The sequence below is a fragment of the Haliotis rubra genome, unplaced genomic scaffold (genome assembly GCF_003918875.1).
Source record: "Haliotis rubra isolate DU_JTF1 unplaced genomic scaffold, ASM391887v1 Scf7, whole genome shotgun sequence".
In the NCBI taxonomy this organism is placed as follows: domain Eukaryota; kingdom Metazoa; phylum Mollusca; class Gastropoda; order Lepetellida; family Haliotidae; genus Haliotis; species Haliotis rubra.
Genome location: NW_025767412.1, coordinates 348,278 through 401,528, shown reverse-complemented (window position 1 = coordinate 401,528; position 53,251 = coordinate 348,278). Strand labels below are relative to the sequence as shown.

Below are 53,251 nucleotides of genomic sequence, written 5' to 3'. Positions count from 1 at the left end.
ATTTCAGGGTATAGTGAAGTCCTGGCTGAAGCCAAGTTATTATTGCCAGTGTGTTACAAAAAACCCATAGAAAGCTTACAATGGCACCGTTGTTCTATGTGAAGTTAGCAGCGTGTGATAATGGGTACCATCGTTGTTAGTGTGATGAGATTGAGACGCCACAACGACATGTTTCTAATTAGAGAGGAGCTTACACATACCGTAGCCCACTCACCAACCATTTGCACATAAAAGAAAGGTCGACTGTAGCATCCTTGTTCATGATTAACGCGGGAACTGACGGCTTCATCGGGGCGTTGAAGTGAATGTAACGTGAGCGAAATGCTTTTATACCATAAAAAGGAAGTTTTGTATATGTGTAATCTGCATAGCCTAGAGCAGATAATCCCGTGATTAATATTGCAAGCAACTTCATTAGTAGTCTTACGTCATCAGGGGACGATGACACACCATCAAACAAGTGACCAAGACTGCGCATGACCGATGAAGATCCGGGTTAGAATTGATCTTCAGTACCCATGCTTGTCGACCCAATCATATAATTCGAATAATTCATGATGCTAACGTAAAGGCCACATGAGATAATGCACGCTGTCGTCCGTGTATTACAAGTTTATTCACCCAAAGAAAGCAACTTTCATTTAGGGCACATGGACTTAAGAATAATGAAAATTATTATGGATATTAAAACTTTTATTCTGTGGAGGCGACGTTTCGACATAGGTTCTAATGTCGTTGTCAAGCAAGTGATACATGAGTAACAAATTGAGAGAATATATACATGAGTTGTTATTACAGTAGATAGGGAATGAGTTGTTTTTACAATAAATGAGGTTGATGTACAACGATTGTATAAGAGATTGAGTAAGTTGATAGGAAGCCAGTAGGGTGACATACAAGGACTGACTGACTGACTGAGTTTGGTTTTACGCCGCTTTTAGCAATATTCTAGCAACATCACGGCGGGGGACACCAGAAATGGGCTTCACACATTGTACCCATGTGGGGATTCGAACCCGGATCTTCGGCGTGACGAGCCAACACTTTAACCCTTAGGCTACCCCACCGCCCCTACAAGGACTGAATTAGAGCTTATACAACCGAAGGAAGCTAGGTGGATGTTTATACAATGGATGGGGTTGATGTACATAGTTGAATTGAAACAGATAATGTACACAAGAATTATTATTGGTTACTTTATCAAGTGATGGTAAGCATGTAGTATCCTTCCTGTTGAGGGCGGGTTCTATCTTCTTGATGTGTACTGCTAGCAAAAGTTTACGAATTTTGTAGTCTGACTGGTTCTTTCGTAAACGGACAAAAAAAGTATACACCCACTTTTGTTTGATTGCTGCTAAAACTTTATTAACTGTTTGACAAAGAGGGGTGAGAGAGAGAGTGTCTGTGGCCCTTGAGTACCTGGGGTAGCCTAGTGGTTAAAACGTTCGCTCGTCACGCCGAAGACCCGAGTTCGATTCCCGACATGGGTACCAATGTGTGAAGCACATTTCTGGTGTCCCCCGCCGTGATATTGCTAAAAGCGGCGTAAAACTAAACTCACTCACTCACTCTTACCTGATAGTTATAAGCACACACAGTTTGAAAGTTTGCGTCGTAAATATATTGTATCAATGTTTATTCGCCTTTTATAACTCTGGTGAGAAAACAAAAATAGTAGTTGCACAATGTTGACGGTTATTTTCTTTCCAAATATGTGTCCCGCCGAAGAAATAGTCTGAACATGGCCCCAAATGTTCAGTATTAAAAAAATAAATGCCAACTTTATTTTTGTTGCTTAAAACTTCGGGAAGGTGTGCCACGAAGTTGAACTGCTGTATTTAAGTAGTGTCGAAACGTGAGGTGTGTTACCTACGGTCCTGAATTGAGCGTGACGGTACCGCTCCGTACACACGCTGCAAATGTCACAGGTAGACGACATTTTCATCATAGTAGCAGGACAACTAGTTATGTTTCAAGTATGAACTTCAAGTGGATCGTTCACGTATGACAATGTGTTGGGCTGTGTTTAAATGAAATATCGAGTATTTACAAGAGAATATAGTAACCAAACATAATATAATATCTTGAAAATGTATTAATTTTAGAACGTGTGTCACTCTACGTGTTTGAAGAATAACTTCCAGTGATTATTTTTTTCAACGCACTGTGAACTACAACCAGAGACCATATATCGCTATATGGTCTCTGCTACAACCAAGCATATTATTACATTTCACTTTCGCCATACCGTTACGTCATACCTTCAAACAACAACCTAACCTATAACCTTTACTTTCGATTAAATAAAAATCAACGCCAGAGAATATCAAGTCTTCTTTTATCCAACGAGAGCGTAAAAGGCAAAATAGCGGTCGAAAGTATATGAACTGATCACTGAAAATTTAGCCCTGAATCACGAGGATGATATAGAACGCTTTTAGAAAAGGTGTAAATGCATCCGGCCAACTACCTCCTCTTACAAGGAATACATTGAATGATGTTTCCCTTACAAATTGACAGTTTTGAAATATAAAAAGAAGTATAATAGCTCAAGTTTTTCGATGACATCATTCTATGCATGTAATTAAGGAAAATAATAGATGTTTTTGTCATAGGAAACAATGTTAAACGCAAAATATTTTAAAGTCAGTTATTTATTGTATTAATCAAACTTGGTATGAGATCCAAGAATTTCACTAGGGGTTATGATGCAATGGAATTAGGAGTGTAATTCAATTGTATTTTGAACATAATAACGAATGATAGTACTTTGATTTTGCCGTATGGATATTTGAATTCTTTAAATTTCTTTAACATGCTGGGTAAATTCACTTGTGTTTTATAAAATAAGTTTAAATGACAAATGTCCACACATCTCTAATCTGTGAAAGTAGCTCACACAGTTATTATAAGTTATTAATGGTTTGTATGAATTACTGTAATATTTTGTCAGTTTGGTTTCGTGGTGGAAGATTTCAGTACAAATGTATTGATGAACCAAATCTGGTATTCTTTGCTAAACGCCTGTTGGACCAGCAGACGGACGCGGGCGAAGTCAACAGCTAGAACACCAGTTGTAGGTAAACAGCATTTTCACCTGGCTTGTTGTCTGCTATTCTGAAACCTGTCAGACCGGTCTCTCGAAGCTAATAATATTACACTGGTTTTCATTCAAGCAAGGTGGGCAAAACACTGGAATTGTGGTTGAATACAGCTTGCCTCACCCAACGTCACCCCGTTCACCTGGATTGGATTTGGTGAAAACTTTATTGGAATAGTTGCCGAAAACGTGTGAGTTTTAGTGAAAGTTTTTCGGCGACGAAACAGCAAAGTTGCCGAAATGGATAGAGAAATAGAGTATTCGACCGAGGTGACGAAAATTTACCACACAAACTATGTTCGAAATTCACGTGCGGTAGCAGTGTTATGGGCTATATTTACCATTTGTTTTGCCATTCTGAATATCGTGGCATTTATTCAACCCCAGTGGATCGGGGACACGGGGGAAAGCAACAAGGCTGGGTTCTTTGGCCTCTACCAAGCTTGCGAAGAGAACACAGGAGCTAATGATTTCGAGTGTACGGGAGACTTTATCCAGTTTGATACGATTCTGAATGGTTCGTTCAGAGCCGCTGCCTTCTTCGTTGGTGCCTCGGCGTTGCTGTTCCTCATCTGCTGCTTATGTCTGATTCTGTTCCTGTTCTTGAACACCGCTACCGTTCTGAGAATCTGCGGCTGGCTTCAGGTGATCGGCGGTGAGTATAACGGCATACCTGTCGGCGGCTTCTTTGATGTTCACCTGTACCGCCATTTCGGGTGTATATGTATAAAATAAGCTGATTAATTAGTTATATTACTTAGTTGTCGCTTACGTTGGGAACCGATATGATGATAGTGATGAAACGTTAGCTTCAGATGCTTAGCGTGAAATATGACCTGGACAAACAAGGTTCAAGTCTAGGACTGTTATTATTACTGAGATACTTTGGCACAGATTTACCTGTTGTACAGCCAAGAACCTATTGTTTGATCTGATAATTAAACATCTACGATGACAGTTTAATGTGGTAGATTTTTAAAATAAATTACTGATATATGTTTACTGTTAGTTATTTTACATAATTAAGATCAACTGAAAATAATGAATTAAATAGTGTTATAGCAAGCTGTTGTTGAAAGAAATGGAAAATATATATTCAGTTATTGGTTGTCCCACACAGCATGCATTCCAGTGTCACCATATGTAAAATAGTTTTGTATGAGTAAAATAATTTATATTGTGAAATTATAAAATAATTAAACAAAACAAAATGTTGTTCTGGATTATAAAATTTCAAAACTACTATGACAAACTCTGTATGAGTGAGTGAGTGAGTTTGGCTTTACACAATATCCAACAATATGACAAGGAGGGACACACATTTTACCCATGTTAGGTACCCATTTTACAGAGTGACGAGTAGATGCTTGAACCACAAGGCTACCCTGCTGCCCAAGCTCTGTACAAAATAAATGCAACAAAGTATGCAATTCACTCACTCACTCACTCATATTACAAAATTACCATGATTCCCAAACTTTCGGTACTAGACAGACAGCCTTCCACACTTAATGAAATTTTAAGAACACCTGATCTGTGATGGCTTGTAGGTATTCTATCATGCAACACACAGCCTTCCAATTGTGCATTAGTTCTTAACATTTTTAACTTTTTGGTTAAGTTGAAATTAAGTGAACCTATGTGACCACAGCTGACCCAAGGTTTATCAGCTTTTCTCATGTATAAATGAAATGATGGAGGCTATCATCCACATCAAGCTTACACATCGTGATACATTGCTCCAGTAAACACTCACTCACTCACTCATGAACTCGTGAACTCACTCACTCACTCACTCACTCACCATGAAGCATGCCCTAACAAAGGAACCATGACAAGATTCTCACAGTATCCTCAGATGCCAACAGTAATAGACTTTATCATCTACTGGGAAGGTTGGTACTTATATCATGACCCCTCAGACCAAACAATGATACCACACCCAGAGCTCAGCATTAAGAGAAGCCTGTTACTGTATCTGAGCAGGGTATCCCTGTTAAACTGGCATGGTATCTCATTAGGTAGCACCATGAAACTGGACCAATATAAGTGCAATAATCATGAACTTCATTTCACCTCAAAATCTTAAAAATACCTTGAAAACATGAAATCATTATTACACATGAAATCATTATTACACATGAAATCATTATTACACACAAAATCATTAAAGTTTAAATGTGAAAATTGAAATCATTATTATACATGAAATCATCATTACACATGACCTTATTGTTTCTATGGAGTTTTGCTTACGTTCTTGTCAATAATGTGGGTAACAATATCTGTAAGGCCATAAAACTTAATTGTTCGATTTTCATCCTGTCTCGACACTGTCCTCACATCAATTTGTTGTCAGTGTACCTTCAGAGATATGTGAAATTCACTGTTTGTCCACTTCATCCTTAGCTGATGAATACACAATTTACATAACCTACAAAATATTTGTTTTCCAGGTAAACCCCAGCTGTTGACAATAAAAAATACCCAGTTGCTTTAATATTTTGTTTTCAAAATGACAATTTGAATAAAATTAATAATTAATATATTGTGTCCTTATGATATAATATTCCTGTTAATATACTTTTTCAAATTGTTTTTAACTTTTTAGTTGTAAAAAATGCTTAAATAGGTAGTATCTTCCTTTCAAAAAGCTTAAAAGTTGTAATTGAACACGATGTAATTGATCAATAAGATTACAGACTATCACTTGTAACCTTGACGAAGTGTATGTTAGTGTTTATATATGTTTAAGTTCAGTGGCAAGCTTTGTGTAGATTACATGTAATCTGCCCCCATTCTTCTCTCTGGGCTTTAAGTCAGTGCTGAACATCACCCTCCAACACACAAGCTGTTATACTTGGCAGAAATGGTGTTTGTCTCACACGGTCACCATATCTTTACCGTGTATTTAAAAAATCAGGAAATGGCATTATTTTTGTGAGTTTGTATTGTCTCCATTTGTTGTTCCGTAAATTTTCTCAGGAAATATTTGTTGGCAAGAAACACTAGATCCAAATTTTTTCCTTTTAATCCTTTGCCAAGTATACAGGTGCTATTTCAGTACTATGTTATGAATTTTCAAAATAGATGTCTTAGAACAGAAGGGTATGTATAGTCATGGAACCCAGAACTTTAATGATTATTGAGACAAAACAATAGTTTTATATCATGTTAATTACCGGTAGTAATTCTAAATAAATTAACAATTTCTGAGAAAACTCTGAAAAAAAAGAATTCTGTCCAATTTTTAAATGTGTAATTTCACATTTTTTCCCAATATTGGTGACCCCTTTTTTTAAAAATGGTTTTGTTGAAATTGCTTGTAAATAAAAAATAGGGAATTAATTAGTATTAGTTTTATGTTCATTCATTAATAGTAGTACCAATGTGAAGCTTGAAAATTCTTCTTTTTCTCTGTTTGTGATAACATACTTTGAATTTAGACCAACAATTTGATGTCGCAACTATATAGCAGGCCTAATGAGTGTGAAACTGAGACAGGTCACAAGGGTAATCTCTTCACATATTTGACTTGAGGAAGCAGAGTAATGAAGAGGGTTATGAATGACCACCCACCAGCCCATGCCAACTCAATGTTTAACCACCTTGTCTAATTCTTTGTTAAAATTAGCATTAATGTTTGTGTTGATCTCAAACTTCAGGTAAGATAACAATAATAAAATCCCCGTAAAACAAATATCCTTTGAATTGGTTACACCCAAAACCTTTTTCAGGTGTAATGTAATCTGTGTTCTAATAGCTTGTTGTTCAAATATATTTGTAAATAAACATTTATGAATAATGTAACAAAAGGTAAAAATGGATTTAAATCAATACCTGTTTATTCATATCATGAAACAAATAACTAATATGTTGTCATTGGGTTTTTTCTTTTCCTTAACATGTTTACCTGTGTGTTCTCCGATGTAGATTATATGAACGTTTGTGATTGCAATGATCAGGCAGTAAAACAGGCAAACAAAATCATTATGTTGTCTCAACAATTGCCCATATTTTCATCTCAAACAAAAACCTGCACATACATTTCATCTAATGCTTTACACAAATCAGCCCACATAACAAACCATCAAAAAATCAAAGCTGCTTTTAAATTACATTTTTATTAGGATAATTTTATCTCCTTTGAAGTTTGGCCTTGTGTTCTCATATCAAATCTACACAGTATTGACAGGGAATTTTCAAATCAAACAAAAAAGCCCAAAAATATATCACCTGAGGCCGTTTTTTTCACAGCCCTATTTGCAGGAATCTTCTCATGTAAACGAGCTACCTTGAAGGATTACCTGCATATTACTGCCACATATAGAGGTGTCTTTGTCCAGGAAAAACAGTTAGTTTGTCATAATTCTTTTGCAAAAGCTTGGATTTGTGAGTCTTGTGACTCCCTCTGTAGGGAAACAACACTGTCAACATGAAATATCTTTTTATACACCCTCCCTCTAGGAGTCCCATATTTATAACATGTCAGAGTTCACTTAAAATGTGGGCATCTTTACAGTGAGATCTACCAAGTGGTTTTGTTTGTGTTGAACATGTTGAAGATCAAGTCAGGTAAAACTGGAGTAGTGACAACGTGAGTGTCTGAAAGGCTTAATTTTGAAACCTTGACTTCTGGATATACCTTGTAGCGTCTCTACACACAGCCCATACATGACAAGGGTGGGTCCGGTAAATACTTAGGGTGTCACCGGGACCTATATCTCCTTAACTGGACATTCTTCAACTCATCAGTGGAAGATCTCCATTCTGTCATCATCAGTTTTGATGATGTAATGGAATAGTATCTAAAGTTTGTAACTATTTTCACCTATAATAGTAACATTCCCGCCTGCCCGATTGGTCTATTTTCATCTTGGACGGTCAAATTTCAAAAGAAGCCTGTCTGGTGATCTGGTAGATATCTTTACCCCTAACAGTAAATATTTCATAATAGCAGACAGGTTCTCTTGTCGTCAGTTTGAGATGTTTAAGGTATTATGATGATTATATTAAACTACTTACGATTAGACAGTTCATGTACGATAACCAATCACAACACGTGTACTTTCAGTTTACCTAAACTCTGTGCATTGGCTGTTAGTGCTATGTAGTTCATTGCGATGCCTACAAACAGTAACCTGACTAACCTGATTTTGTTTGTTTTTATTGTTGAAAACCGGACAGGCAAGTTTGTATCTGGACTGGTAATTTTTTAAAGTTACCATTCCCGCTGTCTAGCTTGGAATTTTTGGAGTTTTAAACACTGCTATCATAGGCGGATCCAGAAGGGGGGTGCAGGGGTGCGCACCCCCCCTTTTGTCCTGAAAGTTTATTAAATGACCATTGAAACTCAGATGAAAATGACATGTGCACCCCCCCTTTCTAAAAAAGCTGTATCCGCCCCTGGCTATATGGTACTCCTTTTGTGAGTTTCCCATACAAGACACTTCTAAAAGCCATTCACATGTTAAATTTGTCAGGGATTGAGAGGTAGAGGTAGTTACAGCATCGATGAAACTGAAACTTTGGTGATGGTATGTTACTGTCTGGTAGGTGAGTTTTATCAGTAGGTGTCTGATGATTGTATGTTACTGTCTGGTAGGTGAGTTATATCAGTAGGTGTCTGATGATTGTATGTTACTGTCTGGTAGGTGAGTTATATCAGTAGGTGTCTGATGATTGTATGTTACTGTCTGGTAGGTGAGTTTTATCAGTAGGTGTCTGATGATTGTATGTTACTGTCTGGTAGGTGAGTTATATCAGTAGGTGTCTGATGATTGTATGTTACTGTCTGGTAGGTGAGTTAGTAGGTGTCTGATGATTGTATGTTACTGTCTGGTAGGTGAGTTTTATCAGTAGGTGTCTGATGATTGTATGTTACTGTCTGGTAGGTGAGTTTTATCAGTAGGTGTCTGATGATTGTATGTTACTGTCTGGTAGGTGAGTTTTTATCAGTAGGTGTCTGATGATTGTATGTTACTGTCTGGTAGGTGAGTTATATCAGTAGGTGTCTGATGATTGTATGTTACTGTCTGGTAGGTGAGTTATATCAGTAGGTGTCTGATGATTGTATGTTACTGTCTGGTAGGTGAGTTTTATCAGTAGGTGTCTGATGATTGTATGTTACTGTCTGGTAGGTGAGTTATATCAGTAGGTGTCTGATGATTGTATGTTACTGTCTGGTAGGTGAGTTTTATCAGTAGGTGTCTGATGATTGTATGTTACTGTCTGGTAGGTGAGTTATATCAGTAGGTGTCTGATGATTGTATGTTACTGTCTGGTAGGTGAGTTTTATCAGTAGGTGTGTTACTGTCTGGTAGGTGAGTTATATCAGTAGGTGTCTGATGATTGTATGTTACTGTCTGGTAGGTGAGTTATATCAGTAGGTGTCTGATGATTGTATGTTACTGTCTGGTAGGTGAGTTATATCAGTAGGTGTCTGATAACTCAATTGTAGAAGCAGAGGAAAACACATATCTTGAAATAGAAGACGATATTCTCGTGTATAGTTGCCAATGGTTAGTGTAAGGCTTCACCCTAACTGTGTTTGTTTTGGTACAGGCATCCCACTTGGATGACACTTTCATGCAAAACACATGACTGAGAGACCTTAGGCCTACACAGATAGCCGAGCAAATCCATGGACCAGCTAGGCATACAGTGTTAGTCGTAGTAATTTGACGGAGTAATTTAATGTTTATTAATCTGCCAAACTTAAAAACTTAAAGACTGAAAACCTCTATAAACAAACAAAGAACCAGAATGACAAGGTTTTCCTTATACCAACAGATCCATTAGAATGAAAACATCTTGATAGTAAAAACAATCAATATGATTTTTATATGAAAGAAATCTTTTACAAATATAAACCATCATTAAAAGTGAAATACGCATTTTAAACTCTAAAAAACTGTCAGACCAATAGATCCATTAGAATGAAGTGGTGCTATAACATTTGAGATCCAAACCAGGCAAATATCCTTTTTTCAGTGAGCTACAAATTATTTTTGTGATGATCTTCTTAGTATTTTATTTTTCACATGTTCTAGGCCTATCAAGCAAATTTTTCATTTTCAAATTGTTTTGCAGCTCTCTTCCTCATCCTTGGCTGCATTGTCTACCCCAACGGCTTTGACTCCCGCCTCGTCCAGGACATCTGCTCCAACAGTGGAAGTTATGACATCGGCACCTGTGGCATCCGATGGGCGTATATTCTTGCCATAGTGCTCATCTTTGATGCTGTGATACTGGCTACGTTAGCGTTCGTTCTGGCAGCCAAACAAGCTAAGCTGCTACCCGAGGTGTATGGGAAGAAGGAGAAATGTAAGTGGTTTCATTTGTTAATCCACAGATTGTATCATCAATATCTTCATGGTTCCTATAATCAATACTTTAAAACATTGCATTAGTCAGAATCTTCAGGTTAGTTAAGGAACCTTCTTGTAGACCATATGTTAGTGTAGAGATCTGGCAAAAGTGAATTGAAGAAACATATCCATGTGTCACTTGAACGAAAATTTGAATTTTATCAATTTTTGGTTTAGTAAGTCTTCATGTGCAGTAGTATGAAATGTAGATGTAGTGCTAAAAAAACACTCCAAAAAGAAGAAGCATTTAATCTCTAATGTTTATTCATGAGCATGTATCGGACTCAATATGTCTTTCTTAGAAAAGAAAAAGAAGTTCAAAGACATGCTGAAATTTGCATCTTGATTCAATATATTTTTTACTGTCTACGAGGATGTCCTTTTGACTCATGTAGACCTGTATTTATTTATGTGATGTCCAAATTTGAAAGTAATGGCCTGATGTCATTCATGTGAACAGCCTGTGATGTCAATATGTCAAAAATTCTTTAACTTTTCTTAAACTTAAACTGTATAATTTGACATTTGAGAAGCTCTTATATCTTTCCTCGTCCTTTCTGTTTTAAAGCATCTTATAGGATTATGTCCTTTTCTGAATGTTACTGAACAAGAAAAGTTCTGGATCATTGTTTTGGGGAGGATAGTTTTCATCGTAGAGATTTAAGTACACAACTTGATACACTTATTCCCCTAAACATTCATGATCCGTAACTTTATTGTCCAGTATACAGTGATATGAGGCACTGAAATAATTCCCTACATACTCCTATTTCAGCTGGAAAGTAGAATCTCAGTAGGTATATAACAGTTGTAACACCATCTTGAGTTTTCTGTGTAACAACATGGATTCTAACACGTCAGGAATGACAAATGTTCATAGTTTTAAGTTTCTAATACCTTTTCAGATTCACAGCAATACAACATATTTTTTTCTTTTTTAATAACTGCCTTCTTTTGTTCCTGTATGTAGCTTGTATATTGTTTATGAAATTGTAATCATTCATGTTGCCATAGTTACCTGTCGCTGGAAACAACGTTCGGCCATTTTAGTTCTAATGGAGAAAACCTTTCAGGACAATACTATCTGACATATTTTGGTGAAAGTCTTTTGTCAGTAGAACAAACTAGTAAATGGGTTTTGTAATGGTATGTTTTGCTGAGTGTGTTTTGAACTTGATGATACCAAGATGAATCTTGAAAACCTGTACCTTGATTCCAAACAATTACAAAAAAGAGCACTCCCTCACAGAGCACCAGGTTATACAATATCTCTGTTAGATGTGTCTGTTTGGCTGGATGAGACGAGATGGTTAAAGAATGGATTGTTACTATGGCCGACATGAATGATTATCACTTCTTTAACAGTTGTATCTTTTCAGTTTTGTGTAATTAACTGTTCTGACAAACTAATCATAACATAAACAAACAAATACTACCTGGGTATGTCATGCAATATTTTCATGCTCATGTTTAACTCTATATGGGATTTAATGAAGTCCAGTGGCTTGATTAACGATTGACTTCAGTATATTTTGTGTTTATGGAGGTATAGATATAATTCAGTGTACGTGGAGTGAACCCCTCATGTTGACTCATAAGCACAGAATGTTATATTAAAGTCAATTCCCGTTATTAAGTATGTCAACAGTAATATTTTCACAGGTGCTTATTTTATCATAAACACAAAAAATAAGTCAACAATACAGGGCACTAAGACAGTCATAAGTGCCATACATTAACATTACCTTACGACTATCTTAGCGCTAAGAGAGCTTCGAAAATCTAGTCCCAGGGCCGTAGTTAACTTTTTTAACAGGGGGGGGGGTGGCACTCTCAACGTTAAAGGAGTGTCATATCAATACTTTGATGCATAAAAAGTAATCTGCAAAAATTCCCCCCTCTCGGTCTAACCATGACCCTGCAATATGAAATAAGGTGACATTGACTTGCGCAAGGAAACAGCACAAGCTCTGGCCTTTCTGTTGTGAAACAAAGAGAAAACAATAGTCAGTTAGTGGGCGTGGCCTGATCATTTTAGGTTCAGAGATCCCGATCCATGTTTAAAGATGTTAAGTGATGCTACTTGTTGTCACCCTGCCTGGAGATAATTTGAAGGGGGCAATACAAGGCCTGGTTTGGTTGGCTAAGAATTTGTATCATGTGTCAGAGTGGGCCATTGGTGTTAAACTGTGGTTGCTGTCTCAGTGGAGTACAGGAGTAGCACTATAAAATGAGCATTAGTCTAAACTAGACACCACACACACATATGCACACACACACACGCACACACACACACAAACATCAATCCCTGTGTATAGCACAATAATCTGGAATGTGACATGACATCCTATTTCACCTCACCTACAACAGCATTATATCTAACTAAATTTAATGACATCATTGTCTCACTGTAGTGTCAACTAACAGAAACTTAATCACCTAATACCATGCATGGATGTAGGTCAATAACAATAGGATATCATTCTTGAATATCTCTTAATATATCACCTCTCAGGTATTAACATTGCTTGGTTTATTTTTGTGAGGAGTTATGTTATTCTTGTTATGACATCCACAATGTAGATGATATGAAAAATTCAACTTTGTTGCATCTTTTTAAGATAAACATGTTACAATATTGAACATGAAAATACAATGTTCTATTTTGGGTCATTTTCTTGCTGACATTCATGACTGTGCAAGTGAAACTTTATGAGTTTTGATTGGTATGAGTGAGGTACTCTGAGGGTGTTACAAACATAAACTAATTTATTGTTCACTCCATGAGTTATTGATTTATATTTCCAGGTAAATACAACATCATATCATAAGATATGTAATTCATTTCAAACTTCTAAGATATTTTTATTGTGGCTCTATTATTGTAAGAATACCAAACATAATGATTGGTCCCAGAGATGGAACTAGCTACCTAAATACTAAAAATTGCATAATTTCCAAAGTAAATTCTACTATTTGATTTGCTGTAATAATGATTAGTTAGTACGTAATTAGTAAATGCTTTTTTTCTCTGTATTACATTGTGGATTTTTTTTGTATTCTGTGTGATTAATCTGTTTAGGATAAAATAATGGTTGGAATATTTATTGTTTGTGTTTATATCATGTTTTCTAATTACCTTCCAGAATTCTGTTTTGTCCATCAGCTTATTTCTTTACTTACCATACTGTCTTTGCTACTATTATTTTATGCTCTAGACCAATACTATTTCTATCGAATATTTCCAGTTGCAGCAAAATAATCTGCCCCGAAAACATTAGAAAATATTTTTTCAATAATATAATGTAGGCCTGCATGATCCTTTTTCATGGAAAACAGCTTCTGTTTTGTCTGTGATGAAGTTTCAAGACTACTTAGTACTTTACCAGGTGAATACTGAGAAAGTATCAATGTGTATGACTGGGAGATGCATACACAGGATTACTGTATAGAAATAGCAGTAACCGAGGAGCCAGTGGGATAGACATGTATTATAACCAGCCAGTACACTGTACATCCATATGATTTAGTGGCGACTACAGAGCCAGGTGGACCTATCCTTAATTCGGGAGCTATTCTGATCTCTATGTCAGGACACAGTCAGCTGATACTGTGTAAACTATTGTGTAAACTGTCGTGACGCTAATGAGAGGTCTGATTGTGATGTCATTGTTTGAGTACCATACCAAGAGACAACATGCCTAGACCTAGTCAACTCATCCTGTACAGTAAATATTGTTGTAAAATTAACTTTAATATCTAAAAATAGCTAACCCTATTTTCTGCACAATTTCTTACCTCCTTTTTTGATCAGATTTCTTTGAATAAATCTAATTATTAAATAAACTTGACAACTCTATGAGCAACAATGTAAGGACTATTGTCTGTGTTCTGACAGTGTAATTAAAGGGAATAATTGTGTTATTATCAGGTTACAGAGTGACCCAGGGGAGTTTAATTACTGCTGCTTGGTCGGTATTTCAGTTATATCAAAGCATTACAACTTAATGTGGATGTAACCATGAGACTTGTGAAAGCCTTGTAAATTCTGGCATGGTGCTAACAAACCAATAATCCCATCAGTGCCAATCTGGGATTCAAACCCAGGATAGTTACTTAATGCGATAAGAGGGAACTAGAAACACTGGGCAGGAAGATATTGCCGTATAAATTTGGGTACAAGGGTTTACCTAGACCTGTTCAAATATCGGGCCCTGTCAGTGTGCAGCTTATGGTGAAACTTTCTAAACTACATAACAAATGGATCAATTCATTCTAATGAAAGCCATAACACTGATTACACTATTTGGAACTAAAATAACACTAGAAATAACTACACTACTCAACATTTGATGAGGACCAACATAGTCATCTGCAGAGGAAAATGTGTTCCTTAGCAAACATTGAATAGTATATTTATAACTAGTGAGGTGAGGTGAAATTGGGTTTAACGTTGTACTAGAGAATATTTCGCTCATATGACGACGTGCATACATGTGTATGTGTATGTGCAGCTGCTTGTACTAGCCCAGACTGAAGCTGGTTTTATAGTGCTAGCCCACTGAGATACCATGCCGCAGTGAAGCATGAATACCCCACTCAGACACATTATACTGACTCCAACCGACCAGTCCTTGTTGTACCCATTATTGCCGAGCGCCAGGCAGGGACCAACAAGTACCATATTTTAACGTCTTTTGGTATGACGGGGTTGGGGATCGAACCCGCGACCTTCCGCTCTCTGGGCAGACGCTCTAACCACTACACGACGGAGGGGGTCTATAACTAGTTTTTACTATTGGCTTTGTACAGCTAACTGAGAGAGGTAACTACATATCTCTGAAAACAGGTCCAGTAAAGAGGAAAAGGCTTAAACACTGTTTTTACATGACTGAAATACCTTGGAATGTAGGAAAATGAACATTCCAATTTTGTACAAAAATTGTTATGTTCCCAATAATTGCCTGCCTGCAAATACTGTAATATTCATTAGTTTGATATACTGTCAATCAGAAATAAGGCCACCATGGTAACATTTCACAAAATGTGAAACATGACAAAGGTGTTTTTAGATCTTGATGTAAGCGTGAAACAAGCAAGTCTTTTAAAACACAGTCGTCTCTGTAAGTGATACATTGCATGCTATTAGTGCGTCAATTTCCCCCGAAATCCGCGGCCCTAAGTTAGCGTTGCTTCTATGTTTGAGGAAGCTGGGATCACATTGGTGTGCAAATCTCGTCACTCAGTCTGTACAAACACTGGAAGGTTATCTGGAATGCTGGGGTGTCAGCCATTTTCTTCAGCGACTCTTTTGCTATTGATGTGACCAGACTTCAAAACAAACTGGCGCAATTCAAGAATGTTAATTGTCTCTCAAATTTCTCCGTATTCGGACTTGGACTTGGGTACATGGTATCGAGAAACAAGGAAACTCTTGTCTTCTTGTTTACATTCATGGACATTTTTTGTTGATTTTTAGATTATCTTTTTTTTCTTATTTTCTGTGAACAATTTACAAGTCAAAACATGTTAATGGTGGTTGTTGCAATAAAGTGTAGCATTTTCTTCAAGTTCAATATTAGATACAATAGTATTGGTCTGGAAAAAGTATAATCGTAGCAATGTCAATGTGGTAGGCAAAATGTGTGTGTGTGTGTGTGTGTGTGTGTGTGTGTGTGTGTGTGTGTTCTGAGGTGTGTGTGTGTGTGTGTGTGTGTGTGTGTGTGTGTGTGTGTGCAAATAGATAAATAAATTCACTTTTTTTGTTCTAACACCATCTTGAGTTTCTTTGTAACAACATGGCTTCTAACACATCAGGAATGACATATGTTCATAGTTGTAATTTTCTAATACCTTTTCAGATTCACAACAATACAACATATTTTTTTCTTTTTTAATAACAGTTACTGCCTTCTTTTGTTCCTGTATGTAGCCTGTATATTGTTTATGAAATGGTAATCATTCATGTTGCCATAGTTACCTGTCGCTGGAAACAACGTTCGGCCATTTTAGTTCTAATGGAGAAAACCTTTCAGGACAATACTATCTGACATATTTTGGTGAAAGTCTTTTGTCAGTAGAACTAACTAGTAAATGGGTTTTGTAATGGTACGTTTTGCTGTGTGTGTTTTGAACTTGATGATACCAAGATGAATAGTTTGTATATACTGGTCATGCTAGTCGTGATGGCTGACAGAGAGACTGTCAGAGCTCAGACCCTGAGTAGGATATGGGATATATCTGTGGTTTAGTACTCATACAGTCCACCACTATTGTTTTGGGCAGAGATTCTGTTGTATCAGGTGGTTGTGATATAGCTGGATTATATCTGCCAACTGTGTTAACAAGATTTACTCACTTTCACGAACCTGATGCAATAAGTGAAATAGCGAGACAATTGCAATTGCTCTTTCAGTCAACAATTTGTACATTTCCTGTGTATTGCATATTTTAGAAATTCATTCCTGGGCTTATTTTCAAGTGATATTTCATATACAATTAATGATGTTGATTTGTGCTTACTTGCAGCTGAGCTGAATGGATTTGCAAGCGACACTCTCTCCAAGAGATCTGGATTCCCTCCCTTGTCTGAGGACAGATATTCGGAATATTCCCATCGTTCAGAGAAGTCTAAGCGTTCCAACCACTCCAGCAGAATTGTGTAAAGTGTATATATCAGAGTATTTAGATATATCAATGGACTAGATACTGCACTGTGACTGTCTGCCTTGTGACCTGCAACAAAACAGGAAGTTGACCTCCCTGCATGCCGCATTGCACATGTCCCAACTCATACATGCGAATCATGAAAAATATCATGACTGATGCGATATTTTTAAGAACCTGAATTTATTGTTCTAATTTCAAACTGCCACAACCTGTTTCAAATTTCAGAAAATGTAAAAATCTTATTAGTCCGAACACTTTGCTTTCTGAACTGTCTGTTTGACACATCTTCATCTGTACAGCCTCAAAGTTTAAGTCTGCTAACCCAAGACTACTCAATTGTTCTCAGGACAAAATTCCGAAGATGGTTGTCCTTAACTTTTAGAATTTGAAAGGTATAATTCTGAACTATTCTTGTGCTTCAGTTTTGCTTCAATTTGAAATAAATATAACTCAGAGAAAATGTATAATCATTTTTGTCTCTCTGAAGCAGGACAATCTTGAAGTGAACACAGGATTTAAAACATCCATATATTCAGGGCTGCATATATGAAGGTTATCACTCCATAGCAAAGATTTGTTAAGACGAATTCAATAGAATCGAAACTGTCCAGAGTACAGGAATTTACTGTATTATTCTTTAGTCTCGGGCAAGGTACATTGTGTGAGAGTCACAACCTGTACAGTCACACAACACATAGAAATATTCTCCCACCAGATGCTAGTGCTTATCAACTATCTGTAGCAGTAGACTGACGTATATGTGTGTGATCTAACAATGATGGGCTCGTTATATGTGTGATCCATCAATATTTGTGTGATCAAATATTTTTTAAACCTGACATATTTTCTGTAAAGTTATTTATGCTTTTACAGATATTTGAACCTCAGAGAATCTAGTTATGTTATATTTTACCCATAGATGTCGTATGAACCACAAATAACCGTGTTATCTAAGCACATATATTCATGCAAACATGATCATGCTGACATACTCTGAGATAAGCATCAGATTTTTTAATTAGTTGGAATCAATTGTTTCCTCTAAAAAAATATAGCATTAATAAAACTTTTATGTTACTTAAATACAGAAAAAATTTAAGATATTTTTTCAGGTTGGATGTACAAAATTATAACTAATCAACAATATATTGCTGAATATGAATTTTTTGTTTTGTTTTTTGTACTTTGATAATATTTTTGAGACTTTTTTAATGTTGCTTTGATGTGTAATGACAAGTGTGTGTCTTTCTGTCTGACGATTCAGTGACAGTGACTGACGTTGATGTTTCCAGATCATCACTGGATGTACCATGATTGATTTCACTCTACATGTGTTTACCTGCTCCTGACCATTATGTACATTATTTGTATATTGTTTGTGTACACACCGATGTAGATATACACTGTATATAGATATTCACATTTATATACATCAGATTTATATCTTTATAGTAATAATTTTAGTAATCAAAGTCTTTGATCTGTACTTCTCCCAGGGTAAAGAAAAAGAAGTTTGTTCATGTCTTTTATTTTTTTACAAGTAAAGCTACTATTGGCTGTTCAATTATTCATTTGCAGGTCTGTTGAAGAAATTCCCACCCAGCATAGCATTCCAACTTCCCACAGAGTTTGGTGAATGACAATTAAATTAGATTTCTATTTATTTTTTATGTTATGTTCAATGTTTAAATTTGATATTGTGAAAAAAATTTAATCTGTAAACGAGCTCTTTTAAGCAATGTATAATTTGATATGACTTAATTGCATGTACATGTACATACACAAACAAGCTTAGTCGATGTGTGGTGGGACATGAAGACAGAGCTCCCCACAGAATGTCATACTGTGTCATTCCACGTCAGCATCTCTTGCAAGCTGTGGGATGTTTCACAACATTTTCATGTCATCAAATTTGCCAAAATCTGGATATGCTATCCTACATTTGATGTGAACAGAATTATCATCAAACTAAACATGTCAACCTTGAAATATTTGTAAATTAATGAAATGCTCGAATTAAATATCAAAATTATTTTTTGTGTTTTGTCTTTGTTTACTTCATATTAAACTTATGGCTGCTTGATAGCCAAGTGGTTAAAGTGTTTGCTCATCATGCTGAAGATGCAGGATTGATTCTTCTCATGGATACAGTGTGTGAAACCCTTTCTTGTGTCATCCACAGTTATATATCTGGAATGTTGCTAAAAGCAGTGTGAAATCATACCCACTCTCTCATGGTAAACTGCTGGGTCATGTATGAGATAGACTTGCACAAGTCTCTAAGGAGCAAGGCTATGTTAGAGATAGTTAAGTAGAATGTTTGGTTGGATGGGTTTGTGGGTCAGTGTGTTCGATTCCCGACAAGGGTACAATGTGAGAAGGTAATTTCTGGTGTACCAACCATAATATTGCTAAAGTATTTTTAGACTAACACAGTCCCTGAATATATAGAATTTTGATTGAAACAAATAATTCCACAGAAATTGAAAAGAGCCCCAGTGAGATGGGAGATTCAGAGCTTGAACCTGAGGAAATCTAGACTTGCTTCACTTAATGCTTTAGCATTGCAGAAAGGGCTAGGCAGAAGGGAAAATAATGTGGTTCACAGACTGCAAGATAGGTTAGAATATTGTTTGTGGGTGTTACTGTATTTGTTGTTCAATGCAAGGAATTAGAATTTTAGAACCAAATACTCCATAACATGTGGCTGTGAAAACAGCTTCACGAACACTCTGTGACACAAATATCACGTGAAGTCAGGTATGAATACAAGATGATACAAGCAGTTACAAAGGTGACATGAACATTTTTATGAAAATTAATGCCAAATATAATGTACCGGTAAGTACAAGAGTTCCAAGTCCACTGGGGGCGGTGGGGTAGTCTAGTGGTTAAAGCGTTGGCTCGTCACGCCGAAGACCCGGGTTTGATTCCCCACATGGGCACAATGTGTTAAGCCCATTTCTGGTGTCCCCCGCCGTGATATTGCTGGAATATTGCTAAAAGCGGCGTAAAACTAAACTCAGTCAGTCAGTCCAAGTCCACTGTTTCATTAGTTAATCCAATCCACTCAATCTGTTGGTTAGATTTCATTTGATTCTCTTCGATATTGGAAAGTGTTTCCACACAATGCTGTTGTGAAGTTATCATTTACTGTATCATGTATCATTTCATGACCTTGACATTGTTCCTGTATCTCGTCACAACAAAGTGTCTTGAGCATAGGAATGTACTTTATGTATTACCACACACATGCTTGAAGATCCGGCTTAGAATTGGTCTTCAGCAACCCATGCTTATCATAACAGGTGACTAATGGGATCAGGTGTTAGGCTCACGGACTTGGTTGACACGTCATTGTATCCCAATTGCGTAGATGCTCATACTGTTGATCACTGGATTGTCTGATCAAGACTCGATTACATGTACTTGCAGACCACTGCCATATGTCTGAATATTGCTGAGTGTGGTGTTAAACAACAAACCAACCAACCAACAAATTGATATACACAAGCAACCTCGACATGTCTCCTTGTCTGAATCTGACTTTACAGACACTATAGCATGAGAATCAAGAAAGTATGTTGTGACTGTAATAAAAACACAACAGTTGAGCTGCTTTTAGAAAAGATAATTCCTGTGTAATACTTATTTTCAAATGAGGGCAATAAATTGTCAGACTTCAGACTTGATGTGTCATCAACGTCTTTGTCAACTTTCACTCTCTCAGCAGCCAAACACACATGTTTTTTAACGGTATTTGTGAAACAGTAGATTCTGAGCATTCTAGTCATGAACCTAGTCACGTCTTCCCTGCTACGTGAGTCGTCCCTCCCTCGGTGTGAGTCACAGCAAGGCAGGGTGCAGCAACTACATATCCCGGGATTAGCACGTGACCTTCTGGGAGGACCTTTATTGAAAACACTTAGGTCATTTTGCTATGGGAAACGCAGTATAAGACAAATTATGACATTAAAAGGGTTTATCATACTAGAATCACATCTTTCGTTCACAAGTACAGTGTAATAATTTATGTTTTTTGGCTAACAATGGTAAATATTATGTGAAAATTTTGGTGATGATGACATGGAAAGTGAATCTGAGAAAAATTTGGTCAGTGGTCAATGAAATTTCAGCTCACATAAGATAAATTGTGTTTGATATGCTGGAGGAAATTATTGACTGAGCATTTCAGTACCCTTTATTCAGAATGTCTACTGTTCAACTATAATACTCTTTCTGATCTCATTCAGCATGGTTCGAGAAATACATATTTTATACAATTTCAACAATAAAGATTTGAAAAGTTCTCATTTTAGGTTGCTTCACATTGGACTGTCAGTACTTATACTCAAGTACAATGGAATATGATACAAATTACAAACAATTTAAGGGGTGAAATAAGACAATGTTTTTGATAACCATACTTAACAGATACTCAAGACCTGTATGCTCAGCTGTAAGAATTCTGTGCATGTGAAATATGTTCCATTAATGTGTCACTTGAGCACTTGGCTGTATGGAAAGGTTGGTTATGAAATACCATGCTCTGGGGATGTATTAAATATAGTTAAGACCAGCAATAGCTGCTCATGTGCCAAGTATGTAAATATCACTTGCCAGTGTTGGTGGTCCTAGTATTATAGAGTGAGGAGCTGACCCTGTCATCTGAGGAACTCCTCTGCAGAGTTGTCTCCCTTGGGTGTTCCAGAAACCTGTGATTGTCACTTAGAATCCTGGATCAATTTTCAAGTGATCCAATATCCAAGCTCATTTGTTCCACTATAGTGGCAATATCTGACCTGCATCATGTGGAGATTTCCCTCACCATCAAGCAACATGATGTGATGTAACTGAAATAATGTCAAAACCCTACTCACTCACTCACTCTTGTTTTCTTGAAATGAAGCTATATCTGTATTGCTTGTAAAAATTGGTATAGAAATGTCCCAATTTTTAAGTCTCTGGTTTAAGAAAAATTGATTACATTTTCAAAAGTTACAGCAATTAGGGACCATTCATAAGTTATGGGTAGGGGGGTCATGATGATTTTTATGGAGAAGCATGTACAATGTGAATGGCCCCCCCACTAAAATTTATGTACAAAGCAAGTGAACCTCCCTGCATGTCATGTACAAAATCAATGACCTCCCCTACCCCTTCCCATAATTTCTGAGCATAATTTTTAAATATTATTATGTACAAAACTGCTGAACCCCGTAGTCCATGTGTACAAAATTTATGACTCCCCTACCTCCCCCAGAACAAAATGTGTGACCCCCTTCAAAATCATCATAGACCCCCACCCCCAGCCATAAATTATGAATACCCTGTCATCAGCTGATCTGATATTTGATGGCTTTTAAACTCCTAGTAAGATTCATTATGTTTGATGAGACACTCTTAAAATAATGGGCAGAGACAAAATTACACAAATTTTCATTTTGCTGATAAATCAAATTCCTGTTGAAAAGAATAAAAAAATGAACTTGTTTAGAGCATAGATTTGCAAGCCATATAAACATCCCCGCAATATTCGGCCATGAGAGGTGGGAGTGAGATCGACAGCAGCGATGCGGAGACAGGCTTGGTGTGTCAGTGAGATGTTTGTCTAGCTGATGTGATTCACTGAATGGAGGAAGATGGTGTCTGCCTGTCCTCCCACCATCACCTTTAACCTGACCTGAGGGAACACACATGTACATGTTCTCTCAAATTTAGAAGTGCAGATTGCGACAAAACTGTTTCAAATGAATCAGACACAATGTTCTTTGTCACAAAATCTCTTAAGCTTTGAATGACGAGCACTGCATTTCGTAAGGAAGCCTTGACATCCATGTTTTTCAAATACCATGTTTTCTTAGTAAAGTGCACCCTTTATATAAAAAAGAAACAGCTGTGAAGAGTGGGGTACACATTGTACACATGATAGTGATTTTTTTTGTGTATTATTACTTTCATGGAACATTTCAAAATTATTTATATTAAATTCTGAAAAATCCTGTTTGGTTATCAGCAGTGCAAGCAGTGTCAGAATACCACTACAGATGCCTTGACACAGTGTTTGGTTTACAGGATGAATATGTCTGGGTTCAGACTGGGTCCTGCTTTATGTATTTAGTTGTGAGTGTTCGAACTTAATGAAGTCTGTAACTAATGGGGTTGTAGTGACCTAGAATAATCTGTTTAGTGCTGTTGGTGTATTTCAGTCAAGGCCCATTAAATCATAATTTTTAAACATTATAAAGGTCTCCTGGACTTTAGTATTACATGGCTTTTTTAAAAATACTGATGGGACAAATGCTGATAGGCCAATTGGAAATTATAAAAAATGAGAAAAAAAAAAAGTTACTCAGAAACACCTTTTCCATCATTACTGTTTCAATTTCTTATTCATTTAGTTTTTATTTACACAATTTAGGGAAAGCTGTCTGTAAAACATGAAAAAACATAGTATGGCCTTAGTATGCTTAAAATGTGTAAAAGGAAGCTACCATCCTGTGATGAAATTAATGATAAACTGCAGAATTCTTCAGTTGTGAATCCACAAGGATATTTTTGTAGACCTAGGAAGTGTCAGAGACCGATGTTCCTTCAGACTTCAGTCTCATCACACTGACAGTCGGTATTGAGCTGCGTTGTTCTGTAATTAAGGGCCTCGTCTAACACATGGAGCGCCACACAACTGCAGGAAATGTCAATGTAACTCAAGGCTGACCTTCTAATTTCACTAAGCAAACATGAGACAGTTTCAGCCAGCGAGCTATTTCGGTTTCTTATAACCTGCTTGTTTTGGGGACAGGCAACAAGGTATTACTGATGTGAATTCTGCAAAGTCCAAGTGAAATAATAAGTAACTTTGTTAAAATCTCACAATTTAATAAAATAAACATGATCTGTCAAAACAGGTTTCCGCCAGAGATATCACTTGGCAATACTAAATACAGCTATACTGAAGCTGCAGCACAATGCTGCACAATGTCATTGTTACCATGACATCATAGTCAAATGACATCACTTTACTCTCTGCTGCTGAAGCTGGTCAGCTTACCAGGGGTGGAAATAACCCATTGCCCGACGTCCAAGTCCAGTGTTTTTTTCTGTCGGGCAAGCAAATTTGTATATCACACTGTACCGGTGTCCAGTTGACTTTCCAATGTTAATTATGCTGTTTATTTAAAAATCAACAAGAAAACGGCCGGTATGGTGGAAAAATTATCAGGGCAAGTAATTTTACATGTGCCACTGTTCCGGAGTACACTAGCAATTTTAAAGTTATTTCCACCCCTGCTTACTATTTACAATATACAAGTCTGCAAAGACATTTCATGCAATGTTAATGGGCATATCCTCTAGTACCAAGCAACCATTATGGAACTAGCTGTATTCAGAATGTGGTAATGTGTACCGTCAGACAGAAGACCAGTGAACACCTGGATTAGAACTGATCTTCAGCAACTAATACTTGTCATAAGAAGTGACTAACAGACTTGGGTGGTCAGACTCGTACATGACACCACAACCACCCTTCAGATCACCTTCCAACTGAACCACGACAACCAACAAGCCTATGTCAAAACACACAACAAGGGGATGGAATATGTTGATATAACAGTTTATTTAACCAATAGTGACCATAGTTGTTAGTTGACATTGATTGCTGGTGAAAACACAAACCCTCAGTAGACGTTCATATATCACAGTTGACTGGGTCAAACAAAACAGCCATTTTGCAAAAGGTAAAATGGAAGGTGAAAAAACCCAGCTGACGTTCTGATTCCATTTCAGAACAACCACTGACGGAACAGGTACATAAATCGAACATTTTTTAATACTTTATACAGATGAGACTTGTTTGACACATTTACATACACAGTGCTTGATGAGACTTGAGATCATTAAATCAACAGACATTGTACTGATTAACAGTAGAGAATCCAAGCAAAAACACTGAAAACAATGAAAGGTAAATAAATAGAAAACCAGTATTCTATATCTTAAACCACACTTTTAAAATCTTATTGTTTAACTGGGAGGGTGAGTTTTAGTTTTATGCCACTTTTAGCAATATTCCAGCATTATCATGACAGGGGGCACCAGAAATGGACTTCACACATTTTTCAGTGAATTGAAAAACACGTGAACCCCTAGGCTACCCCCACCGCCCCTATTGCTCAAATATTTCATCTCACAAGTCAAAACAATATTCAATATTTTTGTATTATATTTGGCATGACATGTTTTCTTGAGATGATTCCATTTGGTCAGTCAGTCATTTTCATAAAACTCTTTCTTATTTTGATTGATTTATATAGTTGTACAAAGTTTCATAAAGGAACTTTTCAAAATCAGCGTTCTGTCAACAAATCTACACTTCTCAACAGGACTGGTCCATGGGACATGGTGTCTGCTGGGATATTAAGTCACCATTTGCCATATTTCACAAATCAATAAAAATATCACAAAATGACAATAAACCATGGAACTGAAACACCAAATACATTTATACTGATCCAAAACACATCTTCAACTGATCATAAACTTTCTTGATCTCCATTATATTGATATATCTTTCGGTTATAAAACAAGATGCCTTCTGTATCTTTTCTAAAGCCTAAGTCTGTGATTTGCTTTAACACCAAGGTATTTCTGGTTTGATTAAGTAGAGAGTGTTTCATAATCATTGACAATAACCCATATTCCACATACAGTCCTCCATTATGATAATGCATGCCTTTAGGTACATGGATGGTTATTCTATGTCATTATGATTCACCATTTCAGTTAATTTTCCTGTTATGTACGGCATTGTCATATATACAGAGGTGAATTTTACATGTCTTCTTCTTTGGAAGATAAGGGTGAGGATCCACTAATTACCCATGGTTTAGGCAGAGCAATGGTTCCAATAATGGCAAGGGAAAGGATACAGACAAACTTGCCCTCACATGGGAACTTACCCCAAGATAACCTATCGATAAATGTGAATGAGGGATTTACTTCAAGGTGTTAAATTATATACAGAATCTTATTCCATACGAACATACTTACAGCTGTGACACAACATATGTATTGAAGCTACCACTTCTAACAAAAGCATAAAACCTAAATCCCATTGAAAACCCTTTGAAGATACACTTGATAAATTTCACACAGAAGTAAAAGTTAAGAAATATGCTAAAAGTTAAATAAGGGGTTAATTTATCACACTTCCAGCTGCATTCTATTCACCCTGGACCGTGATTACAAAAGGAAAATATTTTCTTTTTACTTTTACACGAAGATGTTTTCTAATGTCACAATACCAAACAAATGATACAAACACCTTCAGAAATGTTCATTAACAATATTTGTTATCTGAAATAAACAATACCAGAATCAGAGTCTATACATAAACATAGACTTGAAACTATATCTAAATTATTCAGAACTAGACTGACTAAATATTGGTAAATGCTCAATCTGAGAACACATAAAATCAATTAGAATTACATGTCTATTAAACAATATTCAATAAATAAACATTCACTCATGCATTCACATACTGACAACCAACCATTAATACATTCACCTGTAATGTGTTAGATTAGCACAGAAATCATCACAAGCCATCAAACAAGCCGTATACCCAATCATCCTCATGCTAAACTCAGTAACTTGAAGAAATTGAAATAATTATCTTTAAGTGGCATTTTCAAATCATTATCTATGAAAAACAAAATATGTCCAACTTTCATTCAATGGGATATTTTGATTTACCCTTATCAGGTAAGAAAAGAAGTTGAGTTTAATCTACAAACAATATTATTCCACTTATACTGAGGTCGTACATTTGTTGTACTATGTCTGGTTAATGTGCTACATCCAGGACAAATTAACATGGCCGGACTAGGTTCAGTATGACTATCAATCTCACAGCAATGTTATTTTGGACAGAATACAATCACCTTAGAAATGAGAGATATATGACAAGCTTTTATCAGAGAGCAGAAAGAAGAGGCTGTAGAAACATAATGCCTAAAAAGGTCAATGTGAATGTCATTCTGTTTTTGATAATAACATTGACGGCATCCATTTGTTCTTTGCTGAAATGGGTAATTGACAAACAACATAGATGTTGTTGTGACAGAATGATATACATTTGATGACACTAACTCACTTATGCACTGCTCTCCAATGCTCAACAAGACACTGAGTGATAGATGTGACTGTACCTCATTAACAAGGGGAGATAACTATGGCACCCGAAGTTCTACTAAGTTACATACCATTACAACAAAATACAATCATGTCTGTTGTGTCAAAATATAAACAAGTTGTTATGGGATTCCCATCAATAAACAATTAAATTGAGTTTAATTAAATTTGTTTAAGTACATGACCGTTTAATATTCAGGCTTGAACTGACACATTCTGCTTAAACATTCTCAATATAATTACTATACAATTGACTGTCATGGCAACCAGGCCATGTACCACACAGGGTACAATCAGACCAGTCTCCTTGATTCCCAGGGCATCTCAGACCTGAGTGAGCAGAGAGATGGGCAACAAGTCAATGTTGCTCACTACTGACTTCTCCTTGACCTTTGAGCTGACGAGAGTGAGACTGAATGTCATTGGACGGATTTAATGCAATTCCTTAAAGAGAGATTCCTGGAAAGACAACAAGGTAATGTATAGTTCCAAGCATGTTCTGTTAATGGTCAACACTAAAGGAGACTGGCTTGCACCAGATAGCAAAGGATAATTTTGATGTCTATCAGCCTGCCAGTTACCAATGCTAACCATGACAGATAGGCCTCAATCCTATGATTTCAAAGTCTAAACCTAGAATCTAGTTCCAGGCCATTGGAAACAATCCGACCTTAATTAAAGCTGAACCAGTTACGAAAACAAATATCTCAGGGCTGTTCCTGTCCAAGACAAACTGGGGGACATTTGAAAGTTAATGGTTGAACAGACTTTTCTAAGTTCAAATTTCTAAATTACTGTAATTCTTGAAAAAGTTTACAATCAAAATTTACATGGCACCTCTCTTTCAGACAAAAGAGGTGGTCCCCAAATTTGAAAACAATCCAACCAATAGTTTTCAAGATATTGTTTGAACAAAAATGTCCTCACACAGATGGATGGACAGATTTCCTTGCTATGACTATATACCCCCTACCTTAAAAGGTCAGATGAATACTAATAGGGGTGGACACAAATTCAAACCCACAATCAAGTTACTGGCACTGACCAAGGGCTGCATCTCTGCACAGTGAAGATGAGTATTGCACACTTTCATAAACCTTAGCATGATCCATTGTTAAGTGCATATGGTGTGCATGTGCTTTTTGCAATATTCCAGTCACACTGTATTCAGGGACATCAGAAATGAGCTTCACACATAAATTACCCATGTGAGGAATCGAACCTGGGTCTTCCTTAAGACAGGCCAGCACCATAACCATGAGGCCCAAACACATCCCCTTACCACAAAGTATACTATGGCAACCAATACCTTATTATGGTTTGAAGGTTGGTCTATGGTCCAAGTTGGAGCGAGATGTGAGGTTGGACTTTGTGGATTGCTGGGAGATCGTCCGTGCAGTCGTACTGGCGCGGGAGAGCCGACCTGAAAGACAGACGAAAACCTTGATGATGGCATCCACAGTTACATCAATTACAGGAAAGATAAATATGTCTCATATGTCTTGTTTACATGTTAACTAAACATGAATGAATTATTTAGAACAGTAGATTTCCTGTTCTAAAAATACTACTCCAGCCTGTCATGAAAGATGGTGAATAGCTCATGGTGAATTCAGATCAGCAATGTATTAAACTATTAAATATTAGATCAAACTTATACTAGAAAAAACCCGTAAGATCAACACATCCAATTTAAACACAGCCGTGTTTGACTATAGTTGATCATAGGATGACTTAAGCCTTGAATATGCCAAAATAGGAAATGGCTAGTTGGCAACCATTAAAACATCAGATGATATTTCAACCAAAAAATTGACATTTAAAGACACATGACCTGTATCCCCACTCATATACAAGTTATGTTTCAATGCTACTTATGATAGGTAAAAAAGTGTTTCATTCAGTTAACACTTGTTTTGGACTCATAACAATCCAAAATGAACACATGAGGTTAAAAAATGGTTGAAAAAGCCTTATACGATGCCTTGACGAATCTCTACAACATGCATGGTCCTCTATGAATATATCCTTCTACTTGATGGTCACAGTAATGTCCCCATCAAATCCTTGAATGGGAAGTTAACAAGCTGACAGATCACAGTGTTAGTATCATGACAAAGGCATGCTGAGTATGTGAGATGGGATTGACACTGCTTGGAACAGTAATCAAGTCACGTTAGGTCAGATAAATCTGGGAAGAAATGCAAAGTTGATGCAAGTCTCTGATGTTTACCATTTTGGTGAAACTCACAAGAACGTTGCTGACTGACCAAAACATAATCTGAGCAAGCCGGGATTCACAGCCACTAACATAGGTTCCAGGGTCCCATTTCACAAAGCAATTGTAGCACCTCGACTGTCGTAACTCTATGTTAAAGTATGGGAGTTACGATGACCTTAGCGCTATGATCACTTTGTGAAATGGGGCCCAGGTGTGTCCAAGGGACGTAATTCTGCACAGTAAATCGAGGCTCATTAAACCACTGTCTAAACCACATGCCCTAAAAGGCAAGATGCAGGTTGAGAGGATCTACAGCATCTGGCCAGGTTGTATTCTCATGCAGTGATGGATATGCTCATGAATATTACCTCACCAAATATATGTCCAGAACACGTTTAAGGTTAATTTGCTTCCTTCAAATATCAGAAGTATTACATAGATTAACAATGAGATGAGACCACCATGTTGGTTTCATTCCATCTTTGTGTGTCTGTGTCCAGCATACTGAACAACTGCTGAAGTGACATCGAGCTTGTAAAACACATCCTTGGTTTCTAAATACATGGCCTTCACTAAAATGCAGCACTTTTTATGTTGCTTTCAGAAGTATGAAATAATTCACTTTTTCAACTCAAATTTCACAAAGATACCCACCCTATGCATACACTGTCATTCATTGTTGTCTGATTAGCTGGGTCCAAACTTACATACATACTTGGAGCTTCAGGCAGTGGCCAAAACTTGTCAAATGGTACATAAACAAAAACCTAATTCTAGAGGATTTGTAACTAATTGAAGAAAACCCAAACAATATGAAATACTTTCTGTTGAAAATAATCATGAGAAAAAGGATATGTTTTCAACTGGCCTTATTAGTGTAACATGTTATATTTGGGATTACACCTTCTCAGTAAAGTACAGATTCTAGTACTTTTGTTGGGTTGATCCCTATCCGGGATTCTAACCCACACCCTGAGATCCAGGCACATAATCACCAACACACAAAGTCAGCTGACCAGTATGTCAGGCTTTGGGGATAAAGGCTGTAATGAGCAATAACTCACCACTTGTCATCATACAGCAGTGAATATAGTCATGCAAATATATAAGAATTAGTACTGACTACACTGTGTATGCTCCGAAGTCAAGCAGTAGTAAATACAAGACATATGATCTGCATGCAGCTGTAAACAGTACAGTTATATTGGTATGCATCACCACTAACCTTTCCCTGGACAGGATGGAAACAAAGAATTGTTAACAGATGTAGCACTCAGATAAATGGAAAATAAATATGATGGACTAACACTGATACAAATATTTCACAGTTGTTAAGAACTATAGGAAATGAACTGCATAAAACATGTCACCTTAACCTCCAATTTGTCAAGAATTGTCTATAATCTGTTTATTACATGCACTACAGTTATACACCCACATCACAAGTTTAAACTTTGAACATTTCACCTGGATTGATTGATTGACATTTTGGCAAACTCTCTACAGACATGATAAAGAAAAGGTTCTAGTGACTTGTGTAAAACAGCTAGACATGGATAGTTCCTAAGTAGGAATGGTACAGAAGTAAGTGAGCGATTGCATTTTACACTGATTTTAGCAATATCACAACGGGTGACACCAGAAATGGGCTTCACACATTGTATCTATGTGGGGAATCGAACCTTAGTCTTTGGCTTGATAAGCAAACACTTTAACCATTAGGCTACCCCATCCCTATGGTACAAAAGGGAAATAGCAACTTACAGACTGGATGACAAAAGCATAAAGTATCAAAGCATATCTTTCTCCTCAGAATATTATGTCCCCAACCCAATTATTGTTACTCAGGTCAGCAAATTTCCTATATTTTAAGTATGTCCTTAGGCAAAATTCCTTAGTGTCTCTGATGAAGGTGACAAGATCTTATGGAGTCACCTGCAATATGGTGGTCATGGGATATACAATATAATGCCCTACACAAGGGTGGGGAACTGGACACATCTCCTGTATTCCATAGAAGGGTGTTAAAGAGGTTATACTCACTTCCTACACTTTGGTCCTTGAGGGCAGTATCCAAGTATATTGACAATCTGTCGATATCATCACTACAAAAGTGTTTCTGATCTGCTGGCTCTATCTTCTTTGGTTTCTTTTCTGTTACTGACATTGGCAGCGTCCCTGTGATCAGCCCCTCAGGGTAATTCTTGTAAGCAACCTTGAGCCCTGAAATTTGTAAAGAACAATCATAACATAAATCAGAAAAAAGAGACCTAAAAATTCACCTTCATCAATACTTGTACATGTTCCACAGTACTTCATTGATCGCTATTGTTAACCAACGAATAGAGCTGTGGTTTGCATACAGTGAGAGGGGTGCTGGCAGAAACGGTTGACATGATTTCCAAAACTTCATGATACATACAACATGTGTTTCCCTGGGTTAAGCATTTATACAAAATAATACACTGACTGACTGACTGAGTTTGGTTTTACGCCGCTTTTAGCAATATTCCAGCAACATCACAGTGGGGGACACCAGAAATGGGCTTCACACATTGTGCCCATGTGGGGATTCGAACCCGGGTCTTCGGCGTGACGAGCCAACGCTTTAACCATTAGGCTACCCCACCGCCCCACAAAATAATACACAAATATATGAGTGACTTTTAAAAGACCATCACAAAATACTACAATAAATAAAAGGTTGTTAAATAACTCTATGTGAGGTTGTAAAATACTATTTCATGAGGTCTAAAACAGACTTTCATGATCACTTTTAGGATATGAACACTGTTTTATCCCTCAACTCCCAATGCCAGGCAAGGCAACAACAAGTACATTCCTTCAAGTATGACATGGCTGGAGATGGAACCACAATAGACCACAGGGGCAGTCTCATGCAAGGAGACGAGTTGATTAGGCTTCAGAGATACATATGGCCTCATTTCACTGGGTGATTGGATGGACAAGATATTTCATCAGCACTACATAACGTAAAGCATGAATGTATAGAAGGGTGATGGTTTGCAGCCGTGTTCACAATCTTGTACAGTATTGACAATTTCATAAATCCCTTATTTTGAACTATTGTCTATGATTTAATATCATAAATATAATTTCTCAACTGCTGACTTCGTTGTTACTGAACAAATGCCTCACCTCCAGACAACAAGAAGAGGTTGTCATAGCCCCTCTGTACAAGCGTCGTCGCTGCGTCGTGGGCAATCCTTTCATCTTCATCATATAATATAATGATCTTCCCTGTCTGGTTTCGCTGAGAGGCACGTTAAAGAAATCATGTACCACATTTTGCATTCAGTTAATATTTTCATACGTAACTCCTTCCCATCTGTATAAAGAATCAGCACTAGAATGTAACAGTCTAGAACAAGCATAGTTACCTCCCCTTTAGTCTCCTTGCACAATCACACACATTTTATATCTGTTTCCTTTTTTGTGATAACAATTAAGCATGAATGTTGCCATGTAATAGAAAAACAAATGTATTTCTTTGTATGTCAGTGACATCTATAATTTTTACAAAACTGCATTTAAGAAATATATAAGATCCTACAAAGCCAAAATGACTTGACTTTGTTATCAGTGAACATATGAACAGTAAAACCTGGTACAATATATGAATCCTACAGGGTGATTTTACACTGAAAATACAATGAAGAATGACAATGACAGATGTTTTTATCAGCATCATCATCCTACTTCAACTAACCATGGTAACTGGAACACAACACCAAGGATAGTTAAAACTGGATATAGGCGATCTTGTAGAAGCAAGAGTGAGCTGCAATAATATTGGTTGTTGGAATGCAAAATCAGCAATATTCCATCTATATGACTGCAGCCAGTACATAATCAGACAATCCAGTGACTGACATAATCAGCAATTCTGTATTTGTATTTGGGTACAATGACGTACAATCAACCACGTCACCAAGCATGACTAGCAGTTGCCACTTAAAGCCAGCACAGCATTCTGTCCCCGAATAACTACAGAGGTTACAATAATGACATCACATCAACTGATGCCAAAGAGGAAGTTTCGAGATGTGAACATTAGAAAAGGATACATATGATAGAAGATCATTATTTTCGTAGTTCACCGATCGTGATAACCTTGCACGAGGAAAACTCTTTGCTGCAAAGAGAAAAATAAAAATAAACAAATGTGTCATGTATGCAAAAAAAATAATCAAAGGTTTCATTATTGACGTAATTCTGCTTTATTAGGCTCCACTGCCTCCTCATTACTGACTGACTGACTGACTGACTGAGTTTGGCTTTACGCCGCTTTTAGCAATATTCCAGCAACATCACAGCGGGGGACACCAGAAATGGGCTTCACACATTGTACCCATGTGGGGAATCAAACACGGGCCTTCGGCATGACGAGCCAACGCTTTAACCATTAGGTTAACCCACCACCCCTCCTCATTATTGAAACAAAATTGGGTGCAATATTGATATTGTCGATATGATGTTAAATATTACCTCTCTCCATTATTAGTTGACTGAATTAGTAACAGGTTTTATTGCAAGTGTAAGTATTTGCTTTTATATGTCAATGATCTTACAAACATGTAGATTTTCAAGTAAAATTGATATTTTATACTTATCCTGACTCATGATCTTTTGCTTATCTCCCTTTCCCTAAAGAGTCATGGTAATTTTTCTACATGAATAGCACAAGTTTAGCACAAAAGCATATTGACAAATCATAAATTTAACACATCTGAAGTTTCCTTATAGAAAGTTAGCAATGATATGAAATGTGAGAAGCTGTTTACCTGTAATGATGTACGTAACTATAATGATCTGTATGATGTATGAAACTGTTTACGATGTGAAGGATTGTTCTCTTGTAATGACGGGAGACTGTTTACCTCAACTGTTTACGACGTGAAGGATTGTTCTCTTGTAATGATGTGAGACTGTTTACCTCAACTGTTTACGATGTGAAAGATTGTTCTCTTGTAATGATGTGAGACTGTTTACCTCAACTGTTTACGATGTGAAAGATTGTTCTCTTGTAATGATGTGAGACTGTTTACCTCAACTGTTTACGATGTGAAGGATTGTTCTCTTGTAATGATGTGAGACTGTTTACCTCAACTGTTTACCAAAAACATGTTGGAGATTGTTTAAATGTATGAAGTATGCAACTGTTTACCTGTAAGGAAGAGGGAGACTATTTACCTGAAATGATGTGACACTGATGATAGGCATCTTCATCTCTGATATCCAGCAACAAATACGGACACATGTCATCTACAAACAGTTTTTGGGGTGGGGGTGGGGGTTTGTCCATATCAATCTCCCCTACTCCTCGTATCACACTGAAAAACAAAAAAGTATGTAAACAACTGAGCAAATCACTTGTGTTCTTTGTAAGCAGTGATGAAATTATTGTCACAGAAAGCTCACTGCTCCCACTGGAACAATGACACAAATCACAAGAAACAAAGAAATTTAAGCGTAAGATTTGGTGTTATAAACTGAGTTCCTTTTCAAGTGTGGACACTGCTTGTTTGCACAAGATGATCAAGAAGTAGTGACATCACCAACTAACTAGTGCTTTCTGTTAGACATGGATATACCAAGGGAGATAACTACCGTTTTCTGCTGTAAGGTAGACCAGTATACCAAGGGAGATAACTAGCACTCACTGTTGTAAGGTAGACCAGTATACCAAGGGAGATAACTAGCACTCACGGTTGTAAGGTAGACATGGATATACCAAGGGAGATAACTAGCACTCACTGTTGTAAGGTAGACATGGATATACCAAGGGAGATAACTAGCACTCACTGTTGTAAGGTAAACCAGTATACCAAGGGAGATAACTAGCACTCACTGTTGTAAGGTAGATCTGCTGGTCTCTGCTCCTTCTCTAGATGAAGTGGGAGGCGATTCCTCACCATCACAGATCTTCTGTACCTCCTGGTCAGCCGTACTTGGACGATCACCGTCTCCAAGGTCGCCATCTATGACAATAAACACACTGTTTAATGGCAACTTCAATGAGATTTAGATATTGGAAAATTGGCATTTTGATGCAATGTCATTGAGGTCTCATCTGGGAAATATGAGCATTTTGCAAAATCAGAATCAATGAGCAAAAGTTTTACAAAGAATTAATCCCGCTTGCAGTATAACATGCATATGTTGTGTGTACAGTCTCAGAATGGTGAACTTCAATTTCAAGAATATGATTTAAGCAGCATTCCACCTAAGAATCATGCAGAGGTGGATAAGTCCAAAATTTCATATTCACTTGAAATTTTGTCATTCTCTAGATTCGTGATTTTCGACTTATCCAGTATTATTGATTTTGCATGATTCTTACGTGGAGCTTTACTTAACCACTGGGCATATGCTATACCCCATACTTACCGAAAGACCTGCTGGTTTCGGCAGTTTCAAGTTTTGCTATTTGTACAATCTGAAAACAAACAGTGCATTTTCACACCATTAACAACATGTATTACAGCAGTGTTTAAAACAAATTGGCCACATAGGCGGATCCAGAGAGGGGTGCACACTTCCCCCTTTTGTCCTGAAAGTTTATTAAATGACCATTGAAACTCTCATGAAAACAGGTGAAGATTACCTGTGCACCCACCTTTCTCAAAAATCTGTATCCGCCCCTGTGCCAACAAGGATTTTGTGTGTGTGCATGCGTGCGTGTGTAATCTGGGGTATTTTAAAAAAACCACAATTCTATAGTCTCTTTTGTTACTGGATTATCATATTATTTTTTCATTGCTCATGATTTAATCAATTTATAACAAGGTTTTAAAGGGGCACTGGGCAGGGTTTAACTAGCAATTCCAGCAAAATTGACTCAAATAGTATTGTTTTATGCCAGTTTTAGCAATATACCAGCAACATCAGGTGATGAATCAAACAAGAGTGTGTAAACCACCTTACCCCCCTCAAATAGTTAAAATGTTGTCTGCAGTATCGCAGTTACTCGAAGGCCTAATGTCAACAATGTCACTGTAAATTGTATTCATGAATGAAAGATTCGATTCTCGAACAGTGAGGTCAAATAGGTTTTGACTGAGTGAGTGGAGCTGTCTTTGTTCTTACTAGTCCAGACCAATACAGGTTCTACCAAGTTATCCGGGACAGATGTCACGCCACTGTTTAACATGAATACCTCACACACACACAGTATACTGAATCTGATTCCTTGTTTTATCCACTAAAAGCCAGTCAGGGTTACAAGTCAAGGTGACAAGAAGTACTGAGTATTAATACCACATGGAAATGTAACAATGATGTTTTGAAGCACACATTAGACTACAGAACTATAAATACAAATGGTCATTTAGTTACGATGTTGAACATTTTGTAAAGATTCTGACAGCAACTTGAAATCTGGCACCAATGGGTGACCTAATTATGGCTGGCAGGTACAAAAAGGGGCGTTAGTTCCCCTTTAATTCCAGGTAGAGTTATACATGGGAAACTCACCAGTTGTATCAGGGTCGAGATTTTCATCCGTTTGAAGATCTCATCCTTCTTGAATTTGTAATCTGAAAGAAGGAAGAATATAAGTATGTGAAAACAAGCCACATAGTGTGTGAAAGAAAATATAACTGTACCTCTGCTAAACATTAATTCAGCAATATAGAGTAAAACATGAAACCCTAATGATTTTGAAAAAGAACCACTTACCTAAATGAACAGGTTTTCCACTCATTCGCAAAATTACCACAGTGAAATGTTGCCTTTCTTCAGAAAACTCAAAATTAAAGCGTCTCCGAATCATTTTGCTTCAATATTCACACATTCAAAGTATTTCAATCTAGTTCACAAAGTCAAAGAGGGACAAAATCCTGCCATCTTCTGGTGACACAAGCAATTTCACTGTGGTGTCCATGTACACACAAAATTTACATATATCCCATTACCATTCAATTTCATCATGAGGCACAATAAAGGTTGTGAAACGTTTTCGACTTTTATATCAAATACTTCCAGTGTTGATAGTTATCTCAAAAGCATGGATACCTTTATCTTATGTAGATCTACTTTTACACTAAAAAACAACAACTTTCTTTTCATTACTCTTGATGCTATATCAGTACAGGATAAAGTTAAACCTAAACAGGGCCTCTTGTAAATGTCTGTAATTGACAAGTAGTTATCATAAAGATTTACAAAGTGATTACTCTACCCCCTGACAACCATTCTAAGGGAATACTCGTAACATGTCACTTTCACAACCCAGCGTCACGGATCAGCGGAGACATTCACATTAACAACTCCCTCTACCGATATACTACAACACCCTTCATTGGTTGACCTCTCCGTATTCCAAAAGAAGTCCGAGTCAGCACTGACACAGAATGGAATCCATAATCCTTCTAGATTGACTGATATTGAAAGCTATCAATGATCTCAACCTGTGACATATATTCACGTAACTGACATTGGACGTTGTGGTAGAAATTGAAAGGCAAGTGATAGGTTATCAAATGTCTGTGTTGAATTCATAATTTGTACTTATGGTCTCGCTGCATACATTTGAATAATCACATGGCTCCCTCAAGTAGCATGGACCTGCTTGAAGTCATGTGTGATCTAAAAATTAGCAGTCAGAAGTGTTCCATATTGAAAATGCATTATGTGAACATTGAGCCAGATATACAGTACAATCACGACAATACACTTTTTTCCAGTCCTCATATGGAAATTTATTATTCAGAATCACTAGAGGGAATATAAATTCTTTGTCATATAATGTCTTTACTAACTGTTTAAAAATATTTCTACTCACGATAGTAACTTAAGAAACCTTGTACAAGATTATGAATACAACATTTGAGTGAATGGCCTTAATTACCATATACTCCAAATGTTTTGTTGGCATCAAGAAATATATATTAAGACTTGTTGGGAATAATAGGCACTGGGTTAAAGAGAAACAATATCGATGTATATTTAAATTTGGTTCACACTGGTTGACCCCATATTCCTATTTATGGGATCCTAATACTTAGTCTGTCAGATTTGGTTATGGCCCAAATAAAACAATCCAGCAGCATTTAGGTGATTACCATGATTATCGTAACGTTAAAAATAGAAACATGGAAGTAAGTTAACCTTTTAAGCACCATCAGTTTAGGTTAGGACCTTAAATATCTTGTAAAGGAGGTTGCTCACTTGAATATAACATTTACATAATCAACATAACAGATGAGTAGGTGGATTGTTTCCTACATGTAGAAAGTGAGATACAACATGAATATGATACTCCACATTAAACTTCTGATTCATATGGTCTTGCCAGTTTTTGGTCCATGAAGGTGTCACTCCTTGGTTTGTGATAAGTCTATGTTAATCTTGTAATTGATATATTTAGTCATTTCCATATAGCCTTGGTATAGTTTGATGAGATTTAACATTGGACATGGATGTTAACTGCTGCCCATGTACATTGGTTGGATGGGGAGACTCTTGCACATGGTGTCTTGAGGTCAAATAATATGCTAGTACCAAACAGTCATAGGTCAAATTATTTGGACATTATATGTGGAATATAGTGGCAGTGAAACCCAAATGTCCTTTTCCCCTAATCCACAAGTGTGGATGAACACTATGAAGCTGTGATAACTGGCTGCAGATATTAATGGTTATTAGATGTGTTAATGGATGATCTTGCCAGGCTGTATGTAAACACCAGATCACATGTAGTCGTGACGTTTGTTAAAAGCCTGATAAATAATACATGTGTATCTCCACGGACAACTTGACAACAGATCTGGCCAAACTGTCAATAATGCAGGAGACCGTGACACACCACATTCCTGTCTACAGCATCCTGCTTCAAACCTCAATAGACAACAGCCAAGTCTTGTCAGTGTATGATTATTATCAGCTCTTTAAACTCATCTTTTCAAGCTTGACTATAATCATGATAATCAGTCTTTTTGATCCTACAGATTCACTAAAATATCCAGTGTCCAGCTCAAGTATAAAACGATTGCTCAAATCTAGATTGCCTTGGCCCTAGCCTGGAACTAATATACAGTTGCTCTGGGAACCTTCTGGATATTACATTTGTACTTACATTTTACTTCTGTCAGTCTATCAATCTCTTATTCATGACTATATGTTCAATGTAAGGCTGTACACATTCAGGGTGGAGTTCAAATGTCCCAATATAATTACAGTTGTCTAATACGTCTAAAGACAATTATGGTAAAAATAATATATTCCCACATTTATCACATAACTTGATCAGTGTCTAGCACTGTCTACCACAAAGCTGTTAACCTGTTGATATAAGTTGGTGTGGACATTGATGGCTCTCAGAACAGTTCATTTCATATCTTGGACATTGACAGATTAACCATGAACTGACAGTTTTCATCAAACCAACTGATTTATAACTAATATAGGAAGGGGGTACAATTTGTTTTGAGAACAGTCTATTGTACTCCCCAGCTGACTATTTACTGAACACCTCTAACCAATGTATTCATGTTCAATTTAAGACTGACTGACTGAGTTTGTTTTTACGCCGCTATTAGCAATATGCCAGCATCATCACGGTGGGGGACACCAGAAATGGGCTTCACACATTGTACCCATTTGGGAATTCGAACCCGGGTCTTCGGCGTGACGAGCCAACGCTTTAACCACTAGGCTACCCCCGCTGCCCCTTTAATATAAGATCTAACATCACATTATTGACAACAGGGTGTTTTCCATATTCATATTGTTCACCACAGCCAACAAATAATTCATTTGGGGCATATTTCTGTGTAAACAATATATTTAAAAATTGCCCCCCATTCCAATGTTTACATAGAAATTAAATGGACATTCATGTCCTGCAATGTCACTGCTAATAGTGCTATATAAACCAGTTTATTAGGTACTGTCCAACATAATAGGATAAAACAGAACCTGCCCCAAATGACAACTCACACAAGAACGGCGCCGTCCTAGATCCCTGGTGTGGGTTGTGACTTCACAAGTGATACCCTGCATGAAGGGCCAACATTGCATGATCTGAGAGGAATATAACATGTCTGGTCTAGGGGTAGAGTATCCCTAAATATGCAGTCCTGTGTAATGGTTTACACGTACTGTAATAGATTCCCGCTTGTCAAGGTTAAATAATCACCTGTGACAGCATGTTGAAATTATTGGTGATAAGAATGACAGTGACAATCGATTAGTGAATGATAGTGACAATATATTATTTGATGATAATGACAGCATATTACTGAATGATAGTGACAAGCTATTACTGAATAGACTATAGTATATGATGAAAATCATGGTGGTAATCCAATTCTGAAAAATAGTGACTGTATATTACTGAAACACTACACTATTAGATTGAAGAAACTTGAGAATTTGTCTTCTTTTAAAATAAAATCCATTCATGTAAATCTCAACTCAGCGGCAACCATCATGTACAGTGAAGTTTGAAGATGTTCTTGATGTAAAGATATTCATAATGGTTTTTTTAACCCAACACTTTCGTGTTGATCAATCTGTCAAAGAAGATAAAGGATATCTGGACAGGATATAGTTCTATAGTTGGTTGGTTTATTTGTAGTTTTACGCCGCACTCAGCAATATTCCTGCTATATGGCGACGGTCTGTAAATAATCGAGTATGGACCAGACAATCCAGTGATCAGCAGCATGAGCATTGATCTACGTAATTGGGAACCGACGACATGTGTTAACCAAGTCAGCGAGCCTGACCACCCGATCCCGTTAGTTGCCCCTTACGACAAGCATGGGTTACTGAAGATAAATTTTAATCTGGATCATCACGTGTTAGATAAACTATAGTAATATGGGTGATCTTTGACTTCTTTTGAGCAGTACATAATTACACTCAATTACAGTCCTGAATTTGAAATATATGAAACATTGACAAATGAATAAAAACTGACATAAAGCAATACCTCGTTTTCCAGCATTAATGATATCCCACAACTCTAGACGGTTTTCCTTAAACAACTTAGGTCTTGGTGGCGCTGGACGGGGCGAGTAACATGGACTGAAGTTATGGAAAGGTGGAACACTTTTCTTGGGCATCTTGCTTCATCACACCAAAAACATATCTTGATTAATCCACATTCTATTCAAACACAATCCTCGGAACCAAGAAGTCTTCAGTCAGCAAGCAGATCAGCAATCACTAAGGTGGAGACGCACTACAATACAAGTGTATCAGGTTCAACTGCCAGCTTAATCCTATACCTATTTATTTCACTGATAGCTGTAGCCCCAACTGGATACACGCTTGCATTAACACAGGTACTTATACCCTAGAGATTTACACATAATACCACGTCAAGGAGTTACAGAGAAAGTGCTCGACAAAAAGTATACAGTTTATGTTTTTTACATTGCTTCAGATCCACAATTGATTCAGGCTGACTGCACCTTGAACTCGGCTTATCTAAATAAGCACATAAGTGATAAGCCTTGCGTTGGTAACATCTGTATATCGGAGGCTTGAACAATGGTTTGGAGAAAACAATTGCATTTATTTCCTGAATGGCAGGCAATGGTATAGTGTTGTATTGTGTAAGTAGCTTTGTAATAGTGAAAAAAACTGAATTTGTTTTGAATGACTACTTACAAGATCATTTAATAAAGAATAGAATTCTAAACAAGAATGATATGAATCATGGTAGATTACTTTCAGCATGTTGAATACTTGATTCACCAGATAAATATATATTGATTACAATTAATTATTGAACAGTGTTCCTATGGAAACAAATGAACTGGAGTTTATATTTGTTTGTTGTTTCTAGCTACAGTCAGCAATATTACTTCCATAGTGTCCTGTAAATAATTGAATCTGGACCATCAAAACCATTAACAAATATACAGAGCAGTGTCCAATGTTGACGGGATATGATCACACACAATCAGCCTCCACAACTTATATCATGGTTCTAAACATACACCAGTTTGTGAAATTAGCCACTAGTCCGAAGGGTGAGTCAAGTAAACTTCTCTTCAGTCTAGTAAGTTCAGCTGACCATAGCCCACTTGACACAACAATCTGGGCTGGGGTAACCAGAAACTGATATAATGACCAATATCCCAGATGGTGGAGGTACAAGGACACCATATCAGCCAAGTCACAGCATCAAAGACAACACAGTGGTAGAGAGATATTCTTACCAGGGACCCTTAAGGATGTTACCGGGTAGTTCCAAAAAAGATTCTACCCCATGTATGATATTACAAGTGATTGTTATGACAACTTGTGAAGGGCGTGGAACAGTCCCAGGTAGTTGTGCTAAAGCTTCTTCCGGGTTTCCTTGATGAATCCCATTGATGTGATATTGCTGGAATATTGCTGGAATATTGCAAAAAGGGGAGTAAAACCCAAATCACTCACTCACTTTCTGAAGTGGTAGAAAGTTTGTATGCCCAATTCACAGACCACAATTTAGTCAATCAACTTGACCCAGATAACCATAATAGAGTATGGCATCAGTTGAAATGACGTCGCCATGAACAAATAGTCTGTAATGTTTTTTGATGACAATAGTACCATGTGTACTTGTGTACTCCAACATGTGCAGACATTCCTTGAGTTGGTTGTGATGCTGTTTTGAACAACAATCCATCAACATCATCTCATCCTCATGTGTGGAAAGTGATTCCCCATAGATATGCTGAGACTAATCATAAACATGGCCAAGAACAGGAAAGGGACATAACTCCCCCAGCATCCTCTACTTCACCACTGTACTACAGGAAACATAAGTGTAGAGGATGAATTACATCAACAACAGTCTAATTCAAGAGTAACCAGGCAGATTTTATGTGTGCTTTAGTCAAAATACTCAGAATGACTTGTAACCTTTATTTCTCATGTCTGCTACAGCTTGACGGAAGACACATTTAAACCAATCCTTATCTATGCTAAAAGGCACAATTTCTGGCAACATCAATTTGCTCCAGTATTGCTGCTGACTACTGATGTAGGATCACAAACTTCGTCACTATTAAGTAACATTCCAGCATGCTGGGAACAAAAGCTTGGTCTGCAGTTATACAATCTACTTCCATACTAAACATCAGACCCAGCTCCCTCAATACGGTCACTACAGATCAGAAGAAAATGAAAATCAGATCATGAAGGCATAGGTGTTAGTGATAAACACTTTAGGATCAAATACATTTCTGTTAATATAATTCCTTTTTTTTTTCTGAAGATAGACCAGATTAGATAAACCAGTGATGGATATTATGAACGATACCCCATGCCATGCCTGACCATGTATTTAGTCACCCACCGGTCTTCTAACCAGCATAGATTACCTAGGGCCAATTCTAATGTAACTCCCCCTAAAGTTGCTGAATACATTTCAGGAATCTGTGTATATTTTACGAGCACATTTACAAATAGTCAGGTCTGCATGAGACAATGGAGTAGCACCAGACAATCACGGGCATCGGCCTATGCAGTTGTGATGGAATTCATGATGTATTCTTGTTGCATTCATGTTGATATGAATATCAACAGCTCACAACTTCACTACTGAAACCACCATGTGCCTTAATCTTATTCAAAGCACTAGTGGACCATAAAGGTATCATCACTGTTCACAATGTAGTTCAAAATTAATGTTCATGTCAAATATATGGTTCACACAAATAAATGTGACATATTTAAAACAATGTTTCTTGTGTCTGTCATAAACAATCATTTACAGTACATGGCTGACATATAATAATAATATTAATTCATTTATATAGCGCCTAGTATCCATCTGACTAGTTGCTCACTGGACGCTGTAATCAGAATCTGATTATTGTTACCCGGATAACCCAAGATGCCTGTTAGGCGCTAGAAGGTTATAGTCACATGACTTAACCAAACCAACTACCCATTTTCTGCTGGGTGAACAGATCAATGGTGAACAAACTCACTTGCCTACGGTGAGACCACATGTTTCACATGTGCTTCATAGTGGGGCAGGACTGAAATCCTAGAAACTCTCAGGAGTCAAGCTGCCAAACACGGTCACCCATTCAAGGACTTTCTGAGCTCGACGTTGCTTAACTTCAACTGATTCGTGACCTGAGCTCTACACACAGGACCACACACCGCCACATGATGTCTCTTTTATCATCCGAGGAAGTCAAAGTGATCTGAAAAGCCTGGCGCACCATACCGGGCACAATGATGCAGTGAACGCCTAGATTTGGAAAGCGAACCAACAGTGTTTGGTTTTCACTGAATGTGTACGGATTATTTGTAATCGTCATGGATTGACAAATGGCTTTGATCCCCATGGGTTCCTTCAGTCTTCTAAAAGGATTTAATTTGTGTAACATACGTTATATTTGCAATTACACTTTCTTAGTAAAGTACAGATTCTAGTACTTTTTTTGGGTTGAGTCCCATCCGGGATTCGAACCCACACCCTCAGAGTCAGGCACCTAATCGCCAGCACACAAAGTCAGACGTCTAGACACTCAGCCACCACGGCTTCCACAAAAATGGAACTGGTAGTCTAGACTGCAGACTTTGTGTACCCCTCTGAAAAGTGTTAATTGGCACGGCTCCCACGGCCGAAAGCTATGAAATACAAAATGCCATTTTAGAAAGTGGTCAAATGTAACATATGTTATATTTAGGAATACACTTTCTTAATTAACACTTATCAGAGGGGTACACAAAGTCTGCAGTCTAGACTACCAGTTGTCTGACTTCCATTTTTGTGGAAGCCGCGGTGGCTGAGCGGTCTGACTTTGTGCGCTGGCGATTAGGTGCCTGAATTTGAGGGTGTGGGTTCGAATCCTGGATGGGACTCAACCCAACAAAAGTACTAGAATCTGTCCAAGATATTTTTATGGATTAAACTTCTTTTTAATTTCTCTCACGACGTTTCGAGACCATTCCAGGTCCCTTCATCAGGTGAACTGGCAGTTAGGTGCGTGAGAGAACTGCCAGTTCACCTGAAAAGAATTTAATCCGTGGAGAGAAATAAAAAAGAAGTTTAATCCATAAAAATATCTTGGACATCAACTTCTAAATGCCACTGAAAGACATCATACTAGAATCTGTACTTTACTAAGAAAGTGTAATCCCAAATATAACATATGGTACATTTGACAACTTTCTAAAATGGCATTGTGTACTTCGTGATTTAATTTGTGTCTGTATTGTGATGACATCGTGTATATTGAAAGTATGTTTTATACGAGTATGTTCAAAATAAACAATGATGGACGGTGACGATATCCAAATGGACATATAGCACTCTAGTGACAAGTAAAGAGCATGCTGAAAGTAGCACATCAGTCAGTCGTTTCCACCTATCCCATGAAGTAGGCCAACAATGACTAACCAAGTGACTTCAATATCTGTGTATCTAGACAAGCCATCCCTGAAAGCTGCACCTATTGTTCTCAGACTGGGTCGTTTGGTCTTTTTAAATTTTCTGCATTAGACATTTACAGTGGTCTGTTCATTAGAAATTTCAATAGGCCTAATGGAACACACCTTAATGTATTTTCTTCCTTTACATAGCTCTTCCAGTATCATGAGCATTGTCATTTCATTCTGGGGATGGGTAGCCTAGTGGATAAAACCTTGGGTTGACACACTGAAGACCCTGGTTCGATTCCCCACATGGGTACAATGTGTAAAGTCTATCAGTGGTGTCCCCAACATGATATTTGCTGTAATATTGCCAGAAGGAGCATAAAACCATACTTACTCATCTACATCCCCAGTAGCATCATTGCAGAGTTGGACACAAGCATTCAAACTATTTTTGGGGTCAAAATGTCAAAAATATATTAGTCATGGACGTCTGGATGTGGATTTTCAGTTTTGAACACAAAACCCAGCTTTTCTACCTGTGGACAAAGTCACTGAAGTGTTCGTAAAAGGACTTTGAATCTTTTGTGTACTGGTGTCACTGCTGCGTATAGTCATGACACCCTCATCAGTATCATGAGTACTGACACCATCTGGAGCACCATGTGACCATCTAAAGTATGACACCTCTTGTTGTCATGCCACAAGTATCATGACACTTCTGGTACAATCATGACACTTTCTGTTGTGTGACACACCTTGCTGTATATTGACACCCTCTGTAATATGTAATACACTCCTGATGTAATCATAAAACCCTGTGTAGAGACATGACACCTCTGTAGACTCATGATACCTCAGTAAAATGTGAACACCTGTAGTATTAAGATATCCTCTGTAGTACACCCCTGTTAGTGTTATCACATCTTTTGTATTATCATGACACCCTGTGTCATATTATGACATCCATAGAAGGGCTGGGACGGGTGGGTAATGAGTTGGACCCGGGTACCCGTCACGTTACCCGGACCCGCTTTGATCACGTGACTAATAAATTAAGACTTAATTGAATGTGTTTATAATTATTTATTTACAATGAGATTGCTGTCTTATGATTGAGATTGTGAACTAAACTAGCACAAGGTATCAACTGTCAACAACTGAGCATGTCACGTGTAACATAGGTTGCAAGTACGCCAAGTAGTTTATTGTTTACATGTAAAAGACTCAAGAACGCAGACTTCGCCTCAAATAGAGTCTGAACAAACCGCAAAGGTAGACCTATTGTTACCAATAATGCAACTTGGTTTCAAAACATTTACCAAACTGTACGATGCATTACTTTGGCCAGTTATAACTTAATCTATGGAACAGAGGACTATTCATCAATCAACGCAATGCAAAACTGTACTATGAGATTTTACCTAGGTCAAGGCTATTGAAGTCGAGGCTAATGAAGAAGTTATTGGTGACATGGGATGGAACCCTGCAACTAAGTGTATGACAAGATATATGCTGGATTCGTTACTGGAGGAGAATGATCAATATGGACCAAGAGCGTATAGAGCCCTATATTTTTAATTGGGAAAGTAATCAAACACGGAACAGACACAAGCCTTGGCACTTAGCTTTTTACCGGCGAATGAACACATTGGGAATCACCAAAGAAGCTCTTTTAAACAACATCATCACTGTAAGAGACTGTGAAGAACTATCGTTACAAGCGTTTATAAAAACAAGGGAAAATTCATCACACCCGGATAACGCAAAACTGGATCGGAGAAAAACAAACTCTGGCACTACAGAACACAGGCCCTAAATGTCCTAGACTAAAAAAATATTGTTTTTGAGATGACCCCCGACTCGAAATGCTTCACAGTACAATACATGATGTGTTGTATTGTGATGCATTTCGAGTAGGGCGTCATGTCAATTTTTTATATATTTATAAAAAAAATTTAATCCTTGCATAGACTCGAGGGCCTGTGCTACAGAATCCATAAATCAATATTCGATATAACAGAGGCCTGTGTTTTAACACCTCAAAGTCTCACAGACGTGCCCTCCCTTTGTTCAGTACGGGTACAGAGCCTCCGTGTATAGAAACCGGCTGTTATGAAGGAATCGAACTTACAGATAGAAGATGTTTTTCACTGCCCAAATCGAGTTAATTGGAACAGCATTTTATTGAAATGTCCACTTTACGACGATTTAAGAGAAGACCTTTTAACATCAGCAAAGTGTTTCATGCCATGTTTTACCCTCTTAATATCTTATTGGAACCTGAAAAGTCATCACTCCTTTTAAGCCCTGAAGATCTTATAAACGCCAAAAACTGCTTTAAAACCCTTTTAAGACGCCACCAAACTTTATATAAATAAGTTTAACATTTCATGTTAATATTTTTGTATATATTTTTTTAAGTTCAATTGTCATTTTATCTACTCATATGCTTCCAATATCTTGCTCTGTGATATTTCATTATCAACTGTCTCTCAAAACTCTATTTATAATATTTACTGTATATCTTTATATGCATTATTATTTATTTTAATGTACATATGGTGAGACGTAAATAAGCAGTCTGTCTGTCTGACTATTGAGATTGGACTATGAGTCCACGGGAGAGGGAGAGAGGTATTTACCTTGAAAACTTTATGTTTACATTGTTTACTTGTTAGTTTAATGGTATACACATTTTATTTGTACCTTAATTGTATTTTGCCTGTAGATTGGAACGGCATTTGCTTGTAGCTCCTGGTTTGTCACGGAGGGATGTTTGTTGTTCAGATGTTTCCACATCGATCACGTACTCCCTCCTTTCTGATTTAGCTGCACTGTGCATAAAGTGCATTTTGTCTTTGTGCTTGATGCGAGTATTCAAAATATTTCCAGACGTCACTCTTAATTTCAGCCATAACTGATTTTATTGAAGGGGAATAACTTGCAATTAGTGTTATAACGGGTACCCAACATAAGACACAATCTCAGATTGCTGTACTTGAGGTTGATGAAATATTTTCTTTAGAAACAGTTTTGGGCCCTAATATCATGTACGGGTCCGTGCAACGGGCAGTTTTAGATATTGTCTCGTCATCTGGAAAATATCTTGTAATCTAGACAGGCTGTCAAGTGGCTTACACATATTTAGTTCGGTGATTTTAAATCATTTTAACGCTCTGTCATCTTAACCTACTGCTTTTTTAATTAATAAGTATTTCATGTTTCAGAAATGGAAGTGATTACTTAAAGTTATAATTCCGTAACACGAAGCAGAGGGTATTCGACATATGTATACGTCTATCCAAATGAATATTAATAATGTTGTCAGTTCTTTTATGTTAACTAAACGATTCCTTTTTCATTGAAATAACTCTGATGTTTTATTAAATCAAGTCAATGTGTTGGGCGCAAATATGCCTCTTATTGGCCCACGTCACCCTAAAACCATAAAACCAACCAGCCTATAATGGGTACCCGGGTCGGGTGGGGTAATAGGGGGTCGGGTACCCGGGTAGGAAATTTGGACTAATCCCTAATCCATAGTATAATGACACATTAGGTAGTATTCTGAAATACTAGTAAGATTAGGACAAAATATAATATGACATACATTTTATAATCATGACACCCTCTGTAGTATCATGACACCCTAGTATAATATTATGACACCCAACATGCCATGCATTACCCACTAAGCGCTGGTGACACCCTGTATTGTGACAGACATGATGTGAATTACAATTCTTTTCACACAGAATCAATAATGATATGTAATGCGTTGCCATCCAAACATGAAAAAAAGAAAAAGATTCTTACACTGTCTGCTCCTTAACCTAGTTGTCCTCTACTTGATCTGACATGGAATATTGGCGAGTCAAAAACCATCACCCTGGAAATAATCCATCAGTATCATAGTGGCAGATAACACAAATAGCCTTTACACATGGCGCTGAAGTAGAGCAATATGTAAATGGTTAATGTGGGACCCAAGTCATGTGAAACACAAACTCTTTGAAGGCCTCAGTAGATATGCCTATGTCTTTTTGTTCTTTACCAGGGGTGGAAATAACCCATTGCCCGACGTCCGAGTCCAGTGTTTTTTTTCTGCCGGGCAAGCAAATTTGTATATCACACTGTACCGGTGTCCAGTTGACTTTCCAATGTTAACTATGTTGTTTATTGTAAACATTCAACAAGAAAACGGACGGTATAGTGGAAAAATTATCAGGGCCAGTGATTTTACATGTGCATCCGGAGTACACTAGCAATTTTTAAAGTTATTTCCACCCCTGCTTACAATGATCAGCATCAACCTTTACCTCCTACACATTTCTACCACAAAGTCACAGACAGAATTAATTAAATTCTGTCTTATTCGTGAATATTCATGAACTCAAAATATGGCACAATTTTCAGAAAGGACCATATAGACTTGCGATCTGGAAGATTACAGAACATGGAAAGTGCTTAATATGTGAAGTGTCCTTGGACAGAGGTCACATGACACCATAACTTTCACAGTCCATCACCAGTGTGTGCCCCTCTGTAACCATTAGGTATGACCAGATAAAACTGCACATAGCTTAACAGTGTGGAATGTATTTTGGAAATGATCTGAATGTTGTGACTCGAATGTGAGTTTTAATGTAAAGGAGCACCCAGTTGGGGTGAAATGTGTAGTGCTCCTCCCGACAAGGACCTAGTGAAATGACTACTGTTTGCTGCAATTTCAAAGACCCACCTCTCTTCATTTCCTCGATTCTTGCCAGGTATCGTGAAACACTGGACCCTGCAAATACAAACATGGCTGTCAACACTCAACTTCCTCTTTGAAACAATATTCTACCACTTATTGTGTTCTGAAATACAGTTTAACAACACCCAAAATAGACACAACAATTATCAACAAAAACATAGTGTTGGTGGTTCTTATAGGAAAAGGGAGGTCACTCATCTATGACACCACGGTTCACAGTGCAGACTTGTATGCCCTTGGCATACTAGAAATTTATGATCATGGGTTCAAATCCCAGTTCCCCCTGTTTATGTTGCTAGGTATGCCAACACAGTACTTGTGCCTGGAGGTTTCACAGTGATAAACATCTCAGACCCGCATCACCATTGTTTCCCTATTTGCAAAAAGTGGTGTTAGCAACGCTGCATGATAGAGTTTGGCTAAAATACTCCAAATATTAATTCACCACCTGATATGCAAATTCATAATGGGGAACATGATTTCATAATCAAACATCTCAATATTTTTTACTTTCAGCCTTGCAGCAAATTAAGAAACATATTTTGAATTTGAAAACATTTTAATTTTAGTTCCCCACAAACGTGGCCCTACTTTATTTGTCTGAGTGGAGAAGGCTGCATACTGGGCCACATTTAGGAAAGTGAGAAGATAATATAAGATATAGTTTATCAAGTGTGAAATACAAACATCATCTAAGGTTAGCTAAGTGCTGATAATCATCTTCTAAAATTTGGTTGTATGTATTTGTTCATCTATCATATACAGTGATTAGAACATGTATGCCCAGATTTGTATATATAACCATGCTCCTTTAGGTTGTTTTAGTGCTCATAACAAATTTCTAAAATGTGTGACAAGGCTTTTTCTGTCACATTGATACCATCAAGAGGGAACACATTTTTAAGCTGAGAATACTTCAGCTTACCTAAATCTATTGTCTAAAATGTGGACATACATCAAGGATTTGTAATTTATTCATTTTGATTTATAGCAACTCAGATATTATTCTCGTTTTGCTTTAACAATTGGAAATCAGGCATCAGGGCCATATTTAATGAAACATAGTATTTTTCATATATTTCAGCAACTGAAAATGGCATTTACTTAGGAGAGCTTCGTGAATAACAAAGACTCATGATAACTCCATGATAAATTAGCAAGACCGCTAAATATGGCAGCTGAACGACTCTGAATACTAACAAAAACTGGTGCAAAGTTATCAAGCATATGGCACATCTTGCCTTTTTCTTCAAAATGTAAAAAGCCAGGAGCTTCACAATAATAAGCATACTAAAGTTTGTGAACATGATGATATTTGTGTAGTTTCACCACCCATCTCTGCTGTCACTAAACCTTATCCAATAATTTTTCTACTTACAAAGATAAAAACACACATATCGAAAGGTAACATTAAACATTTTTGTCTGTTTCGATAACATTTTTATTAAAGGAGAGATCACAGTATCATGCTGCATTCCTGTACGAAGAATACTGATTTCATTTAGAGAAAGGGTGCGATTATGATTCTCTGAAGATAACAATCTACACTGTTTAGTGTAAGTTTCACGTGGACCAACGTGGTATCGGTTGAATATAATCCAGTAATGAACGCAAATATTAAACTGAGTAATAACACCAATCTCTATTCAGGTTCCATATTCAAGCATTGTCATGACAGCGTATGAAATATAACTTGTCAAACTCTTGTCTGTTTCGATAACATTTTTATTAAAGGAGAGATCACAGTATCATGCTGCATTCCTGTACGAAGAATACTGATTTCATTTAGAGAAAGGGTGCGATTATGATTCTCTGAAGATAACAATCTACACTGTTTAGTGTAAGTTTCACGTGGACCAACGTGGTATCGGTTGAATATAATCCAGTAATGAACGCAAATATTAAACTGAGTAATAAGACCAATCTCTATTCAGGTTCCATATTCAAGCATTGTCATGAGCGCGTATGAAATATAACTTGTCAAACTCACCTGTGTCCACTGTCGGTTTGACATGTTTGTACTTGGGATTCTCAGGGATCTTTTTGGACAGTGGCTGTAAGAATAACATGAAATATTGAACAATGATCGACTGTTATATAAAGAAACAAGGAAGTAAATCGAGGATAACAGTGTCAAAAACAATCCAAAAGTCAAAGGCATTAAACCTACATCGATTTTTTTAGGACGTGCTGAGCTGACCGCCGACATCTTGTTATGGTTCGTAACCCGGCGCGATACCCTTTTACGCATGCGATGTAGTGAAACGGCGAGTATTGATTTCCGGACAGTTGATTACAAATCTGTGCATTCTTAGAAAATGCGGAAAGAATAAATAGAAAATAATGCTTATTGAAAACTACGAATTAAATAATAACAAAGGGGAAAAATGACACAAATCATACATTGGATGTATATTTTTTCCTATCAATATTTTATATATAAAATAAGGAATATAACTAATATGCCATAAATCTATTTAGATGTCAGATGTACATAATGTAGTCAAGGTACCTGATGACATTTCCAAAATTCTGAAAATAGTTCATATAAATACTTTCCAACATGCAAAGTTCAGAGC

The 53,251-nt window shown here is 37.1% G+C and overlaps 2 protein-coding genes across 6 annotated transcripts; one reads left to right on the top strand and one right to left on the bottom strand.

The window, feature by feature from the left end:
* The first annotated feature begins 3,154 nt into the window (after positions 1 to 3,154).
* On the top strand, positions 3,155 to 19,172 carry LOC124258702 (LHFPL tetraspan subfamily member 3 protein-like). Of its 3 annotated transcripts, none has more exons than XM_046692776.1 (4): positions 3,155 to 3,755; positions 10,193 to 10,426; positions 11,246 to 11,263; positions 16,999 to 17,125. In XM_046692776.1, exons 1-3 carry the CDS (start codon positions 3,341 to 3,343, stop codon positions 11,254 to 11,256), a joined length of 660 nt encoding a protein of 219 aa, XP_046548732.1. In that variant the 5' UTR covers positions 3,155 to 3,340; the 3' UTR covers positions 11,257 to 11,263; positions 16,999 to 17,125. The 3 variants fall into 3 exon arrangements, with proteins under 3 accessions (XP_046548732.1, XP_046548733.1, XP_046548731.1); XM_046692777.1 differs by having other exon boundaries at positions 11,246 to 11,267; positions 16,999 to 17,110; XM_046692775.1 differs by lacking the exon at positions 11,246 to 11,263 and having other exon boundaries at positions 16,999 to 19,172.
* Positions 19,173 to 27,290: 8,118 nt separating this feature from the next.
* Positions 27,291 to 52,947, bottom strand: LOC124258701 (centrosomal protein of 41 kDa-like). Of its 3 annotated transcripts, XM_046692772.1 has the most exons (13): positions 52,843 to 52,947; positions 52,663 to 52,726; positions 50,658 to 50,705; positions 37,055 to 37,116; positions 35,969 to 36,017; positions 35,430 to 35,559; positions 34,772 to 34,911; positions 33,646 to 33,713; positions 32,717 to 32,831; positions 31,601 to 31,780; positions 30,783 to 30,788; positions 28,646 to 28,759; positions 27,291 to 27,795 (listed from the first exon to the last, which is right to left on the bottom strand). In XM_046692772.1, the coding sequence occupies exons 1-12, from the start codon at positions 52,921 to 52,923 to the stop codon at positions 28,650 to 28,652; spliced, it is 1,053 nt and encodes a 350-aa protein (XP_046548728.1). In that variant the 5' UTR covers positions 52,924 to 52,947; the 3' UTR covers positions 27,291 to 27,795; positions 28,646 to 28,649. The 3 variants fall into 3 exon arrangements, with proteins under 3 accessions (XP_046548728.1, XP_046548729.1, XP_046548730.1); XM_046692773.1 differs by lacking the exon at positions 30,783 to 30,788; XM_046692774.1 differs by lacking the exons at positions 50,658 to 50,705; positions 52,663 to 52,726; positions 52,843 to 52,947 and adding an exon at positions 41,517 to 41,800.
* Positions 52,948 to 53,251: the final 304 nt, after the last annotated feature.

Coding starts and splice junctions, on each gene's coding strand:
- LOC124258702 (XM_046692775.1), top strand. CDS start 3,341: ATGGATAGAGAAATAGAGTATTCGACCGAGGTGACGAAAATTTACCAC. Junction 3,756..10,192: donor CTGGCTTCAGGTGATCGGCG/GTGAGTATAACG, acceptor ATTGTTTTGCAG/CTCTCTTCCTCATCCTTGGC. Junction 10,427..16,998: donor GTATGGGAAGAAGGAGAAAT/GTAAGTGGTTTC, acceptor GCTTACTTGCAG/CTGAGCTGAATGGATTTGCA.
- LOC124258701 (XM_046692772.1), bottom strand. CDS start 52,923: ATGCGTAAAAGGGTATCGCGCCGGGTTACGAACCATAACAAGATGTCG. Junction 32,832..33,645: donor ATAATGATCTTCTATCATAT/GTATCCTTTTCT, acceptor CGTGCCTCTCAG/CGAAACCAGACAGGGAAGAT. Junction 31,781..32,716: donor CCTCTTCTTGTTGTCTGGAG/GTGAGGCATTTG, acceptor TACAAATTTCAG/GGCTCAAGGTTGCTTACAAG.